Below are 72,089 nucleotides of genomic sequence, written 5' to 3' on the forward strand. Positions count from 1 at the left end.
AATTTTACCATTATGGGATGTCGATTTACCCGGTCCATCTCCAGCTTGTATAATGGTATATACGTCCAAATCATGTTGTTTATCGAGTTATTGGCAATCGATCGCTATGTAGTGTGTCGAGATCGAGTCCCGGGACCTATATCGAGTGCCCGGAAGTAATACGGCCGACCAGCACAACCTCTACGGCACTTCCTGTTAAGCGATTGCGCCGATCGGCCACCAGATGGCGCTCCTGAACCGCCAGAGAGCTCAGTGGGTCCTCCTGGTGGATCTCAGGCCAGCGGAGGGGAAATATGAATCCGGTCCCAGATTTTTGAAATATTGATATCAAAGACGCTGTAAAGCGTCTTCGGCAACTTGAGCATGGCCGGGAATGACGTGTTTAGACGTTTTCCGGCAGCCAAAGTGTTTTAAGGGACAAAATTGTCCTCTTGAAAAACACAATAAAAATATTATATGTTGAAATAATTTCCCACTTTTTTTTCCATACATCTTTTAATCAACTTGAGCCCTGGTCATAACCACCAAAATCTGTATTAATTTACAAAAATGTACCCTTTAAATGCCAGTGTGTGTGATGGCATCACAAATTATTGTAAAGAAAACACACAAAAATATTAATATTTTCAGTATATCAAATGCAAATTTTTTTTTTCTGGGGGGGATTATTACAGGCTAGCATATGTCAATGATTAGCAGCAACACTGATTTGTATGGATTTTTTGTCTTTTTGTAATGTCAGATTGAAAGAAATACTAACACTCTTACCATAAAGCAGGGGTAGGCAACCCTAGGCACAGGGGGCAGCATAAAAAAAATTATACTTTTTTAAAATTATATATCCCACAGGTTCTTTTTACTACCACATATTTAATTGAGACCCTTTATTTGTTTATTATTTTAATTTAGCTGGAAATACATTGCTACATCATTCAGTAACATTTGCAGAGCCTTATAACAAAAACATTATTACGGTCACCATTGTGACCAGTGGGATTAATCAACAAATTTATTATTTATTTTTCTATTTAATTGAACATTGCACAAAATGTGAGTATTACCAAGTCAACTTGTGTTCTTAAAACAATGACAATAAACATAGTTTTATTAGGTTGAAATAATGTGGTTGTGTACTTATTTTTCTGTTAACTTATTATGGATTGGAAACTGAAAACCTTAATGCACAGTAACTGAACTCAATATTTTTAAGTTCTGGTAACTTATTATTATTATTTTTTTTACAGTGTAGTCTTGCGATCAATCAAAACGTATTTACACGATATACCTCACATTCACCCTCCATTCACATCCTGGTGTTCTACTGGTGTTCTCCATTAGGCCTGTAGGTGGAGCTATGACAGCACACGTACAGTACACACACCGATGGTGTGTGATGTGTCCAAAAATGAATGGGCAAATGTGAGTGAAATGGTCGCACTGTATGCAGCTGTTTGTCTGCATTGCACCCCCCCCCCTCCAACTCAGATTTAGGGTTGATACAACCATCATAATAATATTGTTAATAATAACAATAACAATAATGATGTAATAATGTAAAAATTATCATTAAAAAGACCTGATTATGAGGGGAAAAAATTACGATGCATGGAATATTGTTGAGGCACACTAGTTACAACTATATTTCAAACAGGCACTCCATGTCAAAAAGGTTGCTGACCCCTGCCATAAAGAGACAAAATTGTCCCCTTCAAAAACGTCATAAAAATATTATATGTTGAAATAATTTCCACTTTTTTTTCATAAATCTTTTATTCAACTACAGCCCTGATCATAACCACCAAATATTCAATACATTTTATAATTGTAACCCGTTAAATACCAGTGTGTGTGATGGCAATATTTTCAATATATATATATATATATATATATATATATATATATATATATATATATATATATATATATATATATATATATATATATATATATATATATATATTCTGGGGGGGATTATTACAGGCTAGTATATGTCAATGATTAGCAACAACACTGATTTCAAAGGATTTTTAATTTTTTTGTAATATCAGATAACATAAAATACTCTGCCAATAAATGCCAGTGTTAGCTAGAGACCATGAGTAACTATGCCAAAGTTACTCATAAAGTAAAAAGGTACTGTATAGTTCAAGTCTCCTTGATAACAGAGGTCAATGTGAACCCACTGCTCCCATGACCTCATAACATCACCTCTTAACCCTTTGCTAGTTTGTAGTGCAGACTGCAGAGTCCTATTACCTTATTTCACACTAGAAATTAATACAACATCACTTTGAACAAGAACATGTTTATTTTTCAACAAAAAACAAAACATTCAAACGTGTGTGTGTGTGAGTGAGTTCAGTCTTTGTAACAGGTGTGGCAGTATGTATGATACTGCAGGCCATTAAGGAGGCTTGTGCAGCAAAAATTGAACAATATAAATGTGACATTGAGCAACATAAACAGGCTAAACGCCGAAGAGACACGCAGGACTATGAATCCAATAGGGTTTACCCTTAGCTTTCACAGACTTTCATACACACACGTATGCGCAGGCAAGCACACCAGGCTGGGGCTCGGCCCTATCCTGGCTCTTCCTCCTCTGCTCTGAGCTCAGATGAGACACAACCAGGACCTGAAAGGTTTGGCCCTTACACGAGGAGCCGGAAGGTTTTTCAGCCAGGCTCCTCTCCTCCCCTACCAGGGAGAGGAGGCACAGGAAGACCCGACGAGGCAAGAGAGCTTCCAACCCGAAGACGCAGGGGGAGGTGGAAAACATTTCAGAGGTAGACCTCAGTGACTCCCAATGTAAACTACTGTCAAAAGGACTTTCTTTTGTACCATCTCTTAAGGTGGACGGTTTCACTACAAAGGTTGAATTGTTTAAGTTTTTTAGGAACATTAAGCTTAAAGCTTTTTATTCTAGAGATGTCGACAAAAATATTGTTTATTCTACTTCTGGAAGCACAGTGCTGCCAGAAGTCAGTTCATTGGACACGGCTGATAGACCATTTAAAACACTGTTCAAGCCTCGTAGCACATTCACTCCACAGATTAATCATGCATCAGTTGACACATTTTGTAGACTAGTGGAGGATGAAGTTATGCTTCTATGTGGGAAAAGTAATGAAACTAGATTATTCCCTAATCTGCTTGAGTCAGAGAGACTAGCACTTAAGGAATTGATGCAGTTAGATAATCTGGTGTACAGGAAGGCCGATAAAGGCTCGAAGAATAAGAGTTCCTATGTTGCTGAAATAAATAGACAATTAGCAGACACAGATGTGTATATTCCTTTAAGCACAGATCCAACTGTTCGGTTCTCTTTTGAGATCAAAGAGGTTCTAAAGCGCCTTCTTAAGGAGGGTGAGATTTCTGAGAAGGAATTTAAGTTCATGGTGAATGATAACCCAGTAAGACCTATTATTTACACTTTGCCCAAAATTCACAAGGATCTTCATAACCCACCAGGTCGACCTATTGTGGCTGCCTGGTATCGGGTCACTTACAGAACCTATCTCAAAATTTGTTGACTCACACCTTAAAGAATTGGCTGCAGCACAACCTGGTTATTTAAAGGACACTACCGACTTTCTAAGTAAGCTGTATGAGTGCAGTATAGAAGCTATTGATATTTTGTGTACTATGGATGTTTCTAGTTTATATCCTAGCATCCCACATATTGATGGGTTAAGTGCATGTAGATATTATTTGGATCAGAGAATAGAGCTACATCCCTCTACTGAGGCATTAATATCATTGACTCAGGAAGTCCTTAATAAGAATTATTTTTGTTTTCAGGATCAATATTATTTACAGAAAAGAGGCCTAGCTATGGGCAGCCCGGTAGCGGTTAATATGGCCAACTGTTTTATGTCGAAGTTTGAGTCTGAATGTATTTTCAATAATAATCCATATGTTGGACACATTAAAGCCTATTGGAGGTATATTGATGATTTATTTTTTGTATGGTCAGGCACTAAAGAGGCTCTGGAAGAGTTCCACTTGTTTCTCAACTCTCAGAGAGAGACTATTAAGTTTACTATGAATTATGATTCACATTCCATAGCATTCCTCGATGTATTGGTGAAAAAGAGAGACAATATTGTCCATACCGAAGTTTTCAAAAAAGAGACTGATCGAAATTCGTTTCTCCATTATAGCAGTTATCACACGCCAGAGCTCAAGAGGAGCCTTCCATTTAGTCAGATTTTGAGATATAAACGTATCTGTAATACAGATGACATTTTTGATACACAAGCCAAGGAACTTTGTCAGAACTTTAGATCTAGAGGATATAGTGAGGCCCTTATTGAGAATTATCTTAATAAAACTAAACAGGTAAACAGACAATCCCTTTTTACACATAAAGACAAAGTAAAAAGTAACTCAGTAGCATTGGTGTCCACCTTCAGCCCTATTTCTAGAGATATGCGTGATATTATGAACAAATACTGGTACATTTTAAAGTCAGATCCTAAGATCGGAGGTGTGTTCCAGGAACCACCCAAATACTTCTACAAACGGCAACCTAACTTAAGGGACCAGTTAGTTAAAACAGATTTTCCCAAAAAATTTACCCATTTTATGGCTAATATTCCAAATGCCAATTTTCCATGTGTGTCTTGTACCCAATGTCATGGCATGATTAAAGAGACATTTTATTTACAACCAAGTACAGGTAGGAGTATCGCTGTTAGAGGCCGGATTACCTGTAATTCTCATTTTGTTGTTTACTCGCTTAAATGTCCTTGCAACCTTTACTATGTTGGAAAAACAAGAAGATGTTTTAAAAATCGAATTTCGGAGCACAAATGTTCTATAAGAAGAAATGACGAGAAGTCTTCAGTTGCAAGGCACTTTAATAAGTTAGGACATGATATTTCTGGCTTAAAATACATGGGTATAGAGCAGGTCTTGAGACCACCAAGAGGCGGCGACAGAGACAGGCTCTTGCTACAAAGGGAATGCTTTTATATTCATTTTCTGGATTGTCTAGAGCCTAGAGGCCTCAATGAGGAAAATGTTTTGACCTGTTTCATTTGATTATTTCATTTCATTCGATTGTTTACTATTTTCATTTATCATTCTTTATATTTATAATTGAAAGATGGCTTATATGGGTCATGAGTGTTTATGTTTAGAGTTTAAGATGTAGGCCTACTCTGTATAAAATATAACTATATATAGATATATCTCTTTGTGATTTACTGTTTCTTTTTTATTTACATGCTTCTTTTTTATTTACATAATTCTGAAAAGGTTGTGCTTGTAAGTGGTATTTTGTACTTTTTGCAGATCTCTTGTGGGAATGTGTTGTCACTTCCTATGTTGTCACTTCCTGTTTGACTTGTATATACTAGGGTCACTTACCCTTCATGCTTCATGCAAGCCATTCTGAAGAAGGTGTGTTCACACCGAAACGTCATGATTACAGGCTGCCAATAAATTTGGAAAAACCTGGAGTGCGTGCCTGGACATTGTTTCCCTATTTTTATATATTAGTGTGAAATAAGGTAATAGGACTCTGCACTACAAACTAGCAAAGGGTTAAGAGGTGATGTTATGAGGTCATGGGAGCAGTGGGTTCACATTGACCTCTGTTATCAAGGAGACTTGAACTATACAGTACCTTTTTACTTTATGAGTAACTTTGGCATAGTTACTCATGGTCTCTATTTAACACTGGCATGTATTGGCAGAGTATTTTATGTTACCTGATATTACAAAAAAATAAAAATAAATCCTTTGAAATCAGTGCTGTTGCTAATCATTGACATATGCTAGCCTGTAATAATCCCCCCAGAAAATTCCACTTTGCATTTGATATATTGAAAATATTGCCATCACACACACTGGCATTTAACGGGTTAAAATTATAAAATGTATTGAATATTTGGTGGTTATGATCAGGGCTGTAGTTTAATAAAAGATTTATGAAAAAAAAAGTGGAAAATTATTTCAACATATAATATTTTTATGATGTTTTTCAAGGGGACAATTTTGTCCCTTTATGGTAAGAGTGTTAGTATTTTTTTCAATCTGACATTACAAAAAAACTAAAAATCCATACAAATCAGTGTTGCTGCTAATCATTGACATATGCTAGCCTGTAATTGTGAGGATTGGTTCAATTCCACACGCTTCAAGGTACCAATTACCCTCGCGCACCTGAAGTGAGTTCTAATCAGCTCGGTGGAGCCCTTTATATACTCTGGTGTTCCTAACGTTCTGTGTCGGGTCGTTTTGGATTACCACTGGCTGCTGCTTGTTCCGCTCCTGTGTTGTTCCTCGTCTCTCCAGGACGTCTATGACGTCGCCGCTATTGCTTTTCTCTGCCATCCGTTGGATCTCTGCCTCATAGACCGCTTTGCGCAATTGCGCCTTGGTGAGTTTTGGAACATACTTTTTTTGGATACTCTGTTTTTCTCGCATTTTCCTGGACTCGGGACCTTTCTGTTTTTTGTGTGTTTGGGTAACACTGAAGAGGAGCCGCTTGTTGTTGTTACTGACTCAGCTAAACAATTCTGGACTGCATTGTATTCCGTTCGCTCGTCTTGTTGACATTATCTCTCTCTCTGTTTTCCCGAGTGGATCGTCAAGTAGCTGCAGAGCCGCAGAGTCAGAGGCGCAATGCCACAGTGCCGTCTCTGCTCTGAAGACGAGCTGCAGAGCCGCAGACAACTCTGCCAAGAACATTTTCTCCCCTTGTGCTTTTTGTTGTTTTTGCTCATTTCTGTTTTGTAAATAAATACGCCCTGGTTTTTTGCTAACTCTGAACTACCTGTCTGTGCCGTGCTGTTGGGGTTGTTTACAAACCATAACAGTAATAATCTCCCCCAGAAACATAAAATGTGCATTTGATATATTGAAAATATTAATATTTGTGTTTTTTTTTTTTTTTACAATAATTTGTGATGCCATCACACACACTGGCATTTAAATGGTAAATATTTTTAAATTAATACAGATTTTGGTGGTTATGATCAGGGCTGAAGTTGATTAAAAGTATGTATGAAAAAAAAAGTGGGAAATTATTTCAACATATAATATTTTTATTGCGTTTTTCAAGAGGACAATTTTGTCCCTTAATGGTAAGAGTGTAACACTTTCTTTTTCAGACACAAAGGTTAATGTATTGCGTAATTTCAACATGGAATTAAGGAATATCAAAATAAAAGCACGTTGTTGAACTTGATCATGCATATTTATTAGAACATTTAATTAGAGCACTATGTTATCAATACACATTTATAAAAATTGTACTTGCCAATGCGCTGTCACCACTGTCACCTACCCATGACCCCACTTTGGGTCGCGACCCGTAGTTTGAGAACCGCTGGTCTATAAAATACATTTTTGTGGAAAAAAAGTATAAAAATTCAATAAATTGAATATGTAACTTTTATCATTTTTAGATATGAGCTTTTATACTGATTCCAGGAATAAGTAGGTTAATCCAGCCTTACTCAGCACTATGGAGGCCCATTACTACCAGTTTGTATTTGAAGCCTTAACCTACAGTTCAAATCAATAGCTTTGGAATACATTTAAATCTAACGATTTTTATTAAAATGTTTGCTCTTTTAATAAGCGCTATGTATTACTTATAGCATCATGTAACCTTACAGATAACATTCAAGAAAAAAGTGCTCTAGTACCAGCAGATCTCCAAATTCAGACAGGCAAATTTAAGTAGTGTGAGAAAAAGGTAACACCCTGGCTTACCTAACAAATCACTCATTACTTGGTCAGCATGGGTTAGTAACTAGGGTCAATACAACTACCAACTATTCTACTCAGCACGTCAACACAGTAGGCCACACAAAATATTTATCTTGTACATAAATGTATTATCAAATTTGTACATCTAAGATACAAATTATATATATATACACACACACACACTAATATTTAGAATAGGGTAGAAGAGCATCTTCTAATCCAGTGGTTCTCAACAGGGGGGACACAGTCCACAAGGTGGCAGCAGCACAATGAATGTAGTTAACAGCTAAGAAAGACATTGTCTTGAATACCTATTGATGTGGAATCATTTGATATTATTCACAGAGCCAGCCAACCGAGTCTTTGATTAAGGATAGTTTACAGACAGAATGACATGTTGCAACATGTAGACCTGGATTACAGCAATGGCCCTAGCCTAGATCTCTAAAATGACTAATAAAGTAATTATACAGGAGAGTAAACAAAACAATATTAATACATAATATAAATTATTTTTATAATAAAATGTTACTTATAACCCAATAAGGATAAACGCTCAATGAATAAACCCAATGGCCATCACAACGCAGCACGTATATAGGCAGCAAGAGCCAGCATATCACCAGGGTCATCAAGTGGGCACCCCGGGAAGGCTAGTTCCAGCGTCCCAGACCCACCCCCCTTCCATGCTAGCTCCCAATTTTCCATAATAATAATAATTGTATTATTTGTATTACTGATCCTATGTGAAAAACTGTGATTTACCTTACCTTGCTACCTCTCTATCTTTTTTATGCTCGCTTATAACTGTATTTTTTTGAAAAGTGCTTTACAAATAAAGTTATTATATTATTATTATTATTTATATAGCACCTTTCATACATGGATTGGATCGACAATCCAATGTACAGTTACCCCCCCCCCCCACCCAACCACCTCCAATGTACAGTTTCCCACCCCACCTACCCAACCTCCTCCAATGTACAGTTTCTTCGTCAAATGTATTATACTCTCTTCTTTAGACTCTTTTTGTATCACAAACAATACTGTATTTGTAAATAAGGTATGTCATAAATGTATAGATGTAGCAGTATTGTCTATCTGTATGTCATGTGTGTCATATATGTTATGATGAATTGAAAATGGGGGACCCTGATGTAAACAAGACGAAAGTCTTTCTCTGGTCTACATCCCCTTAACAATGGTGTGTATTGAGCCATACTGTATTGTACCCATTCTGCAATCTGTTAATAACGTTTTCAATCAAGATAAGATATTCCTTTATTGGTCCCATTGGGGAAATTCAGGCATCATAGCAGCATGGGGGAGGGGAGGGGGGGGGGGTACAGGTAGTAAAAACAAGCAGTGTAAACAATATAACAAGTCAATATAATTAACTAACTAACTAACTATCAAATATACAGTATTCACATAAGGTGCAGTGTGCATAAGGTAGTGTTATTGTCCTTTTTAGGTTCCTTGTTCATAGTTGGATGTCTGGCAGCAGTCCCTGCCCACTGTTGTGGAGCCTGATGGCCGCTGGTATGAAGGACTGATCAGTCTGACCGGAGGTTTATTCGTCACATACATACACAACTAACACAAGTTTAAAGTTTCAAGTTTGTTTATTATTTATCACAATAAAATACAGGTACTTTACGATGCAATGCTTGTTTCTGTATGAGCCCCTGAGAGTGTGCTTCATACAGTAAAAAAAAGTAAGTAAAGAGGAATATTCAATATACAATACAGAGTAAAATGAGTAAACAGTGAGGTGTGTGGAGAGATCAGTGTCAAACTGATCTCAACAAATACAAACGAATCACACTACTACTGTATAATCCTAATCCCCTCGCCCTATACATCCCAACCCAGTCCACACCCTCATCCACCACCACACTTCCCAGGCAACACTGATGTTAATCATCCTCACCACTATCATCTGAGTCATCATCCCATGTAGCCCTATCTTCGGTTTCCTTAGAAACATTTGCACAGTTTTGGCATGGACAAAGATCTGTACATGGCAGTTTTGCAGACACAAATTAACATCTTCCTGTCTCAAATTGTCCTTGTTTGCAACCTTAGTGGACTACCTGCAACACACTATCAGAGGCCAGATTTGTAGTCATCCGTCATAGTCACTGTTAACTCCCCATCCTCGACATGCCACTCATTGCCAACAGGTAAAGGGGCACACATTATATCTTTCAATGAATGTCTCATTATAGCTGCTTGGTAATTTGCCCTTTTGCAGCGTTGGTACAATGCGCCACTTGTCGGGGGCATAGAGAGTTCTGGCAAAGCCGATGATGCATGCAGAATGCTTTATATCTGGCATCATTCACATTCTTAGCTGATGGCTGGCCATACAGGTGGCACACATATTTGCTAAGACCATCAAAGGTAGACTGGTCTAGGGTAATTCACCTTTCCCCCTCCTCCCACACTGCAACATCCTGATGTGCAATATCCACAGTGCAATACCCACCCATACCGTCTAACACTGTCTTTGTTATTTGTGTATTGGTAATGGTATTCTGTATATTGTTGTTATTTTGTATATTGTACATGACTAACATTGTCTTATTGTATAGCATTTAATGTTTCTGTATAGGATTTTATGTTTCTCTTTTATTACTTGTGATTTTATTACTGCACCTTAGGTTTGAGTCCCAAATCTCGTTGTATGCAAATATAATGACAATAAAGTACAATCTAATCTAATCAGGGTCCTCCATTTTCAATTCATCATGACATTTATGACATACACAACATACAGATATACATATATATCATGACATTTATGACACAAATCGATCTCTAAACAATGTTTGTATGTCTCCACAATGGTATGATTCTGGCCTGGTAGGTAAGCCACCGTTCAACGCAGTTTCTATATCCACCGTGTCTGTGTAAAATCTTGTACACGTTCTTTCTGAACGGACGTGAGATGCATATAACATTGTTTAGAAACCTTTTTGCAAACTTTAGAAGGTGTTTTCTGTCCATTTTAGTCCATAACGTTAGAGTGTGGATGTAATTTCTTTGTTGACACCGGATCGACCAATAGCAGCTCTCTTTGTTGTGAGGATACAGCCGTATCCTTGCAACAAAGAGAGCTGCTATTGGTCGAGCGCAAGATACGTGACCGAACTCGCACCAATTGCGTCAAATAAAACTCTGCGGTGACCAAATATCCGTTTGCGAGGAAAGATCTAGTCCCGACTTTAAAATTATGATTGCGCAAAATGGGCTATTTTGTCAATAGAGAACTTTTTGTTCCTAAATCTACACCAATATATCTTTCATCCAGAGTAAAAATTGTGTAATTCTGGGAGGTGGGAACGGGATGAAATTATACAGCCTTCACCTTACGGCCTACTGGGAAAAAGGTTAGCTTAGAGCCCTGTATATAGTAATAATAATTACACATGGCGATATACTAAAAAGCGATTTCAAATTTTTGGCTGGTAAAAAATCTGCCTGGCTGGTAGTTTTTTTAATCTACCAGCCACCTTGGCTGGTAAGCCAAAACGTTAATTTTGTTCCCTGAATGTAATAAAAAAAGTCAACCAAAGAACAAGATTTTTGTACCGGATCTCCTCTCTGGTAAACAAGAATACCCTGAAGACTCTAACAGGAGCACTCATTCAAGGGTACTACGACTATGCTTGCACCTCATGGTACCAAAGCACCTCAAAAGCCCTAAAAACTACAAACATCACAAAGCAAACTGGTCAGACTACTGCTTGACCTTACTCCTAAAACCCACCTCACCCCTGCCAATTTTGACAACCTAGGATGGCTTAGAGTAGACAGAGTACAGCAACTTGCAATGGGCCTGGTCTACAAGATACACTACACCACTAAGATACCCATGTACATGTCGAAATACTTCCCAAAGGTCAGTGAATTCCACGACCACGGTCGCTATGTGAGACGGAGTTCCACAAATCATGTTTAACCCAGATTCGGCTCAAACAAGGGACTAAACACGTTTCGCAATTATGCCACAATAATGTGGAACGCCCTACCCACCTTCAAAACCGCTCTCAAAGAGCACCTATGGGAGGCTGCAATTCGAAACTGGCCCGGTAAATGTCCAACCCCACCCAACCCCCTCCAATGTACAGTTTCTTACAGTATTCTCTTTTAGAAACTCTGTCTGTAAATAAACAGTACTGTATATTTGTATATCTTGTATGTCATAAATGTCTGGATGTAACAGTACTGTATACCTGTATGTCGTGTATGTCATAAATGTTATGATGAATTGAAAATGGGGGACCCTGATGTAAACAAGCTGAAAGTATTTCTCTGGTCTGCATCCTCTTAACAATTGTGTGTATTGAACCCAATCTGCAATCTGTTAATAACATTTTCAATCAATCAATCAAGAACAAAAGTCCTTGGGCACACAGCCCTCATGAACACCTCCCCCTCCACAGGTGCCACACATAATTAATTAACAAACCTAAACAGGTGCTACACATCAATTAATTAACCGTTTCCTATACACACTAACATACCAAACAACCAGCAACACCAATAATCCCACAACAACCCATGTTTGATAATGTATATGAAATATAGATAATGAGTGAATATGTATGTATTATAAGATTAATGAATGAATGTATGTATGTTTGATAGTGTATATGAAGGTATATAATAATGAGTGAATGTATGTATGTATGATAAGATGAATGTGTGTTTGATAATGTATAGGTATGTATGATAATATGTCTGAAGGTATATGATAATATGAAATTAATGATGGGGGGGGTGCAGTTCTCAGTCCAATCTGGTGTGTGTGTGCGTGCGTGTGTGCGCACTGCTCGGAGACAGCAATTTAATCTGACACAAATAAAAACATACTCTAAACTAGTGCTGTCAATAGATTAAAAAAAAATACTAATTAATCTCACAATTTTCTGTAATTAATCTAGATTAAAAATAGCATTTTTCTACTTAAGACCGAAGCTTGTAACAGATATTTACTTGAGTAAAATTATGGAATTAATGTAAAATCAACACAAAGAAAGTATATTTAGATTCAAAGACTATTTTAATAGCTTTCTTTGAATACAGTTTCTCTCCTGTGAAATACAAATGTTCAACAAAAAAGTTCAGAACGTGATTGATTGATTGATTGATTGATTGATTGATTGATTGATTGATTGATTGAAAATTGTATTAACAGATTGCAGAATGGGTACAATACAGTACAGCTCAATACACACAATTGTTAAGGGGATGCAGACCAGAGAAAGACTTTCGTCTTGTTTACATCAGGGTCCCCCATTTTCAATTCATCATAACATATATGACATACATGACATACAGATAGACAGTAGGCTACTGCTACATCTATACATTTATGACATACCAGATTTACAAATACAGTAGGCTACTGTTTGTGATACAAAAAGAGTCTAAAAAATAGTACATTGGAATATCAACGAAACCTTACTTGGTCCCAAGAAGAGGGTCTTGTGTATTATTGGGTTAGGAAATTTAATGTACATTGGAGGGGGTTGGGTTAGGTTTCGAATTGCAGTCTCCCGTAGGTGCTCTTTGAGAGTGGTTTTGAAAGTGGGTAGTGATTCACATTCCTTTACAGCTTTGGGTAGGGCGTTCCACATTGATGTGGCATAATTGCGAAACGTGTTTAGTCCCTTGTTTGAGCCAAATCTGGGTTTAACATGATTTGTGGATTTGTGTTTTGAGATGTTTGTAATTTGGCTTAGAGTAGACAACAGAGTACAGCAACTTGCAATGGGCCTGGTCTACAAGATACACTACACGACTAAGGTACCATGTACATGTCAAAATACTTCCCAAATGTCAGTGAATACCATGACCACAACACCAGAGGGAGCTCCACAAATCATGTTAAACCCAGATTTGGCTCAAACAAGGGACTAAACACGTTTCGCAATTATGCCACATCAATGTGGAACGCCCTACCCAAAACTGTAAAGGAATGTGAATCACTACCCACTTTCAAAACCACTCTCAAGGGACACCTACGGGAGACTGCAATTCGAAACTGGCCCCTGTAAATGTCCTAACCCAACCCCCTCCAATGTACAGTAATTTACCTAGTATGGTTTTGTCAATATTCCAATGTACAATTGTGCTTGTTTGTACAGTGTGTGTGTCCCCCCCCCCCCCCCATGTACAGTTTTGCTTGTTTATACAGTGTTTCTCCCCCCCACCCCCCCAACCACCTCTAATGTAAATTACCCAGTATGGTTGTCAATATCCCAATGTACCCAACCCCCCCCCACCCAACCTCCTCCAATGTACAGTTTCTACGTCAAATGTATATACTCCCTTTTCTTGACTCTTTTTGTATCACAAACAGTACTGTATTTGCAAATCTGGTATGTCATAAATGTATAGATGTAGCAGTACTGTCTATCTGTATGTCATGTATGTCATATATGTCCTGATGAATTGAAAATGGGGGACCCTGATGTAAACAAGACGAAAGTCTTTCTCTGGTCTGCATCCCCTTAACAATTGTGTGTATTGAGCTGTACTGTATTGTACCCATTCTGCAATCTGTTAATAAAGTTTTCAATCAATCAATCAATCAATCAATCAATCAATCAATCAATCAATCAATCAATCAATCAATCAATCAATTGATTAATCCTAGGTGGTCAAAGTGGGCAGGGGTGAGGTGGGTTCTAGGAGTAAGGTCAAATAGTAGTCTGATCAGTTTGTTTTGTGATGTTTGTAATCTTGTTTTTAGCGCCTTTGAGGTGCTTTGGTACCATGAGGTGCATGCAAGCATAGTCGTAGAAGTTGACGATTTTTCACTCCATAGATTAATCTAGATTCATTTATTTGAATGCTTTAAATAATTTAAATTAATCTCCAAAGTTAAAGCATTAATTTTGACAGCCCTACTCTAAACTCTTTGCCTAAATAACATCCAAAGTTTGGATTCCAAACCCATACCTAACGCAAGACAATCGCCCCATTTTCTAGTGGTGTAATACATAATTTGACCAGCGAGTGGCAGATGGTCTCTCCAGCCCCTTCCGGAAAACAGATGACCAGCCATTGAACTACTTCCGTAGCTCCTTTAGTCCAGTCGGACTCGCTATAGCCTCGTGGTAGGAATGTATTGAATATAATTAATATACCCGTCATATTCATGAATAACTTGCTCTTAAATTTCGCCTCTACACATTTTCAAAATGGAACAAATGAAGGCTCTGGTTGAAGAGCGACTCACAGCAGCTGTTGAGGATATACTTGGAATTGTTGAAAATGTGATAAAATATTATGAGGAGCAAGATTCCCGATCAAAGTCTGAGATATCACGTCAAAACGGTCTACTGGATGTCCTTCTGAAACCCAAGACTACATTACAAAGAGGAGGTTTGTGATTTAATCCGTTTTACGTTGGACCTTACAGTTTAATTGAACTCAAACCGTCAAGTAATAGATCGGGACGGAGCAGGCCGGGCAGCAGCACTGGGCTAAATCATGATGGGAAACTAAAGGAAAGATGGCGGCGTCAGGACGCCAACTATTCCGACCTCGTCAACAAAGTTTCACATCAAGACTGAAATTACATTCTGTCGTAAACATCGAATTGGTCACTCTAAATCAGTCCCAACCCATTTATGCTCAAAGGCGTCGTATGAGACAAGATAACCTACAGTAACCGTGTGAACCGGTTCACTTAAACAACGGGAGAGACCAGCCAGGATGAATGAATGAGAACTTTATTTAACAGATTGCAGAATGGGTACAATACAGTACAGCTCAATACACACAATTGTTAAGGGGATGCAGACCAGAGAAAGACATTTGTCTTTTTTACATCAGGGTCCCCCATTTTCAATTCATAGACATTTATGACATACACAACATACATGACATTTATGGCATAGGGACATGCATGACATACAGGTATTTAGGAGACATTTCATCTTTTCAAATCTTCTTCAAAAACTCACCTCGGACAGTCCAAAGTCCCTCTTTTCCCCAAATGAGTGTTTAGGCCATAATGAATGGTTTGTTCACCTGCTCTGCGTTTTCATTACCACACACTTCTAATTGTAGAATTTCTAAACTTGGCGCACACGCAATCCAACATCTGGGTCTATTATTTTAACAGATGTTTCACTTTACCAAAACATCATACTGTCATCATACTAGGCTCACACATAGTGCATGAAAACAAACCCCAGGCAGGCAAGTCTTTCAGTATAGTGGAAATTACACAATTTTAAGGGCAAGGCCATTTGGCCTTCTGTGTCACAACTTTTTTTAGGGCACAAAGGCCATTGAATAAAAGTGGATTTTGAACCTACGAATAAACATCACAATACAAAAAAAAAACACATTACACAAAATACATTTAATAACATTTAATATAACATTTAAATATATCACAAATTTCATTAGTTTGGCCTACCTTTATACATTAATGTAGGCTTGGTTGTGTGCCTTTTTTTTTTTTTTTAATTAAAATTTCATAAATTTAGTTATTGATGGATAGATTAAAAACAAACAACAATGGACAATCAAAGCGCTATTTTCCTCAAACAAAACAAAAACCTTTCCCGTCTCCCACCACCCACCCTCCCTCCCTTACAGTCAGGGAACAAAATTAACCTTTTGGCTTACCAGCCAAGGTGGCTGGTAGATAAAAAAACTACCAGCCAGGCAGATTCTTTACCAGCCAAAAAAGTGAAATAGCTTTTTAGTATATCGCCATGTGTAATTATTATTACTATATACAGGGCTCTACGCTAACCTTTTTCCCAGGGAGCACATGTGCTCCTAAATAAAATAAAAAAGAATTGGGAGCACAAACAAATTTAGGAGCAGTGAACATTTTTCAAGTAACAGAGTTTATTAACAAACTATTTATTACATGCATATTATACTGTGCGTGTGGATACTAAGGGACAAACATCTGTGCAAATAGCACATACCACCAAAATCACACATTGGCCCATGCCTACTAGACGCAAAGGATATCGGTTGTCAAGCTGCTTTTGTATGTTTTAGTGTTGTCACAATACCAACATTTTGACTTTGATACAGATAGGAAAGGTAATGGAATATATTATTAGATGACAGAACATGGAACATTCTTTATGCAATTATGTAAATCATTATAATTTAAACGCTATTGAATAATAGTTATACTATAGCTACTGTCCATCAATATCTTCCTTTTGAATGAAATTGGTTCAGGAGAGATGGAGAGAGAGCGAGACACACACACACAGAGAGAGAGACAGAGATTCTCAGCCCCTCCTTCCCTCACTATGCCTTTGAGCGTTTTCAGTGATTAGCATTAGCAGTAGTTAGCGTTAGCTTAGTTGGAGTACTCAGTTAGCAGATAACATTACAGTAGTTAATGTTTTTAGCACGACGTGGGTATACAGGACTGGCGAGGATGCAAAGCATGTTAGACAATTGGAACCGCTGCTCGCGGAGTTTTCGTTGCACATAGAAGCAGCGTGACTCGAGATGAGTTGTTACAGAGCTGGTCCACGCTGCTCCGAGTCTATTATGAAATGACAATCGCGCAGTTGACACGCCCACTACGCAAGACGATTACTCGCACACTGCTCCTAAATGATTTTTCCGGTTCGCACAAATGTGAAATGCTTGCACTGTATAGCTTTGATAGAATACTCTAATATGCTCATATGGCTCCCAATTTTTTTACACGCCAGAGTGGCTTAGTAGCCTCTGTAATTTATCAGCCAAAGAGGAAATCTACACGCCACTGGCATTTGGCGGGTGCTTATTTTGTTCCCTGCTTACAGTAGAGCAATAAAACACAATGAATAAAGAATATGAAGTGTCTTTAACCTCTTCCGGTAGGTTCAGGCCCAGGGCCTTCTCTTGGCCCATATGGTTTAATGCTAGCTTAGCCAGCTAAATTAGCAGATTAATTTAAAGCAGATTAATTAGTGCTATGTTACGTGCTATTAAAACAGAGGTTTGATTCAGTCAAGCTTAGCTAGCTAGCACGCTGTGGTCTGAGGTGAAACAAATAACTTGTTGGTCTTCTGCCCCCTTCTCGTCTGGGATCGCTTTCGGAGTAGACGCTCGTTGGCTACAACGGTGGTCAATCATTTTCGCCATCAGCGGTGACTGGTCAGTTCAGGACTGTTTACAACCGGACGTGGTCACTCGTCGGAATGGCTTGTCAAATGACGCTCGCCGGATATTCCGTCTTGTAAATCGAGACCCGAAGCACGCAATAGATTGAGTGTGGTGACGATTGAAAGGCGGCAAATTCAACTTTCCAACAAAGTATTGAATGATCGGGCGAAACGTAGCCCGGAGCCGACAGACGAGAGCAAAGTGCCACAACGTGCACAGCCGTGACCTCGAGACGGCTAGGGGCACGAAGGCCATGTTGGCCGTAGGGGGGGGGCAATTATTTTCGGGGCACAAAGGCCTGAGCGAGGGGCATCGGCGGCCGTGGCCGTCGTATAATTGCCACCCTTCTTGGAAGGTCTGCCTTTTCTGTTGACGCTCCTGACTCATGGAACATCCTTCAACGCACTTTATAGATCAATACTCTTCCAACCCATGTACAGTTCAAAGCCATGATCACTAACCACTGTGTATCAGTCAGTAATTTTCCTTTCCTTAATTTTATCATGTATTTTAGGTGATTTCCCCTGTTTTCTTTCGTATTTATTTAAAAAAAGGTTTGATAATTATGTTACATGGCCTTATGGAAGGGAAACCTTCTGGCTACACGGATAATATTTTAGCACTGAAACACAAATATTTTACTTCAAATGGATAGAAGTTGATAATTCATCCAATAGTGTGTCCTACAAGCTCAAACTAGACATCCATTTAGTTTCCTGGAAACACTTATGTTTAATTAAAATAAGTTATATTGTGGCATGTGTTTCTTTGAAGAGTTGGAGCAAAGAGTCATGTCAGGTTGACTTGATGAGCTGACTTATTTTGAAACCTTGTTGGTATTAAGAATGTTTGCTTTGTGACAGTTATATATCCAGGCTGTCCTGTGTTGTCAACAAAGCTGCTTTTAAATTTGGGTCAAGTCTCAAGTCATTCAGGTAAAGTCTGAAAAGTCTCAAGGGAAAGTTAAATTGTTTAGTTACATTCGTTTTATATTCAGTTATTCACTGTTGCAAGACTGGTTGAGTCTGAGTAGCCATGTCTAGTCATTTTGTAAACATACATGTCCCCAGTCAAGTTGAGTCTTGCATCAGGTGAGTCAAAGTCAAGTCTCAAGTCAGACTTTAATCCAAATCTCAATCAAGTCCGTCTAGTCCCCAGGTCTGGTTGTTGGTGTTTAGTCCATCAAATATCAATATTTCTCGTATTTTGACTAAAATAAATCAAGGAAACCAGCTCCAGGCCCTTTAGTTTACATTTATGTGCTAGTTCTGAGCTATCCAAGTACCTGTTCTGTGTTTTTCTCTCCAGACCCCCCACAGCTCTCTGTCTGTAAAGATGATGATGTTCCCCCTGAGCATCAGGAGAGGAGCCCCAGTCTGGACCAGGAGGACCCAGAGCCCCCACTGATTAAAGAGGAAGAGGTTGAAAACTGGACTAGTCAGGAGAGAGAACAGCTTCAATGGCTGGAGGAGACTGATACCAAAGACTCCATATACACTGTAACCTGTCTGGGAAGCCTCCATGATCAACACCAAAGTTGGTCTCCACATCTTCAACAGACTGTAGAAAACAGTGAGGGAGAACATCTACCCAGCACCTCCACTGAACATGTGGAACCAGAAGCTGATGGAGAGGGCTGTGGAGTAGCAGAAACAACCAACATTTGTAACATGAAATTCAACTTAAAATCTACCCTGACACCCCACATGAATACTGACACAGGGGACAGACCACATGTTTGCAGTGTCTGTGGTAAAGGATTCAATCAAGTTCGAGATATGTATAGACACAAGACAATTCATACAGGAGAAAAACCATACAGTTGTAGTGTTTGTGAGAAAGGGTTTAGTCGACGTGATAATTTACGGGAACACATGAGGATTCATACAGGAGAGAAACCATACAGCTGCAGTCTTTGTGGCGAAGGGTTTAGTCGACGCAATAGTGTGCAGGTGCACATGATGACTCATACTGGAGAGAGACCATACAGCTGCAGTGTGTGTGGGAAAGGATTTATTAAGTCCTCGGGCTTGAAGACACACATGAAGAATCATACTGGAGAGAGACCATACATCTGCAGTATTTGTGGGAAAGGGTTTGGTCGACGTGATAGTGCACAGGTTCACATGAAGACTCATACTGATAAGAGGCCATAGAGTGGTAATGTATGTTAAAGAGGACATGCATTGCTATTCCTTTCACTATTTGGACAACTTTACACAATTCCTGAGAGTCTATGGAACACATCTGTAAAGTTTTTTTCAAAACAATTCATTGTTTTGTATTTTTAATCAAGTACTCTAAAGCAACATTTGTCAACTTCAAGATTTCAAGCTGTTTTGGGCTTGGCTCCGCCCATAAGCACTTTGAGTGACAGACACCCACAGTCTGACTGGCAGACAGAGAGAGATATAGAAAGATTGAGGGGGATACTAATTAATTTAACCAGGGGGGCATAATCCCAGTGCTGTACTCACGTCAGCAAAACCGTAAAATCAGAATGGCTTAGTTGAGTGAGGGAGGATCTTGTGAACTCGAGACTAGACTGATTAGTCAAAATGTGAATTAGTGACAGACCCCATTGATATAAACCCCCATTGCTAGGAAACTATGCTAAACACTGGAAAAGGCCATTTATAAGACACTGGACCTTTAAGAGACTGCTCCAGTGATGAGGAGCTCAAGTCGCATATGACAGGTCCTGCATCTGTTTTGAAGGATTTGTTAAATATTATTTATAATATATATTATGTTAATATATATGTATATACATTCCTCAAATAAAGTGGAGATGGCCACTGGAGGAGGAACAGCGGGCTCGGGATCGTCTGAGGTGTGTCAGCTGCTGCGTCCAAACACGTCCAGTGTCTTTTCAGCAGTCCGATTCTGCGCTCGACGGTGGAATGAGTGCGCACGTGGCTCTCATTGTAGGCTACCTCCTGCTCTGTCTGGGGGTTGGTCAGTGGGGTCATCAACCAGGGGGCCAGCGCATATCCGAAATCTCCTAATAAAACAAGTCATTAGAAGAATAGAAGCCTACTCTTGCCGGAACGATTCATTGCGCACATAATACGTACCAATTAGCCATGCGTCTTCTTGCTCGAGGAGGCAGCTCAATGTGCATCCTCCCCAAGCCGCCTGCATCAGGCTGTTAATTAATCATTGCTAATTAAACTACCGATTTCTATGGAATCCGTTAAACCTATCCTTTGTGTCTGTTATTTGTGTGGATTCAACCCGTGAACAGTAAATTGAAAGGAATGGGATGTGTCCATTCTAGTCCACTAGCTATATCCGTGCAATTGAGTATTTATCATTTGCAGTGTTTGTTTAGTGGTTTTATTTATTTTCAAACATCACAATGCCTTGTTGAATCATGACTATAAATGTAAAATGTAATTGTTAATGATACAAATATTGTCATATTTATTATTATAATTATTTAAATCCGAGGATGTCTAGAATAGACGTGAACGCAATCACCAATGATTTCTCCCAAATTAAGCCCTTACACCGGTTCCTGACAGGCAGCGAGCGAGCGAACTGGAGACGAAATCGCGTGCGACACTGTCCTGATATGTGGCGGCGCGTGTCCGAGTGTGTCTGTGTCTTCTATGGCTCTGAAAGCAGCCTGCGATTCTCGACCAATAAAAAGTGTTTAGGGGCGGGACTCGGCCGCGTAATCGCTCAACTAGAGACAGCGAGCGAATATTTGAGGGGTGAGCGACATCGCTGTTCAGTTCGCCGTCGCTCGCGGCAGGTCAGGATAGTCTGATTGAAACGAATACATTTTAATAACTTTTTCTCGCTCGCGTTGCTCTATGTCAGGAAGGGGTGTTAAGAACACGGGCGCACACCAATCTGGCCTATCTAGGACTGCTTTTATGCATTCGTAAATCCTGTTCGTAGCGCAGAACAAATCCCAGGTAAGAAACCGTTTGAGAATGCCAAAATCGGCTTGAGTTAATTGGAGTTACGAAGAAATGTGTGCGTAACCCTTTCGTAAGTCCGTTTGACAATGAGGACCAATGTCTGTATGCTGCCTCTGCTTCCTGTACTAACTGTCTTGGGTTCCATTTCTTCCCTCTAGTTGGATTTGGGACAAAATGGCGAACTACTATATCTTTGCTCCATGATGGCAACAAATGGTGCATTTTGGTAAACAGTGCATTTTATATGGTACTTTTATCCAAAGCGCTTTCAAAATGTCTGTTCCTCACATTCACACCAACGGCGGAGGCAACCCTGCAAGGTGCCAACCTGCTCATCAGGAGCAATTAGGGATAAGGGTCTTGCTCAAGGACACTTCGACACACTGCCCGGGAGGAGCGGGAATCGAACCAGGAACCTTCTGATTACCAAATGACTGCTCTACCTCCTGAGACACTGCTGCCCCTGCCTGGAAGCCCCGACCTCTGTTCTTCCTATTGCCTCTACAACATCTGTTCACTATCATTTAACCCCTCATATACCACCTACCCAAACTTTGTCCCTTATAGATGGATTCCTCCTAATCTACATACAACTTTCTCTCTACTACATTGCCTCTGGTCAATGAAATGCTTCTCAGTTTACTAGGTGTAATCTTCATCCTAACCCATGTGAGATTATCATTTAATTACTCTAGTAACCTTTTTGTACAACACTGTCCTGGTCGCATGTAGTCTTTTACCAACGCACTTGCAGTTCCGCGATCTGATTGGCCACTGACGTTTCTCTCTGCGCCAATTGCGTTATGCCTATTTCTGCCTCTAACAGTAGGCTGGTAAAGCTATGCCTCCTAAAGTGTTAATCGGAAATACAGAAATACCGGCTACAGGCTTTCCGGTTTCCGGGCACCACTGATCTGTTTATAGTCCCCAGGGAAACAAACAACAAGCAGACGCTCGAACTGTCGAGTGAGGCGATAACGAGGTTGTTTCTGGGGGGAGTGCATTTTCATGAGCACCTGTCGTGATTTCAGGGGCGGGACTTCCTACCCGATTCCCACTGTCGGCCGTAGTGCTTTACCAGGCTTTATCTCGAGATAAAGCTGGGAACGAGGTTACTCTAACAGCCTGCTAGCTGCTATTTCACAATTTTCAGAAACCAACAACATGACATTAATGACCAGGACGCGTGTAGTCTTTTACCAACGCACTTGCAGTTTTCCGCGATCTGATTGGCCACTGACGTTTCTCTCAGCGCCAATCACGTAACGCCTAGTTCTATCACTGGTTAAACTTGGCGACTCTTTCGAAGTTGGTTACGGTTAGAGTTTGGAATCAGGGCTGGTGGTCTATCGCCCTGCTCTAAGACAAACTCTAACCTTAACCAACTTCGAAAGAGTCGCCAAGCTTAACCAGTGATAGAACTAGGCGTTACGTGATTGGCGCTGAGAGAAACGTCAGTGGCCAATCAGATCGCGGAAAACTGCAAGTGCATTGGTAAAAGACTACACGCGTCCTGGTCATTAATGTCATGTTGTTGGTTTCTGAAAATTGTGAAATGGGATTCAATTAGTCAAAGAACACATAAGGACTTGTTTAGGACTGGAAACCCAAATTGTAAAATGTGTGACTTACTTGAGACTTGCCTGTTGTCTTTACCTGGGATTTGAGTGTAAAGACTTACTTGTAAAACGGTGTCTTGGTCCCACCTATGCAAATCACGCCAGCCTTGGCTTGGTGTCTAATGATTTTAATGGTTTTATTCTAGGCATGGTGAAATGAGTTATGAAATGTCTTTTATTTTTTTGAATATTACTAACTTTTATAGACAAATGTTGGATTGTAGTAAAATAAAATTTAAAATCATTGAGGTAATTAATTATCCTTGTTTTTTTAATGTAAATTGTATGCTGGAGAATAGACATTTTTGCTATACAGTTTGGTCCAGCGAGTGGCAGCAAATCCCCAAACCCATCCAGCCCTGTTGTTGAAGCTATGGGGATTTGCTGCCACTCAGTAATGTAATGGCCATTGGTGTGAAGCACAACCATTACATTACTGTTTTGGGCACTGACTGACCTATAAAGATACTAAATCTTACACTGAAGGAGCTAATACTTTGTGTGGTGGGGGAAATAATCGAACCTGGCAAGTGGCAACACACCCTTACCACCACCCCCACTGTTTATATTGTATTATCTGTAAATGTTTTACTCTCATGTGTCTGTTCATGAAAGAAATTCCCACTGCTACTATGTCAAATTCTGAAAACTACTACCCAGAAGACAAAACTGCTTCTTTTTCATTTGAGATTTAGTGGTAGTTGGACCACCAACCTGTTTTCATTATTAGCCAGTTAGTGGAAAGTTGGGATTGGGATCAGTAACCACTTTACATAATCAAAGCCTCTGGGTGGCGGTATGTGCATGAGAACACTCACCTGCACGCACCTGCTGTTGAAGAAGACCATCCAACACGATGAGGAAACAGGTTTCCTTTTTCAGAACTGCACACTCTATGCATCTCTATGGTGATGACTGGTCAACATTGGCACGTATCACCGGTGGACAAAATATTTTTTGTGCCAAGATCTGATTAATGGTGTAGGAGGAGAACCCAGACTTAACAGACTGACAAACAGGGCTTGGTGATTCATTGAGTTTCAATTTAAATACAAATTTAGGCTTTTCTCAATCATGGAAAAAAAAGATCAAGATACAATTATTATTATGCCGCATTCCGTGTTGCTCTCATTTTGTCTTGTGTTGTAAATGCAGCACACCCTTCCTTCCCTCCAAGCCCAAACAGTAGTTTTTGGTAACTTGTAGAAGACGACAGAAAGGCAGCCTCTGGTTGAGAAGAAAGATAAAACAAATGCAGTCATCGTCATATGTTCAAATCAAGGAGTAATCGTGTTTAATAATCGTGAATTCAATATCAATCAAAATAATTGTGATTATGATTTTTGCCATAATTGAGCAGCCCTAAGATTCAGTATCTTGATCAGTGGCCAAAACAGTACATTTTACCAGCAAGTTCCAAAAACATCAGAACCGACCGGGCTGTATGGGTTAAATCACATACCAACTAATTAAATTTGTCAGCATTCCATTTGCTCAATACATTTTTTCACAATTAAAGATATTTTAGACAAGGTGCACCTTACAAGGACAGGAAGTATTTTAAGCAATTGTAACGACTGTCTAGAACTCTTCATTACCACCTCCCTGTGTGTATCAAATGTAATTATAGACTATACAACTCATTACTACCTAATGTGTAATAGATTAAATTATAAATATTGTTTAGACTGTATATCCTGTACATCGAATATATACTTTCCACCCCTGCAAATACTCTGTATATTCCCTAATATACTGTGTACTGTATATACTAGTGATACTTTATTGATGGTCCTTTGCATGATACTTCCGACATGTCATGTGTATATATTTCTACCGTTTTTTAAATATTTAAAGTTTTTATTTAAACTTCAATTTGTGACCATTATTCTAGATGTTGTTTTTGTCGTCTTTGTCTGAGCAAGCACCAAACCGAATTATTTGTACATGTAAATGTACTTGATTCAGAACTACATTAATTCATATGTAACCCATGTAGTGTTTATCTCTGTGGGGTTATAAAGAAGCCCAGATCTGCTTCCTCCAAAATACTGGCTTGTGTGGAGAAAAAACTAAATTGGAGAAGACAGCTGTTGGTTCCTTCAAGTCACCCAAGGTTACTGGGTCTCCAAAAAGGTTGACAGGGGAAAACAGTACAAAATATGGACACTGCAGGTGGAATTCACGTGCTGAAGTGCACCGGGAAAAGAGCACATCAATAATAATAATAAATTGTATTTGTAGTGCACTTTTCGTTCACTAGGATCCCAAAGTGCTACAGGGTTAAAACAGTTACAAAATAATTAATAATAATAATAAAATTAAATACAAAATAAAATTAAACATAGTTAAAAACATAGTATAAACAGAAAATTTTAAGAAGGAAAAATAAAATCACAAGAAATAGCTAGCAATCAAAGGCCTTTTGACCTCCATGCATGTATATATGGGAAAAAATTTACTCCAAGCACTAGATGTCAACATGACTAAAATGATCAGATACAACCAATGTTGTTTTAACAACAGGGTCAAGAAGAGGCTGAGGCAGAAGTATGTTTTAACGACCACATGGTATTTTACTCACTCGAAAATACGAATACCTGGAACACAAAATTGGTTGCAGACAGAATAAGCTCTCTGTAGGGCACGTCAGTTTATGAACCAAAACTAAACTAAAAAGCAACCCCTTTACAGGTTGAGGGAAACCACAGGGCCCGATGAGGACAATGCAATTGGTGAGACAAGTGACTCCCAAGTGACATACCCCCCATCACCTCTCTGAGGCCTCCTGGGCTGAAGCATCAACCTCTTGGGCTGCTGGGGCTGAAGCATCAACCTCTTGGGCTGCTGGGGCTGGGGTAACAACCTCTTGGGCTGCTGGGGCTGGGGTAACAACCTCTTGGGCTGCTGGGGCTGAAGCATCAACCTCTTGGGCTGCTGGGGCTGGGGTAACAACCTCTTGGGCTGCTGGGGCTGGGGTAACAACCTCTTGGGCTGCTGGGGCTGGTGTAACAACCTCTTGGGCTGCTGGGGTAACAACCTCTTGGGCTGCTGGGGCTGAAGCATCAACCTCTTGGGCTGCTGGGGCTGGGGTAACAACCTCTTGGGCTGCTGGGGCTGGGATAACAACCTCTTGGGCTGCTGGGGCTGGGGTAACAACCTCTTGGGCTGCTGGGGTAACAACCTCTTGGGCTGCTGGGGCTGGTGTAACAACCTCTTGGGCTGCAGGATGTAGGGCTGAAACACAGACCTCCTGGCCTGGAGAACTGATGACCGAGGCAGCAGCGGCAAGGGACGAGATATTATTTACGACCTAACGCTTTGAAGGACAGAGGGACGAGGACATGTGACAGATGCAAATACGACAAAGCAGGATAATATGGGGCAAAAAAGGAGCAACGGAGAGCACAAGAATTATGAATGATATATTAATGACATAAATAAGACATTGCACAATTCATGTTGTGAGCTACATACGGCATGACACAGTACACAGTCCTTGTGTCTGAAGTGACTGCAAACCTGATTACTGCTACAGCTTTGCTTCATTGTATTTGTCCACACAGAAATTAGCTGTTAGTTGAACCCTTCAGACGAAGAACCCCAGAAGTCTGTTAGTTGAACCTTTCAGACGAAGAACCCCAGAAGTCTGTTAGTTGAACCCTTCAGACAAAGAACCCTAGAAGTCTGTTAGTTGAACCCTTCAGAAAAATAACCCTAGAAGTCTGTTAGTTGAACCCTTCAGACAGAGAACCCTAAAAGTCTGTTTTTAATATTTTTGGACAGCCCATGTATTTCCAGTTGTAAAGTCAATTCAAATCATGTGGGTATAAATGTGATAGCAGTACATTGTACAAAAGTACACAACCTCTACCGTCTTTAATTATCAATGTACACAACGCTTCAACTTAAAACCCTCAGATAATTAGATTTGAAAACATGGACTTCTCCACTAACACTAAGTATGTATTGTATTACAATGTAATTGTTCATGAAGTAATCATTAGTTATATCTTAAGATGTTAAAGGTAGAATCTGTAATCAAACAGCGACCTATCGATGTTTGATAGCATTTCAGATTCTACCTTAAAGTCTGATACATGTGTAAACATCAAGTCACACCCACCACAGAGACTAAGCCACTACACAGACTAACCCAGAGGTAAAACATTCACAGTCAATGTCACACCCACCACACAGACTAACCACCTCATTGGAGCAGTCTTCTAAAAAGACATTACTGCTCTATGGTCTCTCTCCTGTATGAGTTGTCATGTGTTTTTGTACATGATGGTGTCGTCTAAACTCTTTCCCACAAACACTGCAGCTGTATGGTCTCTCTCCTGTATGAGTCCTCTTGTGCCTTTGGAAGTCTGAGGATTGAATAAACCCTTTCCCACACACACTGCAACTGTATGGTTTCTCTCCAGTATGAGTCTTCATGTGGTCCTGTACACTATCACGTCGGCTAAACCCTTTCCCACAAACACTGCAGCTGTATGGTTTCTCTCCTGCATGGATCCTCATGTGGACTGTGAGATTGGATTTAAACCTGAAATTCTTTTGACAAAGACTACAACTGTATGGTCTTTCTCCTGTGTGAATTCTCATGTGGTTATTCATATCCCCAACTTGATTGAATCCTTTACCACAGACACTGCAAACATGTGGTCTGTCTCCTGTGTAAGTATTCATGTGGCGTGTCAAACTAGATTTTAAGTAAAATTTCATGTTACAAATGTTAGTTGGTTCTGCTACTCCACAGCCCTCTCCATCAGCTTCTATTCTCATATGTTCAGTGGAGGTGCTGGGTAAAGGCTCTCTCTCTCTGTTTTCTACAGTCTGGTTAAGATGTGGGGACCAACTTTGGTGTTGATCATATAGGTTTCTGATGGAGGTTACAGTGTATATGGAGTCTTTGGGAACAGTCTCCTCCAGTCCTTGAAGCTGCTCTTCCTCTTGACTGGTCCAGGTTTCCTCCTCTTCCTCTTTAATCTGTAGGAGCTCTGGGTCCTCCTGCTCCAGACTGGGGCTCCTCTCCTGCTGCTCAGGGGGAACCTCCTCTTTACTGACAAAGAGCTGTGGGGGGTCTGGAGGGAAGGACAGAACAGAATCTTAGACAGCTTTCAAATACAACCTCCTGCGCTTTCATTTTGAAGGGCAAATCTGTCAACCAGAAATCTCTACTACTGACTGAGGGGTGGGTAATGGAAGGTGGTGGAACAAGACATGGAGCATGAAATTGAAAGTGAAAACAAGGACGAAGATGTAAACTAAACTAAAACAAATTATAAAGATGTGAATTATTGAAACAATTCCAGCCAAAGAAGAACAGAAGAGTCGTATCTTATGGGGATCATAACCATAATATAACATGGTTATTTTTAAGGATCCACATGTGGTTGGAAGGTTTGTGGGGGGGGAATTGGAGGGGTGCGTTCAGAATTATTAGAAGTGGGATGGTCGTTATTGATCTTTATTGACTGTGTCTCAAAGTGTCAGAGGGATAGAGAGTTAAAAATCGATACACTTGATTACAGCTGTGTGACATGCTTTCCTCTTGATTTTACAGTTAAATAATAGGGAGGGAGTGATGAGCGATGAGCTGCTGACAGATGCCGAGGGGTTTCAGAGCCTTCTAGGTGTGTCTGGGCAGAGAGAAACGACCAGATTCAGAAGGGAAGAAGGTCAAGTCAAATCAAGTCCCCATAGGAAATCACCCTATTTTAACTCTGAAGAACTGGTCCGACGTGAAACGTTCGTTACAAGTATCGCAGATAAATTTCAAAGGTACTCACAGTTGCACGAGGGTCTTGGACAGAGAAACGCAATGGTTTGAAAGCTCGGCGTTGCTAATAAACATTTAAAATAATTTTTATAAACGTGTAAACAGTGAAGAAAGTATGGCTGCTCTCCACCGAACGCCGCAATGAGGAGTAGGGTATATTTGCAGAGCCGCACTGCCGTCTCGTGATGTTTACACGTTTATAAAAATTATTTTAAATGTTTATTAGCAACGCCAAGCTTTCAAACCATTGCGTTTCTCTGTCCAAGACTCTCGTGCAACTGTGAGTACCTTTGAAATTTCTCTGCGATACTTGTATAATGAACGTTTCGCGTCGGACCAGTTCTTCAGAGTTAAAATAGGGTGGTTTCCTATGGGGGAGCAAGGGACTGTGGATTCACTCGGCCAAACCTTGTTGGCGTGCATCACAGTCACGAAAGGGGCTAACTCTGCTGGTCCCCACCCAGCTGTATGTTATCCCTAGGGTCTGAAACAGACAGACCAAAGAAGCCTTCTGGTGAAAATAGTGTATAAAGTCACTGTGTGTGTATGTCATCACATGAAAGCATAGAAATAATACTGATTTCTCTATAGCTACTAGTCACAAGCATAATTATGTTAGCTAGCAACAAGCCTTGCTCCCATGTACACACAGTGATTTTATCTTTGTTTACTACTGTGTAGTATTTGTGTTTCAAACCGAAGAGAGAGATAACATTAGCTTGCATAACGTCGCATTCCATGGGCCTGCCATGCAGACTAGATGCTAGGTTCGCCTTCATTCAATCGTGTGCAGACCTTGTAATTGCAGTGCATAGATCTTTGCAAGTAAATGTTCAGTGAATACCATGGTTACAAGAAGGATGAGCTTGCTAAGCAGTTTTGTGTTTCTACGTAGAATATTTAGGCTGCTATACATTTGGAAATGGCCACATAGCTGTATCTCTAACCGCACTTCCCCAAAACTGGCAATGAGGCTCCCCGTTTGTTAACACTAGAACAGTGGGCCTAGTGGCCCTTCTGTGGACCACGGCCAGCGTGGTCAAACAACCCCAGAGAATAATGCCTTCCCTCCCTGCTCTAACCAATGTGCTGTGGTGTAGCCTGCATCACGTTGCCTGCATCATCTGCATAATCTAATCAAATGCATGTAAGGTTTGTGTTAGGGTTTGCGTTTAAAGAGAAAAACACATGACTTTATTTACAGTGTATTTTGAGATTAATGAGGAATGAGGAGCTTAGGGATGTGCGTGAGTAATCGATTACTCGTAGCTATGAGAAAAATCGATCTTAAATTATTAATAATTTTTATGAAACATTTTTATTTTGAAATTCTTTATTTATTTTTTTACATATTTGTTTCATTATTTTTTTTAAACATGACATAAAATTAGACACGAGCATTAACAGTAAATATCCAACGTAAATCACAGAACTATACATTCCATTTGAATCAATATAAATGTAGTTTACGAGATATATACCTAATACTTGCAATCCAATACAATACATACATAAATTATGCTCTTGCTCGCTCTTCCCCCCAGGACCCCCACTTGGATAATCCATCCATTTTCATTAGTTTCTAACCAGGAATTACAATTCATATGCTAGCCTTTATTCTCTCCACCACTTCTAACCAGATTGCAATGGTGGTTTCACTGACACCTAAAATTCTTGCTGTAGATATCTCTAGATAAATCACATCAAGATAGGTAAGAACCCATACCTTCCAGCACATTTTATCCGGTTGAATCCATCATTATGCTATCAGCTTTTTAGCTGCTGTGAGAACGGACAAAACTAGTCTCTTTAGCTGTATAGAGGCTGCAAACTGAGAAACATCATTCAACAGCAATACAGAGGGCTGTACAGGTATGTTCAGAAATAAAAATTCTGATAATTGCAGGGTCACTTCTTCCGAGAATATCTTAACAGGTGGGCAATCCCAATACATATGCATAAATGTATGTAAATTTATGATTTTTTTTTTTTTTTTTATTCTTTATTTTTTTTTTTACACATTTGTTTCACATGTATGTGTAAGATTATAACAGTTTGTTGGTTTCTGTTGAGAGTCACAGCCATCGTGACCCCGCAATTGCCATCTAGTCCCCCCATACAGACGCTATTAAGACAGTGGAAAGTGACCGACCAGGATGACAGAGGCGGTGTTGAAGTGCCACAAACAACTAGTGACACTTTTTATTATGACATCCTGTTCTCCCTGTCACTTGTAAGATATAAAGGATTAAGCATATGTTTATTATATATATATCTGTTTTAAATCTAAAGCATATGTTAACACTTTGACTGCCTAAAAACGCTTTACAGCGTCATTGCTGGCCATGCTAAAGTTGCCGGGGGACGCTGTACAGCGTCCTTATATCAATATTTCAAAAATCTGGAATCGGATTCATATTCCCCCTCCGCTGGCCTGAGGTCCACCAGCAGGACCCACTGAGCTCTCTGGCGGTTCAGGAGCGCCATCTGGTGGCCGATCGGCGCAACCGCTTAACAGGAAGCGCAGTAGAGGTTTTGCTGGTCGGCCCTATTACTTCCGGGCACTCGGTATTGGTTCCGGCATTCTAGCTCGTCACTCTACATAGCGATCGATTGCCAATAACTCGATAAACAACATGATTTGGACGTATATACCATTATACAAGCTGGAGATGGACCGGGTAATAATATATCCCATAATGATACAATTTCTACTCGACGATGATCGCCCAACGGCGCGCGGAGACTGGGGTGAGTTTCAGCGTGTAACGTTACCATCTTCGATACTAACTGCTTTTATCAACATTTGACCCACATTAGATGATTGGTATAACGCTGCCCACGGAATTATAAACGCCCCCTCGCCCATCCGGTCAACATCAGATGACGTGTAGTAACTTCTAGAAGTACGTCTAGTTGGAATTTTTTATATCGCGCTGATTGCCATCAAACTGTATTTCATCATCAATATAATGCATTTGGGGCTATATATCACGTTCTGGAGAAAGTTGCAGAAAGAGATGAAAACATACTTATACATTAGACCATACTTTACTATGAATATGTGAATGAAAAAGTTTAACGTTGCTACACAATGAACAATACATATAGGACTTTGAATGGGCCCTAATAATGGCAATGTAGCAATAGAATTAAAAAAGTTATAGCCCTGCAAAGAAGGGGACTTTCTCCATAGACAAATAGCGCTGGCAATCTATGGTATATCATTAATTTAACCCAAGGCAACCAAAGTGTTAAGAGATGACTTAAGCGTCAGTAATTATGAAGAATGTCTTTGTATTATTCCTCCTACTTGTGTAAAACTGTAAGAACTATAACTATAGACTCTAAAAACAGTAACTTGTGTAAGACTACAATATATTGTGTAGTCCTGGAGAATGGAAAGAGAAGGCCTCTTATCTTACTGTTAGTAAAGCCAGGAATGTGGCCTTGACAACGGCTCCGAGCAGAGGAGCAGAGGAGAGAATCGCTGCCTGCAGAGTTAACCCTTGCAGTTATGAGGCAGAGAGCTATACTTTAAACTACTATGATGTGTGGGCATATCAATCAGTGTTTAAGTATACAAGTATTGAATTGTACATGTATATATATGCTATATCTGCTTTCTGTAGAATTTGGATCATTGCAGACATGCATAAATGTTTAGTGACATAATGGGGTTTTTCCACAGCCATAAGAAATCTATTACCTTCTCAGTTACAGTAACGGCTGGAAAAGGGAGGAGTGATCATTTTTATGTGTTATGTGTTGATTGGCTGGTAGAATGACATCACTATGACATCACTGTATTTAGACCAATAGTAAGAGGTCTTGATGTGATGCAGAACCTGTATATAAAGGCCAGCTCGCTTCCTAAAATGTGAAAGGTATAGGAAAGAGAGGGAAATCTTTTATAAAAGTCTGGTAGAGTTGGGAGTCTCTTCCTTCTCTCTTAAATCTTTCTTTGGCATGGATAATGAGAACCACCAGCTGATCACAGAGGCAGTGCTGACATTTCTGCATGCTTCAGAGCTGTACCAGAGGATATAGCGTTATTGTATTTATTAGTATTGGACAGGCAAGAGGAGCAGAGAAGAAGGAGATAGTGTGTTTTGAAGATGAGAAGAAGAAGAGGGTAAACAATCAAAAGTTGGTTTACCAGAGGCCTAACTATGGCACACCACTAGCGTAGTATAAGAACTGAGGAGGGCAGTAATACGCCTGCGGGAAATTCAAAAGAAGAAAGAAAAAGAAGAAGAAGAGCTCATCAAAAGAATTGCGGAGGGCATGAGTCTACACTGCCGGAAATTCTAAAGAAGAAGAAGATCCCAGTCAGATTTTCAGACTTTTCCACTTTGAAGAGTTTTTATAGAGCCAGGCAATGTCGAGCGGTGTATGTGGCATGGCCTGGCAATTTTTCAGAGTGGAGTCCCTATGACAAAGCTCTGTTTTTTTAGATGCTCTAAATCTTTTAAATGATAGCGACAAAGAGAGTTTTTGCTATGCTAAGAAAGAGATGTTTTGTTTTATACTTATTTTAACTGGATTGGACATTTTCAAGACAGAATCTTTGTAACTTACTTTTTCTAATTAAAACAACTTTGTTTAAAGGGGCTATGTACTGCTATTCCTAGCACTATTTGGGCAACTTTACACAATTCCTGTTAGTCTATTGAAGACATTTGTAAGGTTTCTTTCAAAAAAATGCATTGTTTTATATTTCTAATCAAGTACTCAAAACCATCATTTTCAGCCTCAAGAAATCAGGCTGTTATGGCCTGGCTCCGCCCATAAGCCCACAGTCTGCACTGGTAGAGGGAGGGAGGGAGGGGGGGGAAGAGAGAGAGAGAGAGAGAGAGAGAGAGAGAGAGAGAGAGAGAGAGAGAAGGAAAAAAAAGGCTGTTAATGACAAGGCCCCCTCTCTCCCTCCCTCCCTCTCTCTTCCTTTCTCTCCCTCTCGGCGACGCGCGGCCGGCAGGTACCCAACCCCCCCCCCCCCCCCTCCCCCAAGTGCCCCCTCTCTCTCCATCTCTCTCTCCCTCTCTCTTCCTTTCTCTCCCTCTCGGTGATGAGTCCGCGCGCGCGCGCGAGAGAGAGAGAGAGAGAGAGAGAGAGAGAGAGAGAGAGGGAGGGGGGGGTGGGAGAGAGAGAGAGAGAGAGAGAGAGAGAGAGAGAGAAAAAAAAAAGGCCGTTAATGACGAGGCCCCCTCTCTCCCTCCCTCCCTCTCTTCCTTTCTCTCCCTCTCGGATCTCGGTGACGCGCGGCCGGCAGGTACCCCCCCCCCAAGTGCCCCCTCTCTCTCCATCTCTCTCTCCCTCTCTCTTCCTTTCTCTCCCTCCAGAGCGCACGGGCCCCACTCCGCCTCGCAGCTGAGGAAGTGGCTTCCTCCACTCGCTGTCTAGTCTAGGTAGAATGGGGGCGGGCATTAGCTCCAACCACAGAGCCAATTGCATCACCCAGCGGCCGTATTACGTATATCGGTCGTTCAAATCAAAATGGCCTGATTTACTGGAGGAGGAAAGGGGCTGAGCTGAAACAGAGCAATCCGCCAATATGGTATTTAGACACTAAAACACATTGATACGAACTCCTATTACTATAATACAATGCTAGAGACTGAAAAATGACATTTATAGTACATAGCCCCTTTAAATACTTATTGAATTCGTGGACTGCTTTCCTTCATGCCGTTCTATCGCAATGTGTCACGACGCTGGCCTCGCCCTGCTCTCATCCGAGGTAAAACGGTATAGCTATATTCTGGAAGCCATGCAGATTGAATCAATTGCTGGTTACTGCTTTTTAGCTAAAGTTATATAAAGGATATAATATATATATGTATATATGGCACTGTTTGTTGTTTGCGGGCGCCGGTATCTCTGTGTTCGACAGGCTCCATTGGATTTGTGGGAAACTGAGAGTCTAGCCACTGCAGGGCATGACGATCGGGCCACGGATTGATGGACCTGTCGAATTGATAAGGGGTACTGGGGCTTGCAAATGATTATTAAGTGTTTCCTAAAAAATTATGATAATGGTGGTGACGGTGATGGTGATAATATAATTACTATTATTATAGGCAAAGGAGTTCTCCCAGACATACATTCGGTTTATTACAAACAAAGAAGAGGTTAACAACTCTTCTATGCTTATATTTCATATCAACTGGATATAACTAACTAGTGACTATGAAGTAAGCGTGATTAGGAATAGTAATTGACCCGAGAACTTAGCGAGTTTAGCACCTCGCTGGGGGATATCGGGCGGCCACAGGGTTCTATCTCGAGTAGGTGATCTGAGATAGATAAGAGACAACCCGTCGGCTTTCAACAGTTTGTGAATGAAAAAAATTAAGTAAAAATAAATAAATAAAAAGAATTAAAAAAAATATTAAATAAAAAAAATCTTTTCGAGTAATACACGATCACTCGAGTACAGCATGCGATCAATCTATCTGGATTCTTCTTTAAAGGGGAACTATTTTACAATTTCTTTCACTATTTGGGCACTTTTACACAATTCCTGTGAGTCTATGGAACACCTCTGTAATATATATATATATTTTTTATTCATTGTTTTGTATTTCTAATCAAGTCCTCAAAAACAGCATTTTTCTACCTCAAGATCTCGAGCTGTTTTGACCTGGGCTCCTAAACCACTGCGCATCGTCGTGTTCGCCTGAACATTAACATGCAGCAGTGACTATATGACATCACATATAGGCACATTTTCAAACGACTCAGTTCAGTGAGGGTGAATATTGTGAGAGGAGAATTGGAAGAATGCGCCAATATGAGAATTTTGAGACATAGATCATATTAATATAAGTTCACATAGCTAGGAAACAATGCTAAACACTCAAAAAGGTTCCCCTTTAAAATGCCCATCCCTAAGCTGTACCGTCTGGTTTGTCTGGTTGAATAGTTTCCCATTGTCTGATCGTTAAACTGATACCTATAGCCATACATTTCTTCTTGATTTGGAGCAGTGGAAATATTTTTTATAATTTTTGGAACAGTGTGTTTCTGGAGAAGAGTGAGGGAAAAAAAAGAAAAGAAAAGCCATGTGATCCAGTGTTTTTCCTCAATATCTCCACAAAGCTTGCGAGTTATCGGTAACTGAATTTCATTTATCATACCATGAAAGCTCATGACAACTTTTGACCAGATAAATGGATATCCATTAGGGCTGGGCGATATGGCCTAAATATGATATCACGATATTTTCTGACCTTTCGGCGATACACGATACACATCACGATGTTTTTCTTTTTTACCCCAAACAATTCATTATGAGGCTTACCAAAACAGTATTTGAGTTTGCAAGCTAACATTAAAGACAAAATAAAATACCCATGCATTTAGCATTTTTATATTATATATTAGATTTAGATTATTAGATTATATATTGCATATGAGATATTATATGATTTAGATATGAAATATGATGAATTGAAAATGGGGGACCCTGATGTAAACAAGACTAAAGTCTTTCTCTGGTCTGCATCCCCTTAACAATTGTATGTATTGAGCTGTACTGTACCCATTCTGCAATATGTTAATAAAGTTTTAAATCAATCAATCAATAAATAGCATTTTAGCATTTTTATGAAACTACTGTATATATGTATGTCTCTAAATGTTTTGATGAATTGAAAATGGAGGACCCTTATGTAAAAAAGCCGAAAGTCTTTTTCTGGTCTTCATCCTCCTGTACTGTATTGTACCCATTCTGCAACCTTTTAATACAGTTTTCATTCATTCATTCTGACGGAAACATAATCATTTTGATTGACAGTCGAGTCTGCCAATGACGTCACACCGCTTGCACCCGCCCTGCTGTTCTTAGCACCAATCGGCAAGCGCTTAGTTTTTGACTTCCTGAGTGTGCTGAACAACAACAAAGCTACTAACGTTAGCTCCCCGCGGCCGTCGAGTAGGAGACCAGTGCTCCACAGGATGACTAAATGAGGCATAATGATTTTACTACAACGAATGTTATAATAAAAGCCTTTCCATACATCTGTCTGATTGAAAACTTTATTAACAGACCGCGGAATGGGCATATCTCAGCACGGGCTGAGATATGAACGAGTAACGTGTGGACAGATTGACGCGACACAATCCTCTTGGGCAAAACATCACGATATCCACGATACGTTGAAAAAGTGTATCGTTAATGAACTGTACCCGATATTTATATAATATCGTCATATCGCCCAGCCCTAATATCCATAAATCATATTCCTGGAATTGATTGGACCGGCCCAGCTGTTCTAGTGTTAAATAGGTGCACAATATAGGCTAACAAGGTGAAAAGGGCCTTTTTAATTTAGTCTTTAAACCAAAGAAAGAATGATCATCTTCCGCACTTTCATTTCGAATGGGAAATTAAATCTGTCATCCTGAAGTCTCCCTGCTGGTGTCCAATATAGTCTGAGCTTGACACTTTGGATGTACTGTAGTTCGGGTGGCTTTGAGAACCATGTATGTAAATTGAAAAAATAAAATAAAATAAACGAAACGAAACGAAACGTAAGTCTTCAGGGGTAGGGCCCGACAAGCCTAGTGCTTCTCCCTAGCCCTTTTCGGACAATTGGACAATAGCAGCTGGTAAAACTTTGGCGATTTATGGAATGACCGTTGTTATGTGTCCAAAGCCTGAAATAAAAATAACTGAACTGAACTGTTTACAGAATAATTATACTCTCAAACTATATACTGTAGGTCAAACTAGTAGATCACTTAGGTCTTCTGACCAAGGCTTACTGATTGTCCCTCGCTCTAGACTTGATTGTGCCTTTGAAGTTACGGCTCTGACACTGTGGAAACATTCTTCCTATAGGCTAACGACCTGCAGACTCTGTTGACGCCTTTAAAAAGCAGCTGAAGACTCATTCATTCAAACTGGCCTTTGTTTTGTCATTTTAATTTTTTTTTTTTAGGTCCGAAATAACAGTGAACTTAAAACGTAGAGAGGAATTCCTGGATTTTTAAACCTGGACCCCATTTTTCCATCATGTGAATAAATAATACTTCCCCCCCCCCCCCCCACATCTCATCAGTCTATGAGAAGCGGTGCTCACGGAGGACAAGGAACATCATCATGCACTGCTCTGTTGTAATTCAAAATTGAACCATTTTATCACACTTTTTACTTCTTACTGATGCACTGCTCTGTTGTATGTTAAATACCCTGTTGTATGTCCGTTCTATTTTATAATTTTTAGACTATTTTTAAACCGAATCATTTTAAACAATTTCTTTTATTTATATTACTGAATGAAACTGTAAACAGAGAGGCCTATTGGGATGCTAGATCCTAATGTGAAGCACTGTGATTTACCTTACCTTGCTACCTCTCTATCTTTTTTATGCTCGCTTATGCCTGTACTTTTTACTGTTGTGAAGCACTTTGAACTGCAACTTCTGTATGAAAAGTGCTATACAAATAAAGTTATTATTATTATATTATTATCATCAGAGACGCTTCTCACCCCAACCATGGACTGTTCACCCGCCTGTGGGGTACTCGCTGTAACGGATCCCCGTATATTGAGTGGCTTATAAACGTACTGATGGTATAATCACTGTTTTATTTATCCTTTTACATCGTATTACATTTCCTTTTAAAACAATAACATTCTCACCGTAAGAGATATGGCCTCATACGGGTCCATTAAAACTTGTTGCTTATTCCTTCTCTCGCAATGTACTGTCAAACTGTCAACAAAAGCCAGTGACAGCGACCGGAAAACACTGCCTCGCGACATGGATTTACATAAATTAAAGTCACAATTATAATGTTTTTCTTTTCTTTTTACTAAAAGTAAACCTTCAAAACATATAATTCAATTCAAAACAATATCACATGTCATCAATGCATAGTGCTTAAACAGCTTCTAGCAATAAAACCAATTTCTGGACAGGCCGCTCCACTATGGAGGGCCTGCCGTTGCGCTCTCCTTTGTGGTTCAGTCCCTTATCTCCAAGCAAGATCTTGACCCGTCTCACAAGTCCATCCTTGCCCTGAATGACTTCTGAGACGCTCCCAAGCCTCCATTGGCTTCGTGGCAAGGTGTCATCTTTGTCCATGACTACATCACTGACTTGCAGGTTCCTTTTAGTGTTATGCCAGCACTGTCTTGTCATGATGCTGTGGAGGTACTCCGTTTTCCATCTACTCCAAAATTGTTCTGTCAAGTATTGAACCTGACGCCATCTCTTTCGTCCATACAGATCCTCTCTTTCGAATTTGCCAGGTGGAGGCAAGGCTGCAGTGGATTTCATTGTGAGCAGGTGGTTGGGAGTAAGTGGCTCTAAACTATTTGGGCTGTTTAGAGTATCGACCGTGAGTGGACGGCTGTTCACAATAGCCGTGGTCTCATAAAAGAAGGTGCGCAATGACGCATCACTGAGCCTGCCAGGGGCGAGCAGCAGAGTGGCACTGAGGATGCTTCTCACAGTTCTTATTTGCCGTTCCCACACGCCTCCTGCATGGCTGGCATGAGGTGCATTCGTTACAAAGTCACACTGCTTTTCTGTGAGAAATGTGTTCAGTCTGTCTGTGTCCAACTCTTTCAAAGCAGCATTCAGTTCGTTTTTTGCACCCATGAAATTTGTGCCTTGGTCGCATTTAATTTGTCGCACAGCACCTCTTAATGCAATGAAGCATCTCAGTCCATTAATGAAAGTGTCTGTGGACAAGTCTTCCAGCATCTCAATGTGAATGGCTCTAGAGCAGAAGCAGGTGAAGAGCAACCCATACCTTTTCTCTTGTTTTCTTCCTTGCTTTGTCAAAAAGGGGCCAAAACAGCCCATCCCACAGTATGTGAACGGTGCCGTGGGTTCTGTTCGTTCAACAGGCAAGTCACTCATCCGTTGGCCTTCAACAGGTCTTCTCAGCCTTCGACACGTCATACAGTGACAGATGTAGGTTGCGACAGCTCTGCTCAGTCCACAGATCCAATAGCCACTGGACCTAATTTCATTGATGGTGAAGCCTTTACCCTGATGTTTCACTCTTTCATGATGATGGGCGATGATCAGATTCGTCATGTGATATCTCTGAGGAATGACAGTTGGGTGTTTGAATGTGCTCTGGAAAGATGAACGGCTGAGCCTGCCTCCGACCTTAAGCACACCCTCTGTGTCCAGGAAAGGGTCTAGGTGGTGCAGCTTGCTGTGTCTTGGTAGCCGATGTCCTTTGCTTAGTAGCTTTATCTCATCTCCGTATGCTTGGCTTTGTATGTCCTTGATGATGAGTCTCTCTGAACTTTGTCTTTCATCAACTGTTGAGAGGTCACATGATTTGACTTTTCTTGCACGCCGCAGGAGACGTGCCACTGCCTTGATGGCCTGAGACCAGGATGAAAACTTGTTCAGTTGGTCTACAAGGCTGACATGTTCTGAGCTCTTTGTCTGAAAGGTCTGAGCCTTTTTGACTTCTGGGTCACCGACGGGTAGTTCTGACGGCACCTCGGTTGGCATTTCTATCTCCTTTTTCCATAGAAAGCTAGGGCCAGTGAACCAATCAGAAGAGAGCAGCTCCTCTACTGTTTTCCCCCTGGATGCATAGTCTGCTGGGTTTTCATCAGTAGGTACGTGAAACCACTGCTTGGGGTCTGAGTCATGATGGATTTTCTGCACCCTGTTTGCCACAAACGGCGAGCTTCATTATTAATGTAGCCTAACACAACCTTTGAATCCGTCCAAAAGAACTCTTCTACATTACAGTATCCTAATTCTTCTTTGAGCATATTGCTCACGGTGACTGAGACAACTGCTGCGGTAAGTTCTAACCTGGGTATTGTTGTGTGACCTTCAGCGGCGAGACGCACGCTTTCCCCATAAGAAGAGCACAGTGAATGTTTCCTCTTTCATTCTTCAGTCTCATGTAAGTGCATTGGCCATAGCCTGTGGTGCTGGCGTCTGAGAAATGATGTAGTTGTGTTTTGATCACCTTTCCAAAGCCAGCTGGCTGGTAGCAGCGAGCTACGTGTATCCTTTCCATCTTAGCAAGGTCATCTTTCCATTTCTCCCACCGTGGCTTCAGTTGCTCTGGAATCGGGTCATCCCATCCTGTTCCTTGATGGCACATTTCCTGGAGAATCTTCTTTCCATTGAGGACGTAGGGAGCTACGAAGCCCAGCGGGTCGTATATGGAGGCGACAGATGACAGGATGCCACGCCGTGTCGCTGGCTGGTTCTTTGATGTGACTTTAAAGGTGAAACAGTCACTCTCGACATTCCAGTTTATTCCCAATGCTCTTTCTAGGGCTGTGTCGTTGAATGTGAGATTCTTTGCCTTAATGTCTGTGGCGAGTTCTGTGAGGGAATGCTCTGGAGAACAGCACAGTTGTTCGACACAAATTTGTGGAGTTGTAAACCTCTCTCTGCACGCAGCTCACGTGCCTCTTTTGCCATTTGAATGGCCTTTTCAACGGACTCAACACTGGCAACACCGTCGTCTACATAAAAGTCTCTGGTAATGAACTGAGACCCTAATGGGTGTGTGTGACTGTGTTCTTTGGCGAGCTGCTTCAATCCGTAGTTTGCACACCCTGGTGAAGATACAGCTCCAAAAAGATGGACCTTCATCCTGTATTCTTGAGGTGGGGTGCTTAGGTTGCCGTTCTCCCACCAAAGGAAGCGTAGGTAGTCACGGTCCCTCTCTGAGACGTGAAACTGATGAAACATCTTTTCTATGTCACACATCAGTGCAATGCCATGCTGACGGAAACGAATCAGTACACCTGTGAGATTGTTGATCATGTCTGGGCCTGCGAGAAGGTGTTCATTTAGGCTACTTCCCTTGTACTTTGCAGAGCAGTCGAACACTACTCTCAGCTGCTCAGGCTTTTTGGGGTGATATACACCATGGTGAGGTATGTACCATTTTTCTCCATTGGTGCCTTCAGTACGTACCTCCTCTACGTCACCCCTGTCGATGATGTCCTTCATGTAGTTGGTGTAGTCCTTCTTGTAACTTTCATTTCCAGCGAACTTCCTTTTCAGGTGACTGAGCCCCACAGCAGCAAGTTGCTTGTTATCTGGTAAGCATGGCCTCTCTCTGAAGGGGAGTGGCATCTCGTAATGTCCATGTTCGTTTATCTTTATGTTTTCCTTCAATTTGTCTAGAAAGATCAAATCCTCTTGAGAGACCATTTTGTCATTTCCCTGAGTGTCTCTGAAATCCGTTTCAAGGATTCTGATTGCATCCATTGGAGTCACTGCAGGCATCTCCTTCACGGTTACTCTGTGACAGTGACCGGTTGACAGTTGTGGAGAGTGTGGTGTTGAACAGCCAACGATACTCCACCCTAAGTCTGTGAGAATGGCAAAGGGTTCATCATCTGTTCCTGTTATGACCCGCCTGGGTACAAGACTTCTTGGACAATTGTAGCCTATCAGTAGCCCCACTTCACAACTGAGGAGAGGCGGTATTTGGTCTGCGATCGCTGTGAGGTGGTGCCATCTTTTGGCCGTTTCGTGTGTTGGTATGTGTTCTCTATTTACAGGTATGCAGTCTTTGGTGTAAGCAGGAGGCAGATTGATGTGCTCAATGGAGTTGAATCCTCTCACACGCAGGCCAGATGTCCACTCACTTTTAAAGACCATATTTTCACCCATCATGGTAGTGAGTTTCAGTTTGACTGGGCAAGTAGTCAGCTGTAGTTCTTTACATAGATCTTGCTCGATGAATGTTGTGTCGCTTTGTGTATCTAACAGAGAGTATGTCGCGGGTGGGGGTATGTGTGTGTCTGTGTGTATTCATGGAGCGGTGGGATCTACCATGGGAGTTCCCTCTCTTGCGTTACAGGCTGTGCCGTTGGAGTAAGCTGGTTGGCTGGCGCATAGGAGCGGTGCCCTGGAACCCCGCGAACTCGCTCAAAAGGGAGGCGAGTATTGTCAGCTGGGGGCGAGACACAGAAGGACGAGACCCGGAGCAGAGGAGGAAAGAGAAACCCGAGGACGCCGACTGGTGATATTGCTGGTACACACGGCGCTATTGCTGCTTCCTTGAACGAAAACGAGAGTCGAGAGAACGCTAGCAGAGGACGCAGGGCTGCGAGGATACACGGCTCTTTTTGTGTTTTACCTTTCCTCCAGTGGAACCAGTTCATAGCGGCGACTGCAGTGTTTCCTCCAGAGTGGAAACGAGTGGAGCTTCAGACCGGAGGGACATTATCGCCACACCGGGCGCCGTGAGTAAAGAACACAAGACAGTGGAATACGTGCCTAAACAAACAAACTATTTTCCCGAGTGGTAAATGAAGACATAGACGAATGGTGACTGCATTTGAATTAGGAATATTATTAGTGGCGTAAAGCTGAAGATTATCGGAACGGCATACAGTAAAGCCAGTAATACTGTCGAAGACTGGAACCTAGTATTGTGGATTCTCCATCCTCTGTGAACTACCTTTTTCTCTCTCTTTTCTAAATCATATGGAGGATATCTAATCAATTGTGCATTGTGATGAACCCGTGAACGGGGGGGGGAACCTTGCTCTTACTGACTGTGCCTTTCATTACAGGCGGAAGGACATTATTGCACGCCTGGTGCTTGGAGGGCCTAAAACACCCCAGTACAGACCGAACAGTTTTTAGCCCGAAGCCGAGAGGAGCTACGGGAGCGGAAGGAGGTGACGTCCTTCCGGCCCTCAGCTTCGGGCCCCGGTTATTAATAACCTTTCTTTTTGTATTGTTTGTAACTCAGCGCTTCCACTGCCCCAGACCTAGGTTAGGATATGGGAGGAATATTCTAGGCCTGGTCATAACCCCTAGTGGTGAACAACACCCACTATCCTATCCAAACCCCCTTAATTTACCGTGTGAACACTTGTGTGTATTTATCTACCTATATTCTCCCTAAAGCATTTGCCGTGGCTCCCCGAGGGATAGTGTGATATCGATGCTTATTTCAGGATGTTTTGCAGTGAACCGTGTGGTATAGTGTGATTCTAAATTGACGTTTGATAAGTCATAGACCCGTGTGCAGGGTAGACTCTTTTTGCCTTCACGTGTGCAGTGTCTCAGGGGTGGGGATAGGTGACGTGGGTGGGAGTAACAGTCTGGGGGTGGGTTTACGGGGCATGGAGCACTTCCGCTTTTTAGACTACCCTAGGCTTAAGAGGCGTGAGTATTTTAATCTAGTCTAATAGTGTTTAGGTAGGTTTATGAATTTGTTCTTATGTATTAAAGTATTGCCTGTTTTTCTTAAATACCATTATGTAATAAAGTATTGCTTGTTTTTGCTAAACATTCTCTCCTTGTCTGTCTGTGGTCCTGGGGAATCTGTTGTGGTAGTTCAGCTGAGCTCTTTGGAAGGTACACCTGTGCGCTTGCACTTCCTAGCTGTAGACTGGGGTGCTTTTCATTGGGGTCAGGTGACATTATTTTGGCGTAGTCGGTAGGATTCCCCATAGTCCACAGCAAACATGGCGGATGAGAATCCTGTAGAGATTAGTTTGGTGACAGCAAATACAAGTAATGCCCTGGTATTTGGGGTCGCATTGGGTTCTTAAGTCTAGCGGAGGAAAAAGTGACTGCTAAATACAGTCAGTGGCTAGTCCAGGTTGAGTTATTTTTTTTTGTGTTGTTGTTGTGACCACGAGCGTTACCACCCCACCAGGGAAGAGACTTTCTGTTTAGCTCCCTTGAGAGCCCCGCACCTAGGAGGAGAGACTCCAGACGACGGTCCTGGAAAAAGAGCTCTCCACCACCCTGGAAGACAGCAAGATACCCCCCGGGTCGTGAGTAAATGTTGGGCAGTGTCCTGTAATGTTTGACTTGAAGACGGAAAACATATGATGTGTAAAGACTGTGGAGGAATCCGTTGTCACACCTGAGTGTTGGAGAACCTGGATACTGTTTTTTTTCCCTTCTGTCTAAAGACTATGGAAGGAGGCCTGAATGACCAGAGCCTGGCTAGACCCCGCACATAGAGAGGCCATGCTCCTCCCAGCGGCGACTAAGGCTTTCCCCCGGGAAGTGATAAAGGCATTGCCCCTGGAACATGGGGAAAAGCGGTCTTCGGAGATTCTTCAAGGACGGGGAGACGGACGTTGAGACGAGGATGGGAAGCCGGACGCTGAGATGAAGGAAGAGAAAAAGGGAAGACTGACTCTACGAGCAGGACGGGTCTGAGCCTCATGTGGAGGCAGCGCAGAAGAGGCCCGGGGAAGGAGCTCTGAAGGTGCCGAAAAGTCCCCCTGCTTCTCTGAAGAACTGAAAGGGGGTGAAGCTGAGAAGGAATCTAAACCAGAGACTGGCGAGGAGGACGACGCCCAGGACGACGACGATGATGATGACGAAGATGCAGAGGAAATGCAGGATCGGAAACTGAGCATACTGCAATCTCCCCGGAAGTGTGACGATCCAGACGCAGCAACCTGGGCAAACTGCCCATCCGCTTGGTCCAGCTGTGATGGCCGGGACGGCCATCGATATAGGGGGGGGGAAATGTCGTGGGTGGGGGTATGTGTGTGTCTGTGTGTATTCATGGAGCGGTGGGATCTACCATGGGAGTTCCCTCTCTTGCGTTACAGGCTGTGCCGTTGGAGTAAGCTGGTTGGCTGGCTGGCGCATAGGGGCGGTGCCCTGGAACCCCGCAAACTCGCTCAAAAGGGAGGCGAGTATTGTCAGCTGGGGGCGAGACACAGAAGGACGAGACCCGGAGCAGAGGAGGAAAGAGAAACCAGAGGACGCCGACTGGTGATATTGCTGGTACACACGGCGCTATTGCTGCTTCCTTGAACGAAAACGGGAGTCGAGATAACGCTAGCAGAGGACGCAGGGCTGCGAGGATACACGGCTCTTTTTGTGTTTTACCTTTCCTCCAGTGGAACCAGTTCATAGCGGCGACTGCGGTGTTTCCTCCAGAGTGGAAACGAGTGGAGTTTCAGACCGGAGGGACATTATCGCCACACCGGGCGCCGTGAGTAAAGAACACAAGACAGTGGAATACGTGCCTAAACAAACAAACTATTTTCCCGAGTGGTAAATGAAGACATAGACGAACGGTGACTGCATTTGAATTAGGAATATTATTAGTGGCGTAAAGCTGAAGATTATCGGAACGGCATACAGTAAAGCCAGCAATACTGTCGAAGACTGGAACCTAGTATTGTGGATTCTCCATCCTCTGTGAACTACCTTTTTCTCTCTCTTTTCTAAATCATATGGAGGATATCTAATCAATTGTGCATTGTGACGAACCCGTAAACGGGGGGGGGGGGACCTTGCTCTTACTGACTGTGCCTTTCATTACAGGCGGAAGGACATTATTGCACGCCTGGTGCTTGGAGGGCCTAAAACACCCCAGTACAGACCGAACAGTTTTTAGCCCGAAGCCGAGAGGAGCTACGGGAGCGAAAGGAGGTGACGTCCTTCCGGCCCTCAGCTTCGGGCCCCGGTTATTAATAACCTTTCTTTTTGTATTGTTTGTAACTCAGCGCTTCCACTGCCCCAGACCTAGGTTAGGATATGGGAGGAATATTCTAGGCCTGGTCATAACCCCTAGTGGTGAACAACACCCACTATCCTATCCAAACCCCCTTAATTTACCGTGTGAACACTTGTGTGTATTTATCTACCTATATTCTCCCTAAAGCATTTGCCGTGGCTCCCCGAGGGATAGTGTGATATCGATGCTTATTTCAGGATGTTTTGCAGTGAACCGTGTGGTATAGTGTGATTCTAAATTGACGTTTGATAAGTCATAGACCCGTGTGCAGGGTAGACTCTTTTTGCCTTCACGTGTGCAGTGTCTCAGGGGTGGGGATAGGTGACGTGGGTGGGAGTAACAGTCTGGGGGTGGGTTTACGGGGCATGGAGCACTTCCTCTTTTTAGACTACCCTAGGCTTAAGAGGCGTGGGTATTTTAATCTAGTCTAATAGTGTTTAGGTAGGTTTATGAATTTGTTCTTATGTATTAAAGTATTGCCTGTTTTTCTTAAATACCATTATGTAATAAAGTATTGCTTGTTTTTGCTAAACATTCTCTCCTTGTCTGTCTGTGGTCCTGGGGAATCTGTTGTGGTAGTTCAGCTGAGCTCTTTGGAAGGTACACCTGTGCGCTTGCACTTCCTAGCTGTAGACTGGGGTGCTTTTCATTGGGGTCTGGTGACACGTACACACGTTTTTCTGTGGATGGATTCTCATCTTTAGACACCCACACCGGCACGATCATGGAGCTGTTTTCTGACTGACCTTGACTGGTGACTTTGAGGGACAGAGCAGGTGTTGGTTCCATTTCACTGCGTCGTGATGAATTCTCCCTTTTTGCTCTTTCATTGTAGCTGTCATTGTGAAGACAGGTGGGATGTCGTCCTTTGCATGAGTCACATGTGTGGCGATGCCGGCACTCCTTAGCGCTGTGACCAGGCTTAAGACATCCATAACACAGTATTTTCTCTTTGATGTACGTCCTTCTGTGTTCCAGTTGCATTTTCATGAAGTCTGGGCATTTGCAAAGCTGGTGACTGATATCCTGACATAGTATGCAAGGGGCCCTGATCCTTTCTTTTGTTGTTGTCTGTTGATTATTTTCCACCACTGTTTGTGTGTTGAAAGTAGGGCTGCAACGATTAGTCGACATAATCGACGACGTCGATTATAAAAAATCGTCGACGAGAAATTGTTGCGTCGATTAGTCATTAAATTTTTTTTTTTTTTTTTTTTTTTTTTTTTGTGCACTACCTATCTTTGTGAGAGTGGCTTCTCAGGGTTCCAGACAACATCATAACATGATGATCCCATAGCAAATTTTGGACATTGAAAACATTGTTCCCCTGCAGGAGATGATGATCAGACTAGACACACAATACATTACACACGCACTCCTCTCACTCACACACAGCGATCAGAGTAAGACACACACATACACACTCCTCTCACTCACACACAGCGATCAGAGTAAGACACACACACATACACACTCCTCTCACTCACACACAGTGATCAGAGTAAGACACACACACAAATTACACAGTACACACACTCCTCTCACTCACACAGCGATCAGAGTAAGACACACACACATACACACACACACGGACTCCTCTCACACACAGCAAACAAAAGTTATTTAAAGTACACTTCCACTTTAATTTGTATTATTTAATTTATTTATCTTGTTATGAGTGATTGCTGTATTGTTTTTCAAATACATTTTCATTTAAAGTGGCTTAAAGATCCAAATTCAAATGTTTCATGAGTCATTATTTTAATTTGCTATGGGATCATCATGTTATGATGTTGTTGTTTGGTCCTGACAAGAGTCTCAAAGTCTGGGGTGATGGTAGACAAGCAACTCTGAGGTCATGCTCAATGTCCAATCTGTTCCTCTGCTCTGTCTTCAGCTGGACCAGAGCTGAGAAGCCACTTTCACAAAGATAGGTAATTATAAAAAGAAAAAGAAAAATTAGTCGACTACCAAATTAGTCATTAGTTGCAGCCCTAGTTGAAAGCGCTAGCTTTGTTTCCTTTGCTTACCCTTGTGTTCAGTCTGTCTTGATTGGATTCAGCTGAATGGAGAGCAAAGAAGGAGGTGATTGGATTGCAGGCAGTTTCAGCCTCCATAGAACTTGGCGAAGTCTTCAAAGCTGGGAAAATCCTTTCCCTCCCTGAGACGCGCTGTCACCTGCCGGTTCCAACTTGAGGCCATCCACTCTGGCAGCTTCCGTATTAACTTTTGATTTTCCTCACAGTCGTTTAGGATATTTAAACCCTTTACATGGGGCATGGCCTGCACACAGGCGTTTTAAGTAATCTGAGAAGGTCCTCAGCCCTTCCGCATCCTTATGCTGTATTTTTGGCCAGGTTTTCTCTAAAGGCCCTTTGAATGATGAAAGGTTGGCCGTACCTCTGGTTGAGCTTGCTCCAAGCGTCACCGTACGCTTCGCTGTCGCTGCGATAGAATGTCCCTTCTAGGCATTTGTTAGCTGCGCCACCTACATATCTCTTGAGGTAGTGCAGCTTGTCGGCAGGGGAAATGTTTTTACCATCTATGAGAGACATAAATGAAGACTTCCATTCAACAAAGTCAATTGGATTGCCATTAAACACGGTAGGCTCCGGCATTGGAAGTCTGTTAATAGCAATGCTGTCCTGGATAGCCTGTGCTAGGCAAATTACATAAACAGGAGGAGATGGAGGGGCAGCTATGCGAGGGTGCATTGTTGCAGGGGGGTTGGAGCTGAATGGCAGAGAGACATGGGCAGACCGAACATCAGACTCCTCTTTCACTTCTCTGTCGTAAACTTCAAATCTTGCTTTGGCAGCCTTTAAGTCTTTTTCAACTTGTAATCTTTCCAATTCGGCCTCGTGTTCATCCAATTCCTTCCTGTGTTCTTCCTCTAAAGCTCTGATTTTTTCCTTTTGTCTCTTTTCCTCCAATAGCATCTTATATTCAGCCTCCTTTGCAGCTAACTCTGCCGCTGCTTCTGCTCGCTTGACTGTAACATTTGAGTGCATGGAATAATGACTGCCAGACAGTTCTGAAGCAGAGGAACTAAAAATGGACCAGGTTATAGTGAGGCTTACTTAGCTCACGCAAGCGCTGTCCTTCATGTTCTGCATCGTATTCTCCATTTACACCAGTCAGTCTCTCATTCAGTATTTTGACAATGTCACTCGTTACTGCTGCACAAGCATCAACTTTGCGCCTTAGCTTAGTGTCAGGCGTGCCGTGGACTCTCAGTTCATCATATAATTTCATGATGTCAAATTTTCTTTTTTCCAAATTGTCTGCAAGGTGTGCTAATTAATTATCTGTTTTGTCAGATTTTAGGTCTTGCCGTGTTTCACGTGCTTGGGCTTTCCACTGTTCATAAAGACTAAAAAGTTTCTTTTCCCGTTTGTTCTGTTCATCTTCACGGTAAACTAGCATTTTTTCCGTTGGGATTCGCACTCTTTCTGACAGCCTAACTAAATCTGCATCATTATCTTCCTCATCATCAGCAAGATTTGTTTTGTTTTGCAATGTCCCTTTTTTTTCTTGTCTGACAGCTTGTTCTGTTTCTGTTTCCTTGTCACGCAAAATAGCACCAGATCCATCCATTGTTTTGTTTTGCAATGTCCCTTTTTTTCTTGTCTGACAGCTTGTTCTGTTTCTGTTTCCTTGTCGCGCAAAAAGGCACCAGATCCATCCATTCCTTGACTTTTTCCGTTGCTCCCTTTATCACAACCGCTTCAACTCAACGCTGCTCAGATCCCTTTTGTCCGTAAAAGTAGTCCTGTCCATCCATAAAAGTGTTCCTTTAGATCCGTAATGTACTTTTATTCATGGAAGTCGTCCTTTTCGTTGTAATCTCCGTTAAAGAGTAGACGGTTAGTTGTAATCTCCGTTAGAGAGCAGACAGTTGATTGCCGGTTGGAGAGGTGAATCTCTTACTGTAACGGATCCCCGTATATTGAGTGGCTTATAAACGTACTGATGGTATAATCACTGTTTTATTTATCCTTTTACATCGTATTACATTTCCTTTTAAAACAATAACATTCTCACCGTAAGAGATATGGCCTCATACGGGTCCATTAAAACTTGTTGCCTATTCCTTCTCTTGCAATGCACTGTCAAACTGTCAACAAAAGCCAGTGACAGCGACCGGAAAACACTGTCGCGACATGGATTTACATAAATTAAAGTCACACACACACAGGCTTCTATCAATTCTAATAACAAAAAAGTCCTGGATATTCATATTATATATAAATGTAAATATTCCTAAACACAAATATTTCACAGGTAATTACTCAAAAAATAATAAACCATTCTTGGGGTTATTTACACTCGCTCTGGGGCAAGCTACCGCAGCCTCCCAGGCAGAACCAACAGGACCACAAATAGTTTCTTCCCCTCAGCTGTCAGACTACTGAATCAAAACACTACTTAGCCCACTGCACCTCACTGTATACCTATGTATATAGCCCATAGCTTATGTAGACTTTATTTTAATTTTTAATTTTTCTCTCACTATCGATCGCACATTGTGCTAACCATTGCACTTTACTGTACAGATTTATTTATATGTGCCTTATTGCAACTGATTGTTGATTGTCACATCCTGGTTGGACGTACACAATTTCATTGCACTCGTCTTGTACTGTGTAATGACAATAAAGTGAATCTAATCTAATCTAATAGAATAATAAATGAATAATAATAAAACAGGCTGCAATATAATCACACTGGGCAAACATGAACGTCAAAGTATGTAGCCACTGACTCTTATATTTATGTTACTACAGTCTGGCTCAAACAGAAGTCTAGCTTTGAAATCCCATGAGGCGTGTGTTGCTGTCCTTTGGATGAGACGTTAAACCGAGGTCCTGACTGAATCTCTGTCGTTAAATAACCCAGGACAGCTCTCTGACATCAAGGCCATCTAATCATCCCTCCCCCTTAATTGGCTGATATCAATCCCTGTCTCCTGAGCCGTTCAGCCATTGTGTAGTGTGATCTGTGCCTGGTGCCAGTGTATGGCAGCCATTGAGCCTGCGTATCCCAAGGTTGGGTGCTACCAGTGGTGGTGAAGGAGGCAATTTTCACCCTACATTTGTGGGGAGTGTCTAGAAAAGCGCTATATAAATGTAATGATCATTCATTCATACAGTGGCAACTTGAGTGAGTTAATGAGGAAGATTGGTTTGTCTTCCTGAGAGTACAGAAAGTCTTGCATTATCTAAAAGATATAAAACAATGGTTTGTGTTTGCGCAAATCCGAATTGTACAAAGAAAATGTCAAGCCACACTTTTTTGCACAGTTTTCATAGACTATCTTTGTTGGATAGGGACACGCTGAAAGTTATGCTACAAATGGATGAAAACACTCATCTACACTGCGCCCTGCAGACCATCAGGTCTGTAGCGATTATTTTTACCCTGATGACTACTGTCAGTCCAAGAGAAGAAATACAATGCCAAAACACCTTTTCCTAAAGAAAAATGCTGTTCCAAGACCCCTTCGCCACTTCTTTTGAGAACATCAGAAAACACGCCCCCAGCCGCAAATAGTGGAATGGATAAACAGAGACCGGAAGAAGTGTAAACACATAGGTCTATCTCTGTAGTGATCCTTTACATAATGTTGACAACAGACACATTATATCTGTGCCTGTCAGTGGCAAAAAAAGCTTTTAGTGGATGTACTCACGATTTCAGAGTGAGACTTCTGTTTGAGCCAGACTGTAGTGAAAGAAATAGAAGAGTCTTCAGACACTTATTATATAACAGTCTGAGCCTGTCAGTGGCAAAAAAGCAATTTTAGTGGATGTACTTTGACGTTCATGTTTGCCCCGTGTGATTACATTGCAGCCCGTTTTGTGGCTGCTGGCTGAAGCACTTGTGTACTGAGTGTGATCTCAGAGCCCTGTCACTGCTTAAAAGCAGAACCTCAGCCTCTCCTGGAATCACTCTGTACTACATTCTGTTGTGGAAGGACAGCTCATTCACTGAGAGACTTACACTGCATCAGGGTAAGACATTTTAAGTCATTTAGTAATATCTTTAAACTGAGACTTGATTGCTGACTTGACCAGCTGACTTGATTAAGGGGCGTGTTTAAAGCGGCCATTTTGTTTCCTTAAGTGACCCATTAAAAGCTGCTTCCTGCTTAAAGACAGCACTTGTGTACTGAGTGTGATCTCAGAGCCCTGTCACTGCTTAAAAGCAGAACCTCAGCCTCTCCTGGAATCACTCTGTACTACATTCTGTTGTGGAAGGACAGCTCATTCACTGAGAGACTTACACTGCATCAGGGTAAGACATTTTAAGTCATTTAGTAATATCTTTAAACTGAGACTTGATTGCTGACTTGACCAGCTGACTTGATTAAGGGGCGTGTTTAAAGCGGCCATTTTGTTTCCTTAAGTGCCCCATTAAAAGCTGCTTCCTGCTTAAAGACAGCATTTGTGTACTGAGTGTGATCTCAGAGCCCTGTCACTGCTTAAAAGCAGAACCTCAGCCTCTCCTGGAATCACTCTGTACTACATTCTGTTGTGGAAGGACAGCTCATTCACTGAGAGACTTACACTGCATCAGGGTAAGACATTTTAAGTCATTTAGTAATATCTTTAAACTGAGACTTGATTGCTGACTTGACCAGCTGACTTGATTAAGGGGCGTGTTTAAAGCGGCCATTTTGTTTCCTTAAGTGACCCATTAAAAGCTGCTTCCTGCTTAAAGACAGCACTTGTGTACTGAGTGTGATCTCAGAGCCCTGTCACTGCTTAAAAGCAGAACCTCAGCCTCTCCTGGAATCACTCTGTACTACATTCTGTTGTGGAAGGACAGCTCATTCACTGAGAGACTTACACTGCATCAGGGTAAGACATTTTAAGTCATTTAGTAATATCTTTAAACTGAGACTTGATTGCTGACTTGACCAGCTGACTTGATTAAGGGGCGTGTTTAAAGCGGCCATTTTGTTTCCTTAAGTGCCCCATTAAAAGCTGCTTCCTGCTTAAAGACAGCACTTGTGTACTGAGTGTGATCTCAGAGCCCTGTCACTGCTTAAAAGCAGAACCTCAGCCTCTCCTGGAATCACTCTGTACTACATTCTGTTGTGGAAGGACAGCTCATTCACTGAGAGACTTACACTGCATCAGGGTAAGACATTTTAAGTCATTTAGTAATATCTTTAAACTGAGACTTGATTGCTGACTTGACCAGCTGACTTGATTAAGGGGCGTGTTTAAAGCGGCCATTTTGTTTCCTTAAGTGACCCATTAAAAGCTGCTTCCTGCTTAAAGACAGCACTTGTGTACTGAGTGTGATCTCAGAGCCCTGTCACTGCTTAAAAGCAGAACCTCAGCCTCTCCTGGAATCACTCTGTACTACATTCTGTTGTGGAAGGACAGCTCATTCACTGAGAGACTTACACTGCATCAGGGTAAGACATTTTAAGTCATTTAGTAATATCTTTAAACTGAGACTTGATTGCTGACTTGACCAGCTGACTTGATTAAGGGGCGTGTTTAAAGCGGCCATTTTGTTTCCTTAAGTGACCCATTAAGGGCCAGGTGTTAGAAAGCACTAATTAGTGATAGGGATTTAAAGGCCTGCTGGCTTAGCGTCAGCGAAGCGTCGAGAAACGAAGAGGGACAAAGAGGAGTTTTCCTGGAGTTATTCACAGAGGAATCCAGGGATCCACCCAGTGCGAAGTACATCATAATCCTATCTTACACTCCACTCTGAAAAATCTCCCTTTCCCTCCCACTCTGCTATTTCTCTACTTCCTCCCTGCCACTCTTGACACCACAATGTGTCTCATATCCACAATCTGCTCCCCCAGAACAGACTCAACCCACCCACGGCAGTTTGCTAGCAACCCGGCTAATCTATCCTACCCTCTTACAGCCACTAATACACCTGTCACAGTACGGGGAGGCCTATGGAATTGTCAATCAGCAGTCAAGAAAGCTGACTTCATTACTGCCTACGCCCATAGTCAAAATCTGCAGCTCCTGGCTCTAACTGAGACCTGGATAACCCCCAATAACTCATCAACACCTGCAGCATTATCTACAAACTATAACTTCACTCACCCACCTCGACCTTCCAGGCGGGGTGGAGGCACTGGCCTCATGACATCTCCTTCATGGACTACAAACTTAACACCCCTCCCAGCACTGTCACTCTCCTCTTTTGAATATCATGCAGTATCTGTCTCTAATCCTTTCAATCTCACCATTGTTACACTCTACCGCCCTCCAGGTCCGCTCGATCACTTCACAGATGAGCTGGACATGCTTCTAAGCTCCTTACCGGAAGATGGTACTCCTCTCCTTCTATTGGGCGACTTCAACCTGCCTGACTCATCTCAGTCAGTCATAGTAGTCTCCCTCCTACAATCATTTGACCTGACTCCCACTGCCATGCCTCCCACCCACAAAGCAGGCAACTCCTTGGATCTCATATTTTCCCGTAACTCCAGCATCATTAACACCACGGTAACTCCCCTACATGTATCTGACCATTCCTTCATATCCTTCTCACTAACTCTCATGCTTAACCGAAAGGTCTTCACCCCAACTCAAACCGTCTCACTCAGACGCAACCTGCCCTCCCTATCCCCCTCCACCCTCTCCTCTGACATACTATCCACTCTACCTTTGAGTGACACCTTCTCTGCTCTCTCCACAGAGATGGCAACCTCCACCCTCCTCTCAGCCCTTGCAACCTCCTTCGACAAGCTCTGTCCCCTCGTTGAGAAACCTGCCCGCCGTTCCCCACCCAGTCCATGGCTGACAGATCCAGTGAGAGAACAAAGACAGGTCCTGAGAGCAGCTGAAAGGAAGTATAGAAAGTCACGCCTCACTGCTGACATCGACACATATCACAACCTCTTGTTAACATTCTCCAAAACCATTACTAATGCCAAAGCTTCTTTCTTTCACCATAGGATCGAGGCCTCTGCCAAGAATCTTCGCAAACTGCATGCTACCATGTCCTCCCTCCTCACTCCCCCCCCACCCCCCCCTCCCTCATCTTTCTCTGCCGAAGACTTTGCGATCTTCTTTGAGGAAAAAGTGGAGAACATCCGCAGCTCCTTCTCCCAACCCCCACCCATTCCAAATGCTGAATCGAGAACCTCATCCTTCACTCTGTCATCTTTCTCTCCCATTACAGAAGCCGAGACCCTGACACTGGTAACGTCGAACCGTCCGACTACATGCCAGCTGGACCGGCTACCTTCCCCACTCCTCCAGACCATAGCACCAGACATCCTCCCATTCCTAACTGCAACCATCAACTCCTCACTCAACTCGGGGGTGGTCCCCACCTCCCTAAAACAAGCCAGAGTCACGCCCCTCATAAAAAAACCATCCCTGAACCCTACCGTCATAGGCAACTACCGTCCTGTCTCTCTTCTCTCCTTCCTTTCTAAAACACTTGAACGTGCTGTATCCAACCAACTTACTGCTTATCTCTTACAGAATGACCTCCTAGACCCTAATCAGTCAGGCTTCAGGACTGGTCACTCCACAGAGACAGCCCTCATTGCGGTCACAGAGGCACTTCACTTAGCAAAAGCGAAAGGCCTCTCCTCTGTCCTGATTCTCCTAGATCTATCTGCAGCCTTCGACACAGTCAACCACCAGATCCTCCTCGCGGCCCTCGCAGGAATGGGAGTGGCTGGCTCTGCGCTGACATGGTTGTCATCATACCTCAATGACCGCTCCTACCAAGTGTCATGGAGAGGGACCCTGTCGGCCACCCGCCCCCTGCGGACGGGTGTCCCCCAGGGCTCGGTTTTAGGACCCCTTCTCTTCTCCCTCTAAACTAAATCACTGGGTAACATTATCACGTCTCATGGCTTCTCCTACCACTGTTATGCCGACGATACTCAACTCTTCCTCTCCTTCCCTCCCTCAGATATCCACGTCTCTGAGCGGATCTCGGCCTGTCTGTCCGACATCTCCGCCTGGATGACGACCAACCACCTCAAACTGAACCTAAGCAAAACAGAATTGCTCCACCTGCCGGCCAAATCCTCCCCCCTGACCGACCTTTCCATCACAGTCGAGAATGCAGCTGTGACCGCGTCCCCGACCGCCAAGAACCTTGGTGTTGTCCTCGACGACCAGTTGAACTTCTCTGCTCACATCGCAGCGACAACCAGAACCTGCCGATTCCTCCTGAGCAACGTCAGAAGGATACGCCCCTTCCTGACAAAAGAAGCCACCCAACTCCTCGTCCAATCAACAGTCATCTCCCGCCTCGACTACTGCAACGCACTGCTCGCTGGCCTCCCGGCCACTGCCACTAAGCCTCTTCAACTCATTCAGAACGCAGCGGCCCGCCTGATCTCAAACCTACCGAAGTCGGCCCATGTCACCCCACTTCTTAGGGACCTGCACTGGCTCCCCATTGCTGCACGAATCCGCTTCAAGGCCCTCGACCTAGCATACCGTGCGGCAAAGGGAACTGCTCCCGCCTACCTCCGGTCAATGGTCTCTAACTACACACCCTCAAGACCCCTACGCTCTGCATCTTCTGGCCGCCTCAGACCTACTCCTATCCAAGCTCCGGGAGGGTCATCAAAGAGAAGTCGCCTATTCTCAGTCCTTGCCCCACAATGGTGGAATGAACTACCCACCCCAGTTAGGACAGCCGAAACACGTCCAATCTTTCGCCGTCGACTAAAGACGCACTTCTTCAACCATTATCTGAATTAAAAAAAAAAAAAAAAAATCTAACCCTAACTAACCATACTGTCATGCACTTGTCCTAATAAACTAACCTACACTGTAGCACTCAACACTTTGATGAACATTGTTACTCAGCTGATAGAGTTGTGCTCTTCCTGATGGCTTGTCGTACAGAACTTGTAAGTCGCTTTGGATAAAAGCGTCAGCTAAATGACTAAATGTAAAATGTAAATGTAAATGAAGCTGATTATTATCTCTATTATAAATTTAGACCCCACATGATGGAAAAATAAAGTCCCGGTTTAAAAATACCGGAATTCCCATTTAAAATACATATCAATAATAGGATGAGTCAAATGTTCTGGAAGATGAAACACTTCTAACCTAGGGAAGATACCTTACAGTTCTGAGTGTGTTCGTTTTCCAGTGTCCATTGTGAGTTTCACCAAAGGGTGGTGAATGGACCTAAGCATGTACTATTGAAGTAGTAGTAGTTCATTTTCCAAGGGTATGCCTTAAACAATTCAGTTTTTTTTTTTACATAGCTTTGAAGTGTAGTCTGGAAAGTGTTTCAATAAATATTGTTGGGTCTCATAGTTAGATTAGTGCTACGTTTACTGATTATTTAAAACAGTGTGGCTTGGTGAATAAACAGCACAGCTGACAGCGTTAGCCCAAGGGTGCTCAAAGCCTGTGCCTCTCAGCTGTGTGATGTGCTCCAGCACATATTCAATATGAGCCTGAGGCTGCAGAATGTCCAGACACTGGAAAACCTCCTGTGTGGTCCCTGTCCCTAAGTGCTCACGTCCCAGCACGTCCAAGGAAGGACAACAGGCCGGTGGCTCTAACCTCTCACATAATGAAGACCATGGAGAGGTTGGTCCTGGAGCAACTCCACCCGGCAATCAAACCCCACCATGACCCATTCCAGTTCGCCTACCAGCCCGGACTGGCTGTCATCTACCTGTCATTTACTTCTCCAGTGCTTTTGATACCATGGTGGGTGAGAAGTTAGAGGCGATGCAGGTAGAGGCCCCCCTGGTGTCCTGGGTTGTTGACTATCTGACGGGAAGACCACAGTACATGTGCCTACAAGGCTGTGTGTCAGACAGTCTGGTCAGCAACACCGGAGCCCCGCAGGAGACAGTCTTCTCCCCCTTCCTCTTCACTGTCTACACGACTACACCAACGACTTCCACTATCGGTCAGAGTCCTGCCAACTGCAGACGTTTTCTGATGACTCTGCTAGTGGGATGTATAAAGGATGGTGATGAGGAGGAATACCGGGCACTGGTGGCGGACTTCATTACATGGTGCAAAAAGAACCAACTCCAGCTCAATGTGACGAAGACCAAGGAACTGGCTGTGGATCTGGGGAGGAGGAGGAGTACACCTGTGACCCCTGTTTCCATCAGGGGAGTTGATGTGGACATGGTTGAGGATTACAAATACCTCGGGGGAACATTGACAATAAACTGAATGGGCCTAAACACGCTGTGCACTCTACAAGAAGGGCCAGAGCCGACTCTACTTCCTCAGAAGGCTGAGATCCTTCAATGTCTGTACAAGGATGTTGAGGATGTTCTACGAGTCGGTGGTGGCGGGCGCCTTCTTGTACGCAGTGACCTGCTGGGGCAGTGGACTGAGAGTGGGGGAAGCAAGCAGGCTGGAAAAGCTGGTTAGGAAGGCCAGTAATGTGGTGGGGGTGGAGCTAGACTCTCTGGCGGTGGTGTCAGAGAGGAGGAGCCTTGCTAAGCTCCACGCCATCATGGACAACCCCTCCCACCCACTATACACAGCCTTGGCTGATAGAAGGAGCACTTTCAGTGTTAGACTAAGACTCCCAAGATGCAACACTGAACGGCACAGGAAGTCCTTCATTCCAACAGCCATCAGACTATATAACGCATCACTGTGCCTCACTGCGCACAGAATGACAGTACAAACTCTGGCATATCTTCCTGGACTTTTTCACATATGACTTTTACATTGACTTTTTTTTTATGTACACTTATTACTGTACATTTTTACTGTATATTTTGGGCTGTATATACATATTTTAGAATGTATACCCCTGACTGTTTTTATTCTTATTTGTGATTTCCTAAATATTTATTGTGAGCGATCTGTAGTGCTGAATTTCCCTCGGGATTAATAAAGTATTTATATTCGATCTATTCTATTTAAAACCCAAACTTTCTCATACTTTTATTTTGAAGACAAAATAGCTATGCCTGAAGTGAAATTATTGGTGATCTCCGTTCCGCCATTACTGAATGGACCCAGTTAATTTGTGCTACCTAGGTATCCGCTTTCATTGTCTCAGCAAATTTCGCCAATAGATAGCTGCATTATAAATCTAACGACACCCCTGTGGAGATACAATCGTCGGTAAATCCGTAAAAACTGATTGAAATCACTAACCTGCTATTTGTAACTTTATCTTCGGTTTCAGAAGGATATCCAGTAGGTTGTTTTGACGCTCAATCTCCCATTGTGATCGGGAATCTTTCTCCTCATAAACTTTAATCACATTTTCAATTATTCCAAATACATCATCAACAGCCGCTGTCAGTCGCTCTTTAACAAGAGCCTTCATTTGTTCTATTTCGGACATTTCTAAAGGTGACATTAAACCCAGTTATATTGCTTCTACGATGCTCTAGCTAACACGTCTAGAATAGAGCTACGGAAGTAAACATGTCGTTCTTCTATCTTCTGCTACAACCCCGAATGGCTTTGGGATTTGCTGCCACTCGCTGGTCAAGTTGTGTATCAAATCAAAATGTATTAAGGCCCGATGGGGCAATAGTACCCAGCTGCAGCTCCGGAGACCAGCGCTTACAAGCCCCGCACATACAAGCCCGCACATAGCAACCCCTCGCTTCCATTGGCTGATTTTGGTCACGTGATTTTGGGTCACGTTGCACTGCGGGATTGATTGATTGATTGATTGAAAACTTTATTAACAGATTGCCGTATGATTTGGGTCACGTTGCACTGCGGGATTGATTGATTGATTGATTGATTGATTGATTCATTGATTGATTGATTGAAAACTTTATTAACAGATTGATTGATTGATTGAAAACTTTATTAACAGATTGCCGAATGGGTACACGTGACCACAGGCCCTGATTGATTGATTGAAAACTTTATTAACAGATTGTAGAATGGGTACACGTGACCTGACCGATTGATTGATTGATTGATTGATTGATTGATTGAAAACTTTATTAACAGATTGCAGAATGGGTACAGTGACCGATTGATTGATTGATTGATTGATTGATTGATTGATTGATTGATTGATTGAAAACTTTATTAACAGATTGCAGAATGCAGTACAGCTCAATACACACAATTGTTAAGGGGATGCAGACCATGCAGTACTGTTACATTTGTGACATACAGTAAATATATACAAGGGGGAGGGAACTGTACATTTATGATGAATTGAAAATGGGGGACCCTGATGTAAACAAGACGGAAGTCTTTCTCTGGTCTGCATCCCCTTAACCATTCCATAGATATACCATCCGGACATAAAATCCATGTACATACATATATAACACATTATAAAGTACAAGTACCATCAGATCAGATCCCCTTTTTCATATTCATCCTTGATATCATTGTAACCCCACCTTAATCATTTGTCCCCAGACCGTTCAGTCAGGTGTAGAAAACTGTCCCATAAACGTGTATGCAAATAAACAACTTGTGACAAATAAAACTCTTGACTTGACCACCAGCCTCTCTATCTAAATGTTATATTGTTAACTGTCTAGTTAGGCATTAACTGTGTTAATCTAAATGTTATATTGTTAACTGTCTAGTTAAGGCATTAACTGGGTTAATTAATCTAAATGTTATATTGTTAACTGTCTAGTTAAGGCATTAACTGGGTTAAGTGGGGAGTGCGTCATGGTACAGTTTCAGTAAGTGGGGAGTGTAAACAAGTTGAACGCGTCACGTGAAATAACGTTACGTGAATAAACATATAACGTTACAATGTACAGTTTCTGACAGCTGGCTGTGTTGTGAAATGTGCATAACGTTATGAATAAACCGCGAAGTCACGCGAAATAACGTTATAAACGCGAATCTGGTAGTATATTTATTTGTATCTTCTTGAGATGATAACATTAACATCCGCATTTTACCGCATGGCGAGCTAAACCAATCAGAGAGGGGCTTCGCTCAACCAATCAAAGAGGGGGCTGCAGAAATGGAGCCCAACCAATCAGAGAGGCGTCTGCAGAACTTCAGCCATTGGGTGGGACCCAAATCACGTGACCAAAATCAGCCAATGGAAGCGAGGGGTTGCTATGTGCGGGCTTGTATGTGCGGGGCTTGTAAGCGCTGGTCTCCGGAGCTGCAGCTGGAAGCATCTCCGATGGGGCCGGACGCCTATTGCTTATTAACAGCGAAGGAGTGCGCCGAATGCTTCCACGTTTTCCCTGATTGGCTGCCACACGCCCCGCGGCAGGCGCGGCAACCGCGGAGCGGCAGAGCTTGCGGCATTATTTAGCCGCAAACCGCCATGATTCTCATTCGAAGGTTAGCTCACCTGGCAGCGCGGCGGTCCTGCGGTCCGTTGGTTTCAAGTTTGAATCCCATAAATTTTTTTTTTTTTAACATGTATTCTTTCGCCGGTTAAGGTTAGGCATGGTTAAGGTTAAGGTTAAGGTTAGGCATTGTTTCGGAGTTGGTTAAGGTTAGAAAGGTTAAGTTTAGGCGCTGTTAAGGAGCTGGTTAAGGTTAGAGTTTGTCTTAGAGAATGGCAATATTCTTTCTATGGTTAAGGTTAAGGTTAGGCATGGTTAAGGTTAAGGTTAGGCATTGTTTCGGAGTTGGTTAAGGTTAGAAAGGTTAAGTTTAGGCACTGTTAAGGAGCTGGTTAAGGTTAGCGTTTGTCTTAGAGAATGGCAATAGACAGCCTATTTCCGCACTGCCGCTCTCTCGCGCTGCCGCGGTCACATGGTCACATTGTCACATTGTCACATTCTTGCACTCCTCCGCTGTTAAAAAGCAACACGCGGGCCGGACGCCTGTTACTGTTCCGCAACTGTAAGTTACTTCCGGGGTAGGCCTGATTGGCCCCGACAGGCACGTGACAGGCGCGGCCACGCCCCGCGGCAGCCTCAGGACGCGCAACTTTCTCTGCCGCGCGGCACACTCCGCGGCAGCATTATGTAGATTATGTAGCAGTAATACGCCCTTTTTCACTGTTTAGGCATGTTAACTTTAAGCATTGTTTCGGAGTTGGTTAAGGTTAGGCATTGTTTCGGAGTTGGTTATGGTTAGAAAGGTTAAGTTTAGGCGCTGTTAAGGAGCTGGTTAAGGTTAGAGTTTGTCTTAGAGAATGGCAATATTCTTTCGGAGTTGGTTATGCCTTATGGTTAAGGTTAGGCATGGTTAAGGTTAAGGTTAGGCATAGTTTCGGAGTTGCTTAAGGTTAAAGGGTTAAGTTTAGGCGCTGTTAAGGAGCTGGTTAAGGTTAGAGTTTGTCTTAGAGAATGGCAATATTCTTTCGGAGTTGGTTATGCCTTATGGTTAAGGTTAGGCATGGTTAAGGTTAAGGTTAAGGTTAGGCATAGTTTCGGAGTTGCTTAAGGTTAAAGGGTTAAGTTTAGGCGCTGTTAAGGAGCTGGTTAAGGTTAGAGTTTGTCTTAGAGAATGGCAATAGACAGCCTATTTCCGCGTTGCAGCGCGAGGCAATAGACAGCCTATTTCCGCACGACAGCTCTCAGCAGCCTCGTTGCGCGTCCTGAGGCTGCCGCGGGGCGTGGCCGCGCCTGTCACGTGCCTGTCGGGGCCAATCAGGCCTACCCAGGAAGGAAGTAACTTACAGTTGCGGAACAGTAACAGGCGGGCCGGACGGAGACGTCTTCTGTAAACAAGTCAAGAAGAAACATGACAATAAATCAAGATCAAAACAAAAACACCATGAAGTACATGAATGCAACACCAAACGGTTCCTTAGCAATATAATCTAATTGAAACCATCTGACTGATTATATTGCTAGGGAAGTGTTTGGACCCAAGTATGTCAGTTAGCTTTCTCCCAAACCATTATTACTGCCAAGGCTTCTTTCTTTCACCATAAGATCGAGGCCTCGGCTAAGAACCTTCGCAAACTGCATGCCACCGTGTCCTCCCCCCAACCCCACCCCACCTACCCAACCTCCTCCAATGTACACTTTTTACGTCAAATGTACTCTCTTTTCTGGACTCTTTTTGTATCACAAACAGTACTGTATAAATCTGGTATGTCATAAATGTATAGATGTAGCATGTAGCAGTACTGTCTATCTGTATGTCATGTATGTCATATATGTCCTGATGAATTGAAAATGGGGGACCCTGATGTAAACAAGACGAAAGTCTTTCTCTGGTCTGCATCCCCTTAACAATTGTGTGTATTGAGCTGTACTGTATTGTACCCATTCTGCAATCTGTTAATAAAGTTTTCAATCAATCACTCCCAGACATACCCCACGCAAAGGTATTACACCCATAGAGATAACACCGAGAGTGGCCGTTTTATATTGACGGTTTCAAAGTGAAGAACAACAACATTCTGAAAGGACCCACGTTTTGTCCAAACGGTTCCTTAGCAATATAATCTAATTGAAACCATCTGACTGATTATATTGCTAGGGAAGAGTTTGGACCCAAGTAGGCTATGTCAGTTAGCTTTCTCCCAAACCATTATTACTGCCAAGGCTTCTTTCTTTCACCATAAGATCGAGGCCTCGGCTAAGAACCTTCGCAAACTGCATGCCACCATGTCCCCCCCCCCCCCCCCCCCCCCACCTCTCTCTCTGCCGAAGACTTTGGGATTTTCTTTGAGAGCATCCGCAGATCCTTCTCCCAACCCCCATCCATTCCAAATGCTGAATCGAGAACCTCATCCTTTACTCTCATCTTTCTCTCCCATTGATTGATTGATTGAAAACTTTATTAACAGATTGCAGAATGGGTACAATACAGTACAGCTCAATACACACAATTGTTAAAGGGATGCAGACCAGAGAAAGACTTTCGTCTTGTTTACATCAGGGTCCCCCATTTTCAATTCATCAGGACATATATGACATACAATACAGATATACAGTACTGCTACATCTATACATTTATGACATACCAGATTTGCAAATACAGTACTGTTTGTGATACAAAAAGAGTCCAGAAAAGAGTATATACATTTGACGTAAAAACTGTACATTGGGGGAGGTTGGGTAGGTGGGGGGGGCTGTACAACTGGGTGGGGGGGGGTTGGGCAGGAGGGGTGGGGGGGGAACACTGTACAACTGTACAAGCAAAACTGTACATTGGAATATTGACAACCATACTTGGTCATTTGCTGTACATTGGAGGGGGTTGGGTTAGGACATTTACATGGGCCAGTTTCGAATTGCAGTCTCCCGTAGGTGTTCTTTGAGAGTGTTTTTGAAAGTGGGTAGTGATTCACATTCCTTTACAGCTTTGGGTAGGGCGTTCCACATTGATGTGGCATAATTGCGAAACGTGTTTAGTCCCTTGTTTGAGCCGAATCTGGGTTTAACATGATTTGTGGAGCTCCCTCTGGTGTTGTGATCGTGGTATTCACTGACCTTTGGGAAGTATTTTGACATGTACATGGGTACCTTGGTCGTGTAGTGTATCTTGTAGACCAGGCCCATTGCAAGTTGTTGTACTCTGTTGTCTACTCTAAGCCATCCTAGGTTGTCAAAGTGGGCAGGGGTGAGGTGGGTTCTAGGAGTAAGGTCAAGCAGTAGTCTGACCAGTTTGTTTTGAGATGTTTGTAATTTTGTTTTTAGCGCCTTTGAGGTGCTTTGGTACCATGAGGTGCAAGCATAGTCGTAGTACCCTTGTATGAGTGCTCCTGCCAGAGTCTTCAGGGTGTTCTTGTTTACCAGAGAGGAGATCCGGTACAATAATCGAGTTCGTTGGTTGACTTTTTTTATTACATTGGATGCCATTTTGTCACAGGAAATATTAGCCTCTACACCAGGGGTGGGCAATTATTTTTCCCAGGGGGCCAAATGAGCAACTGAAAATATGTTGGGGGGCCGGGCCAAAATTCCAAACTCAATTATGCATAATATACATTTTATTTCTATATAAAAAGCAGTAAATGGCATTGTTTTGACCCCTGGTAAGAGTGTATGTTATTATTTGGCAATTAAAAGGTGAGGTTAGCTTTCAAAAATATCATTTATTCAAATAGAATGTATTTCCAAAATGATAAACAAAATGTGAAACATTAATAACAAAGGGCATTTTGAGTTTCATATACTATTGAAACAAGGATTTTCTTAGCTTTCTAAAGACATCACATCATCTTATAGCAAAAATAAACAAGACATGACACTGAACTGTGTAAAAGAAAGTGTCCCAGTTTTGTAGCCTTTTTTACTCTACATGCCTATATTAAACATTTAATGTTTTCAGAACTGTGCAAAAAAAAGAAAAAAATATATCAAGTGTCCCATTTCACTTGTTATATTTCCACATTTTAGTGTTCTTCAGTTCTTTTTTTTTTCATTCAGTGTGAGAAATCCAGTCTCTGTTGAGCTTTAACAAGTCCATCAAAGTCAGGTTGCATGTCTGAGGTGGAGATGCGACGCACAGCTGCCAGATGTTCATCAGTGAGAGAGGATCTGTACCTGGACTTGGTAAACTTATGACTGAGAATGTCTGTTCACATATGTAGGTGGATCCAAAAAGAACCAACATCTTCTGAGCATGTCTCCTAAGCGTATATTGTGCGTGTGAACGTTGACATGAAAAGAAAAAAGTTAATTTTATTTATTTTTTTATTATTATTATTATTATTTTTTAATTATCATGTAATCTTTCGCGGGCCGGTCAGAATCATCCCGCGGGCCGCGGGCCGTACAATGCCCAGGTCTGCTCTACACCAAGGCCTTGACACTGGTAACGTCGAACCGTCCCACTACATGTCAGCTGGACCGATCGTACTGTCTATCTTCTGTCCTTCCTTTCTAAATCACTTGAACGTGCTGTATCCAACCAACTTACTGATTATCTCTTACAGAATGACCTCCTAGACCCTAATCAGTCAGGCGTCAGGATTGGTCACTCCACAGAGACGGCCCTCATAGCAGTCACAGAGGCACTTCACTTAGCAAAAGCAAAGAGAAGCCGCCTATTCTCGGTCCTTGCTCCACAATGGTGGAACAAACTTCCCACCACAGTTAGGACAGCTGTAACCCGACCTATCTTTCGCCGTCAACTAAAAACACACTTCTTCAATCAATATCTGAAATGAAAAAAATAAAAAAACAAACCTTCTTACTGTCTTATACTATCATGCACTATTCCTACTCTACTAATATATCTTTACTACTATGCACTCAACATTGCAGCACCCAAGTTTCAGCACTGTTTGATGAACATTGTTACTCAGCTGTAAGAATTGTACCCTTCCTGCTGACTTGTCGTACATAACTTGTAAACCGCTTTGGATAAAAGCGTCAGCTAAATAACAAATTGTAAATGTAAATGTCATCACGTCACTATCGCATGAACGCACATTGGTGCCACATGTGGCTGGAAACTTTCAGTTCAGCCGACATTGAGTTGAATGGGATCAGCCGTCTTCTGGTTTAGGACCAATCATTTAAACAGGTTATTACCTTGGATTACAGAATCATCAGCAATTTTTTGCATTGTTAATAGCTAACGTTTTACATATTGGTTGATATAATTCCTCATATAGTTTGTATATTTTTTTATTTTATTATTACCATCTCCCATAGGCTTCAATATAACTGGCACCCAAGTCTGGCACCAAGCAGAGCATAGAACACTGGTATTCTGACGTGATGACCCTTCCTTCTTTTATAGTTTCCTTGATTGCAACAAGGCCACTCCTTCATAACAGTAATGGGCAGACCACTCCTTCATCTCTCCTCTCAGTTTAACCGGTTATTAATCTGGGTGATGGAGGCACTGCCATTTTGTTATTTAGCTAATGTTTCATGTGTTTTCAATGTACATATTGTTTGATGTGTATGTTAATTCAATAATGTATTTACATGGAAGTTAAATTAATGTTGTGCTAGATTTATAAGGGACTGGAGCTTATGTGATTGAGCTGTGATAATTGTCACAAACAGGAGGTTTATGACAAATAGGGAGTCCACACGTGATACCAAGTTAACAAAATAATTTATTTAAACCTATCTAAATAAACAATAATTGAATAAACAACAAATGTAGGTATCAGAATTGTCAAAGGATTCCCAGTTGAGTGTTGCTGATACAACCTGTCCTGGGAGATGGGAAAGCAGACAGAAGGGATTAGACAGGGGAACATACAGGTGCAGCTCAATAAATTAGAATATCGTGGAAAAGTCTATATATTTAGCTGTATTGATGCAGTAATTTGTGCAAAAGGAGCCCCAACCAAGTACTGAGTGAACATACATGAACATACTTTTCAGAAGGCCGACATTTCTATATACAAAAGAAAAATACATCTATTTTAAAATGTTTATTGGTAAGGTGATACAGAAGTTTGGGCTTTCATGAGCTGTAAAACATAATCATCAAAATTAAAACAAATAAAGGCTTGAAATATTTCACTTTGTGTGTAATGAATCTATAATCTACAAGAGTTTCTACACGATATTCTAATTTATCGAGCTGCACCTGTATATAATGGTGCTGCAGGCAGCTCTCTGCACTGCACAGGTGCTTCAAAAGACATTACATCACTTGAAGTTGTGTGTTATACGAATTAGATCATGCCTAGGGGGGTCTAACGACCTAACAACCACCCCTAGGCATGATCTAATTCGTATAACACACTCCTGCGCATGATGTAATGCTTAATTTGATTTGAATTTAGAGGGAGAAAATAAAGAGTTCCAATGTTTTTACATTGTAGAGTTCTGGCTATGAGTTTTTTTTTGAACCAATGACTCTTAGTTTGCTTTAATTAGCTCTGTAAAAATATCGCTTTTTGACACATGTGTTTGATTGTAGACCTTTGTGCTTTGAAATTTGTATTTGTATGTTCTCTTATCTAATGTGCAGCCCTTGTTTTACCTGTCTTGTCTGTTCCCTAATCCCTACTGTCTCCTGCTCTCCTAATTAAATTGCTTCCTAGGGCCCTATGTTGCAGAGAGCGGAGGCAGGATGGTGAGGGGAATGGATGAAAGGGTTAAACAGTTTTTTATTTGTATTTAGGGTTAGAACAACTGTTGGAAACAATATTATTGTTACATTTGGGTTAGCTTGTTTGTAAAATAAAATGTAATTTGTTAATAGGGTAGAACCCTTTTCTTTAGGGGGAGGATGTGACGACCCCCACTTTACCTGCAATGGGGAGTCTTCTGACTCAAAGAGCATGGTAGAGTGGGTAGGTTGTTACCCCAATTTATACAATGGCCGAATTCATCCAACCTTATTGCTATACAATAAACACACAGTAATTGAAGCATAATGGAGATGTATTCACAAAACCATCCGCAGAAAAAGTAGGTCCAAAAAAAGAAAAAAAGTTGCAGCCGTGTCTAGAAGCAGGTGCGGTGCTTCAAAGCATGCCATCTAACAACAAACTTCATATAAATCATGCAATGTATTATTGTTTTGACAATGGGTCATGACAAACCAATTACATAATCAAACATTGTGTAAACAACTAACATATCCCAGTTAACGGTATCTTTTTTAAATTATTCGTTACGAATATATCCATACTTCCATTGTGTCCGGGACATCCAGTGAAATCGCTTCGTGCGACAGTGTCCTTTTGCAGAGGCAGGTTGCTACAAAGCATGCCATCTAACAGTGAAGTTACCGGTTATTATTTGATTGATTGATTGAAAAATGTATTTCCTCCTCTTCCTCTTTAATCAGTGAGGGTTCTGGGTCCTCCTGGTCCAGACTGGGTCTCCACTCCTGCTGCTCAGGGGGAACCTCCTCTTTACAGTGGGTGGGGGGTCTGGAGGGAAAAACAGAGAACACAAACTTCTTAACACAACACAAGCTTAGAAATTACACATTAATCTTAGTTCCTCTTAATGATTTTAGAATATTATACTAATAGCATATACATAGAATATTATGAGTTAGAATAGTACACGAGAGAGAGAGAGAGAGAGAGAGAGAGAGAGAGAGAGAGTGAGAGAGAGAGAGAGAGAGAGGGAGAGATAGAGGGGTGGTCTTGTGAGTAGATCTAGTGGGTGTGTTGGGTAAATCTTAAGACAATTCTACATCATGTCTGTTCAAGATGGGAAATACCTTGTTGCTTAGTGGCTAGGAGAGGGGTATTCCATCATGGCTCAAGCACTTTTAAATCATGTACTGAAATCCACAGCCCCCCATGACTGCATAATAGGTGAGACAGAATGGCTGATATTCCATCAATTCCATGCATTCCATATACTGCAGTAGAACACTAAGTTCATTTTACAGTTTAGGAGATGTCAAAAAAGTGTTGCCGGGCCCATTTGTGCATGTATAGTGCCCCCTAGTGGTCAATTTGAATGAGATTTTCAGGGTATATTCCTGGCTGTTATCTGGACATACCCTGGACATTTTGTGATGATTGGCATAACGGTTGTTCATTTGCATCTATGCATGTACTTAGCCACGCCTTCTTGAAGTTCATTGGTTATCTTCAAAACAAAAAAATATATCAACAATCCTTATACTAGGCTGGACAAGATATGCCTCCTAAAGTGTCTAAATGGAAGTACAGGCTACAGGCGTTCTGGTTTCAACATAACAATTATAGAAACGTGTGAAGTGCACAATATTTCCTCGTTTAAGCCACTGCAACGGCATTGCCTGAAGAATTTACTACATGACCGGGACGTTCTAGCTTGTTTCCCAACAGGATTCGGGAAAAGTTTGGTCTGTTCGGAAATTCTACCCCATAGATACTTTCGGCAGTAGTTCTTTACCAGGCTTTATCTCACAGAGATAAAACTGGGAACGAGGTTATCCTTATACTAACTTTATAGTAGAGGGAGCTAGGGCGGACCCCTATTAGTCGAATAGTCGACTAATCGATCGAAAGGAGCCGTAGTCGACTGCCTACCTCTTAGTCGAATGCAAAAAATTAAAAAAATTATAAATTCTTTTTATCATTCTTTCCAAAAGAAAAGAGGCCTAGAAGCGTGGCTAACGCTAATGGCACGCATACCAGAGGCTATAACTGCCGAAGAAAACAGGCACAGAGGCACTGAAAGAGGATTTGAACCCATCTAATGAACACACTAGACTAGACAAATATCAAGATGTATCCATCAGTGGACCAATTGCATGCTTTCGCAGAGGACAAGAAGCCTTCAGTCGACTCCTTCAGACATTAAGCACCCCACAGCCCAAATGGAATGATAAATTATTTTTTTTTTTTTTTTTACAATATATATATATATTTTTTTTTTCATAGTCGACTAATAGTCGACTATCGGCTAATTTCGGCCAATCAAAGTCGACTAACCAAATCCTTAGTCGGGGACAGCCCTAGAGGGAGCATAGAGCCCTGGTGGAAAGCTTTGTGGGGTGGAGCGACAGCAACCACCTCCAACTCAATACCAGTAAAACCAAGGAGTTGGTGGTGGACTTCCGGAGGGGCAAGAAGAGCCCCCCATCACCATCCGAGGGGATGAGGTGGAGACATACAAGTTCCTTGGGGTACACTTGACCAATAAACTGGACTGGTCGGACAACACAGAGGCCCTCTACAGGAAGGAACAGAGCAGGATACGACAATATAACGTATGAAGTATATCACGGCATACATACATACCTTATGCATACTGCACCTTATGTGTATACTACTTCATCAGAGCATATATTTAGCATTTTTAGCATTTCGTTTTTTAGATTATATACATTAGATTAGAACACTGCACCTTATGTGTATACTGTATACATACTTCTCCAGAGCATATATTTAGCATTTTTAGATTATTATTAGATTATATATTAGTTATTAGATTATATATATTGTAACTATAATTTATTGTAGGGACAATATAACAGAGGGCATACATTCCCTCATCTTGCACCTTGACCTTGTTACACTGCCTACTTGCCCATATGCACATGTCCAGAGTTAATTATATTGGTATATTGTTTACACTGCCTATTTTTATTTTTACTTCTCCACTGTACTATAATTATATGACATGTATCATGTCTTCTACTACCTGTACCTCCCCTCCCCCCTCCCCAATGTTGCTATGATGCCTGAATTTCCCCAAGGGGATCAATAAAGGAATATCTTATCTTATCTCATCTTAATAAGCTTGAACCACGAATGCTACACTTTATCGTCTACTCTACTGTCTCCTATAGGTTTCCTATATATTAATATTTGTATACATTATATTTTTATCTAGGTATTTTAAGTTTCTTATGATGATGATGACTGTGATGATGAGTTGTGTGTTTTTTTATTCGATTGTCCTGTACCGTCTCTGATTGAACACAATGTTGTTGTATGTGTGCCTCGCTCATGATTACAATGACAATAAAACTGAATTGAATTGAAGCTTGATCCCCAGCTTGCACCTGTAAGAAGATATGATACATTGTATCATACAGCGTGAGAAAGTGAGAGGTTCCCATATCTATAAGCACAAGCGTGCGTGTGTGTGAGTGTGTCTCTGTGTGTATGGAGATGCTTTCTATCTTCAGGATTAACATAAT

At 41.9% G+C, this 72,089-nt stretch overlaps 1 protein-coding gene across 1 annotated transcript; it reads right to left on the minus strand.

Annotated features, from left to right (window-relative positions):
• Positions 1-26,541: 26,541 nt before the first annotated feature.
• Positions 26,542-60,048, minus strand: LOC311236055 (uncharacterized protein). Its single transcript, XM_084323644.1, has 2 exons — positions 59,808-60,048; positions 26,542-28,524 (listed from the first exon to the last, which is right to left on the minus strand). The coding sequence occupies exons 1-2, from the start codon at positions 60,013-60,015 to the stop codon at positions 27,680-27,682; spliced, it is 1,053 nt and encodes a 350-aa protein (XP_084179770.1). The 5' UTR covers positions 60,016-60,048; the 3' UTR covers positions 26,542-27,679.
• Between the last annotated feature and the right edge of the window lie 12,041 nt (positions 60,049-72,089).

The sequence above is a fragment of the Notolepis coatsorum genome, assembly GCF_963971535.1.
Source record: "Notolepis coatsorum genome assembly, chromosome: 10".
NCBI lineage: Eukaryota > Metazoa > Chordata > Actinopteri > Aulopiformes > Paralepididae > Notolepis > Notolepis coatsorum.

Bases quoted from the DNA above. Each gene is read 5' to 3' on its own strand.
- LOC311236055 (XM_084323644.1), bottom strand. From the start codon at position 60,015: ATGTCACCTTTAGAAATGTCCGAAATAGAACAAATGAAGGCTCTTGTT. The intron at 28,525-59,807 runs GTTAGTGATTTC...CCTTCCCTCCAG, and splicing joins GATAAAGTTACAAATAGCAG to ACCCCCCACAGCTCTTTGTC.